This window comes from Psammomys obesus, unplaced genomic scaffold (assembly GCF_907164565.1).
Source record: "Psammomys obesus unplaced genomic scaffold, mPsaObe1.curated_primary_1811, whole genome shotgun sequence".
NCBI classification, from domain to species: Eukaryota; Metazoa; Chordata; class Mammalia; order Rodentia; family Muridae; genus Psammomys; species Psammomys obesus.
In genome coordinates, this window is record NW_026585689.1 from 23104064 (window position 1) to 23176152 (window position 72089).

Below are 72089 nucleotides of genomic sequence, written 5' to 3' on the forward strand. Positions count from 1 at the left end.
CTGGGAGGCAATCAAGGACAATTGTGATAGCATATATTTTGGAGGAGTCTCTCAGACCACCTTGACAAAGTTTGAAAGGACGTGTTCCCAGGTAGCCTATGGCACTTGCACAGGGGTAGTATTATCATCACACATGATGTAGACACACACACACACATATGCACAAACGCCACACACAATTAAAACTATCCTAAACAAATAGAACATATCCTAAATATGGAAAAGTTCCATCTTTGACGTTGTTTTCAGCAAGCGACTGTTAATAATCTATGTGCCTTCTCCCATGCTACATGGTCAAATAGTTTATAAAAATAAACATTATTACAGACTATTTGCACTTTTTGGCTCTTTTAAAAAATCATCACAAAGGTTTGTGTGTGTGTGTGTGTGTGTGTGTGTGTGTGTGTGATAGTTTTGTATGCAATGACAAGCACTATTACACAATTCTTCCTGATCAATGTGAGGATACATGCTGTGATAGTTATATAATACTTCCTCATCTCTGGGTGGATACATGCAGCACAATGCAATTAGCACTTCAATTCTTTTTATAGTGAGGTATTAGAATAAATGGCTCTATGAATATTTATGTAAATATTGTGTGAATATGTATTTTCTTTTCTTTTGAGTAAATATCTAATACCAGACATTATTTGTAGCACAATAAATGGCTTTAGTGCATTATAATTCTGTGGCAACAATTATTACATTGTGGTAATTACTGAGCTTCTCATATTAACAGTTACTATCACTGAGGCTAATCATCATTTATATTGGTGCTATCAAAAACTGTGTTTTGTTAGCTATGTCAATTTGTTTGACTAGTAAGAAAACACAAATGGGGGAAGGGGGAGTCCAAATAGCGGAGACCAGTGCTCACCATATCCAAGGGGCACAGGATCCCAAACTCCAAAATTGGTGAGTGAAGGGGCAGCTGAAGCCAGAATATCAACACTGAGGCTTCTTGTGTGAGAGGTGACAATCCATGAACTGGGACAGTTTGGACCCAGGTCACCCATGGAAGTCTCTGGGGCTGGTGAGTGGCAAATATTCAACCCCCTAAACTTCCCCTTGCAACAATTATGGGCCTCCCTGCTTGGCAGAGGCAATAGTGGTTGCCCGAAGCAGGAACCTCTTATTCCCGTGGTAACGAAGAGTCAGAGGCAGTGTCAGTAAGGGCCTCCCAGGTCTATTGCTGTAGCAGGGCATTGGCTAGCCATAGCAGGAGCCTCCAAGTTCAGTGACTGAGAAGGCAAAGGCAGGTGCCCCAAGTGCACATCTCCCTGCTCTGTAGGCAAATAGTGGACACCACTGAGCTGACGGATCTTCTGCAATCTCATTTGTCCCTGATGGCCCAAATCTCAAAGTAGAGAATGAGGGGGGTGATCAGCTGTGCTTTCTGATTAGGCCTACAAGTGAGTGAGGGTACCTTCAAGTTAGTGCATGCAGAGCCCCAGATTCAGGGTCCCTCTATACTTAGAGCCAGACATCAGATCCCTCCCACCCACACCCCCACTGTGGGCAACATAGGGATCCTTGAGAATGCGACAGCATTCTCAACATTAAAGCCTCTGTTCTGTGGATTTACCAGTGGAGTCCAGGCCAACAATTCCTGGAGCAGAGACAGATCTGAATACAAGGAGGACAGTATGGCAGGCTTGCAGGCTACTGAGGTATTCAGGGCACTTTTGCATGCATATTGCACCTGTGAACAGTGCCAGTACCCTCTCCTATGCTTAAGCTCCACCCTTCCAGGCATCTACACACACTGGCATCCTGTCCTTCAAGGCACACTTCCAAGTACACTCTGCACTTTCACACAGGCACCTGCAACTTTACTCTCTTAGCTACAGCTGAAACACTAACATCCACTCTTGAAACAGGGGACCTCTCTCCTCTTTCAGAAGCATGTTCCAGACACCTGAGACAGACAGACCTAGTCTGAATTACAGACTCCAGGAAAAACAGGAAAGGTTACAGACAAGCAGATAGCTAGAGATCCACTTAAGAACACATCCAAGAAAAATGAGGACATCATGGCTTCACCAGCAACCCCCAAAATCAATGGATATGCTAATTCATTTGAAATACAGGAAAATTATCTCAAATCTATGATTATCCAGTTATTAGAGGCACAAAAAGAAGAAACTAACAAAGCTCCCAAAGAAATACAGGTAAATACAACCAAACAAAAAGAGGCACAAGTAGAATAATATAGATAGGAAATGAACAAAAAATAGAAGCCATCATGGAAAGACAGGAATCAACATTCAAACAATGAAGGAAATGACACAAGACATGAAAACAGAAGTAAAATCAATAAAGAAAACACAAACAGAGAAAACACTGCAGCTGGAGAACTTAGAGAAATGATCAGAAACCACAAAGGTAAGCATCACCAACATAATACAAGACATGGAAGAAAGAATCTCAGGGGCTGAAGATACACTTTCAGAAACTGATCTATCTCTCAAAAAAAAAAGTAAAATCAGTAAAGTTCTGAACACGAAACAGCCAAGAAATCAAGGGCGCCATGAAAAGATAAAATGTAATAACAATATGAATAGATGAAAAAGAAGATTCCAGGCTCTAAGGTCCCAGAAAATATTTTTAAGAAAAATCATAGAAAAAAAAAATTTCCCAACTTAAAGAAAGAGATGTCCATTAACATACAAGAAGCCTACAGAAAAACAAGTAGACTAGAGCAGAAAAGAAATTCCTCTCATCACACAATAGTCAAAAGACTAAATCTACAGAACAAAGAAAAAATTATTAAAAGCAGAAGGAAAAAAAAGGACAATTAACATATAAAGAATCACACCAGACTTCTCAACAGAAACTATGAAAGCCAGAAGGGCCTGGGCAGATGTCAAGAAGACTTTAAGGAACCACCGATGCCAACCCAGACTACTATACCCAGCATAGCTTTCAATGAACATAAATGCAATAAATAAAATATTTCATGACAAAGGCAAACTTCAACAATAGCTACACAGCAACACAGCCCTACAGAAGATACTAGAAGGAAAATCCCAATCCAATGAAAGAAACTACACCCAAGAAAACATGGGATGTAGATAATTTCACAACAACAACAAAAAGAAAAGAAAACAAGCATAGAAACACAGTAACACCACCAACTCCACAACAAAAGGAACTAACATTCATTGGTCACTATTATCTATCGATATCAACGGACTCATCTCTCCAATAAAATATACAGACTAACAGAATGGTTACAGAAACAGGTTATAACATTCTGCTGCATCCAAAAAACACACCTCTGAAACAAAAATAAACACTACCTCAGAGTAAAAGGTTGGAAAAATGTTTTTCAAAGAAATGAACCCAGAAAACAAACTGGAGTAGCTATCCTAATAACTAAAATAATAGACTTTCAAACAAAATTAATCAATAAAGATGAGGAGGAGCATTTCATTCTCATCTATGCTCCAAACACAAGAGCACCTGCATTTGTAAATTAAATATTTTTAAATCTTAACTCACACATTGATCCCAACACCTTAATAGTGAGAGATTTCAACACTCCACTCTCATCAAGGAACAGATAATCTAGAGAGAAGCTAAACAGGTAAGTAATAACACTTCAGTGGTCCTAAATCAAATGGACTTAATAAATGTCTACAGAACTTTTCACCCAAACACAAAAGAGTATACCTTCTTTACAACATCTCAGGAAACCTTCTCAAAAGATGACCATATAGTTGGTCACAAAGCAAGTGTCAATAGGTACAAGAAAATAAAAATAATCCATTGTATCATATCAGACTGCCCTGGCCTAAAACTAGACCTCAAAAACAGAAATATCAAAAAGTCTGCATGCACATGGAAACTAAACAACTCTCTACTCCATGACAGCGTGGTCAGGGAAGAAATGAAAAAAAAAAAAAAAGATATTAGAGCCTTCTAAAATTCAATGAAAATTAAGTCACAAATTACCAAATTTATGGGACACAATGAAAACAGTGCTAAGAGGAATGTTCATAGAAATAAGTGCCTCCAGAAAGAAGTTGGAGATATGTCATACAAGCAACTTTCTGGGACACATAAAAGCACTAGGAAAGAAAAAGAAAAGCAGACACACACAAGAAGAGTAGACAATTGGAAATAATCAAACTGAGAGCTGTAATCAGTGAATTGGCATCAAAGAAAACAATTCAAAGAATCAATGAAACCAAGAGCTGGTTCTTTGAGAAAATCAACATGATAGACAAACCCTTAGGCAAACTAACTAAAAGGCAGAGAGAAACTGTCCAAATAAGCAAAATCAGAAATGAAAAGGGGGGCATGACAACCATCACTGAGGAAATCCAAACAATTATTAGGTCTTACTACAAAAGCCTACATGACAAAAAAACTTGAAAATCTAAATGAAATGGACAATTTTCTTGATAGATTCCATTTACCAAAATTATATCAAGATCAGGTAAATAGATTAAATAATCCTATATCCCCAAAGGAAATAGAAGTGGTCATCAAATGTCTTACTTACCAGGACTGGATGGTTTCAGTGCAGAATTTTACCAGACCTCCAAAGAAGAGCTAACTGCAACTCTCTTTAAACTATTCCACAAAACTATAATAGAAGGAATATTACCAAACTAATTCTATGAAGCCAAAATCACCTTGATACTAAAAACACACAAAGACCGCCCCAAAAAGAGAACTTCTGACCTATCTCTCCTGTGAACTCTGATGCAAAAATACTCAATAAAATACTTACAAACAAAATCCAAGAACACAAAGAAGATATCATTTATCATGACCAAGAAAGCTTCATCCCAGGAATGCAGGGATGGTTCAATATACAGAAAATCCATCAGTGTAATCCACCATATTAACAAACTGAAGGAGGAAAATCTCATGGTAATCTTCTTAGATGCCAAAAAAACATTTGATAAAATCCAACACCCATTTATGTTTAAACCCTTGGAGAGATCAGGGATACAAGGCACATACCTAAACAGAATAAAGACAGTCTATAGCAAACCTATAGCCAACATCAAACTAAACAGAAACTTAAATCAATCCCACTGAAATCAGGGACAAGGCAAGGCTGCCACTCTCTCCATATCGCTTCAACATAGTAATTGAAGTCCTATCTATAACAATAAGACAACTAAAGGAGATCAAGGGGACAAAAATCAGAAAGGAAGAAGTCAAAGTATCACTACTTGCAGATGATATGATAGTATACCTGAGTGACTCCAAAAATTCGACCAGAGAACTCCTTCAGCTGATAAACACCTTCAGCAACATGGTGAGATACAAAATTAACTCAAAAAAATCAGTAGTCCTCCTGTATAGAAAAGACAAAAGGGCTGAGAAAGAAATTAGGGAAACTATACCCTTCACTATAGCCACTAATAACATAAAGTACCTTGGTGTAACTTTAACAAAGCAAGTGAAAGACCTGTTTGAAAACAAACAAACAAGAAACAACAACAAAAAAAAACAAAAAAAACAACAACAAAAAGCCTTCAAGTCTCTTAAGAAAGAAATTGAAGAAGATACAGAAATCAGGAAGATCTACCATATTCATGGATTGGTAAGATTAACATAAAAAATGGCCACCCTGCTAAAAGCAATCTATAGATTAAATGCAACTCCCATCAAAATACCAACACAATTCTTTGCAGAACTTGAAAGAACAATTCTCAACTTCATATGGAAAAACAAAAGACCCCGAATTGCAAAAACAATCTGTACAACAACAGACTGTCCGGAGATATCTCTATCCCTGATCTCAAGATGTATTACAGAGCAACACAAGGTACTGGTATAGAAACAGAATGGTGGATCAATGGAATCTAATTGAAGATCTAGATATAAAATTACACACCTAATGATACTTGACTTTTGACAAAGAAGCCAAAACCATACAATGTAGAAAAGATAGCATCTTCAACAAGTGACGCTAGTCTAACTGGATGTCTATATGTAGAATAATACAAATAGATTCATATTTATTACCCTGCACAAAACTAAAGTCAAAGTGGATCAAATACCTCAATTTAAAACCAGACACACTAAATCAGTTAGAAAAAAAGTGGGGAAGACCCTTGAATTCATTGGCATAAGACACAACTTCCTAAACAGAACACCAAGAGCACAGACTCTAAGGTCAACAATCAATAAATAGGAGCTCATGAAACTGAAAAGCTTCTGTAAAGCAAAGGACACTGTCATCAGAACAGAACGACAGCCTCCAAATTGGGAAAGGATCTTCACCAACCCTACATCCCACAAAGGGCTAATATCCAGAATATAGAATTCAAGAAGTTAAACAGCAAGAAATCAAGTTAAACCAATTTAAAAATGGGGTACAGAACTAAACAGAATTCTCAATAAAGGAATATTGAATGGCAGAAAATCACTTAAAGAAATGTTCAAAATCCTTAGCTATCAGGGAAATGCAAATGAAAACAACCCTGGGATTTTACCTTACACCCATCAGAATGGCTAAGATCAAAAACTCAAGTGACAATACATGCTGGAAAGGGTGTGGAGAAAGGGGAACCCTCCTCCATTGCTGGTTGGAATGTAAACTGTACAACACTTTGAAAAATCAATCTAGCGTTTCTCAGACAATTAGAAATAGGGCTATGTCAAGATCCAGCTATACCACTCCTAGGTATATACCAAAATTATGTTCATGTGTACAACAAGGACATTTTCTCAACAGTGTTCATAGCAGTTTTTTGTTTATTTGTTTGTTTGTTTGTTTGTTTGTTTTTTGTAATAGCCAGAATCTGGAAACAACCCAGATATCCCTCAATGGAGGAATGGATACAGAAATTATGGTACATTTACACAATGGAATACTACTCAGCAATTAAAAATAAGGAAATCATGAAATTTGCAGGCAAATGATAGAAACTAGAAAATTTCATCTTGAGTGATGTATCCCAGAAGCAGAAAGACACACCTGGTGTATACTCACTTATAAGTAGATATTAGACATATAATATAGGATAAACACACTAAAATCTGTACAGCTAAAGAAATTAAGCAAGGAGGAGGACCCTGGGTAAAATGATCAATCCTCACTCAGAAAAGCAAACAGGAAGAACATCAGAAGAAGAACAAAACAGGAAACAGGACAGGAGCCTCCCACAGGGAGCCAGTGAAGGATTTTCTCAGCAGGGTATCAAAGCAGAAACTAAGACTCAAAGACAAACTTTGGGCAGAGTGCAGAAAGTCTTGTGAAAGAAGGGGAGATGAAGTAAGTGGGGTGGAGAGGAGCTCCACAAGGAGAGCAGCAAAAACAAAGGAACTGGGCAAAGGAGTCTTTTCTGAGACTGATACTCCAGAGAAGGACCATGCATGGAGATAAACCAGAACCCCTGCACAGATGTAGCCCACGGCAGCTCAGTATCCAAGTGGGTACCCTAGTAAGGGGAACAGGGACTGTCTCTGACATGAACTCAGTAGCTGGCTCTTTGATCACCAACTCCTGAGGTGGAAAGGCAGCCTTAACAGGCCACAGAGGAAGACAATGCAGCCAATCCTGATAAGACCTTATAGATTAGGGTCAGAAGGAAGGGGAAGAGGACCTCCCCTTTCAGTGGACTTGGGGAGCAGCATGGGAGGAGATGAAGGAGAGATAATGAAATTAGGAGGGGTGAGGGAGTGGGCTACAATTAGGATACAAAGTATATAAACTATAATTAATTAAAAATAAATAAATTTTAATAATTAAAAAATAGTATCTTTAGTTTTAGCACATCTGTATTTTAATTTTGTGCTGTTTACTCTGTCTTTTGAAAATAATTTCTGGGGGACGGCCAAGATGGTGGCGCCGGGAGAACACCATGTCTGAGAAGCAGGACAACACACTGTGCAGCGACCAGGAGACTGAACTCTGGGCCCTAAAACAACAGCTATCGTGTTGCCCAGGTGCGGGGAGGCTCCCACGGCATGGGAATTGATCAGGTCTACTCTCGGCTGCCCAGCCAGAACCCGGAAGAGAACCCGGCTAACTCAGGCTTTGGGTCTCATGGCTGGTGCCGCAAGCCTGCTTGTCCCGATCACTTCCCCTATGAAAGCCAGAAGGGCCTGGACAGAAATCATACAGTCCATAAGGGACCACAGATTCCAACCCAGACTACTATACCCAGCAAAACTTTCAATCAACGTACACGGAGAATCCAAAATATTCCAAGACAAAACCAAATTTAAACAATATCTACATAGTAACCCAGCTCTACAGAAGTTACTAGAAGGGAAACTCCAAACCAAAGAAAACAACTACATCGAAGGAAACAGAGGAAATAAATAACTACACAACAAAAAAACAAAAAAATACAAGGAATGAAACTCAGTGACACCACCAACCCCACATCTAAAGTAAGTAACAATTGTTGGTCACTAGTTTCTATCAACATCAACGGACTCCAGTCCCCAATTAAAAGACACGGACTAACAGAATGGTTGTGGAAACAGGATCCATCATTCTGTTGCATCCAAGAAACACACCTATGCAACAAAGATAAACACTACCTCAGAGTAAAGGGCTGGAAAAATGTCTTTCAAGCAAATGGTTCCAGAAAACAAGCAGGAGTAGCCATCCTAATATCTAATAAAATAGACTTTCAACCCAAGTTAATCAAAAAAGATAAGGATGGCCACTATATTCTCATCAAAGGAAAAATCCACCAAGAGGACATCACAATTTTGAATATCTATGCCCCAAATACAAGAGTACCTACATTTGTAAATGAAACAATATTAAAGCTTAAATCACACATTGATCCTAAAACCCTAATAGTGGGAGACTTCAACACTCCACTCTCACCAAGGGACAGATCAACTAGACAGAAAACAAATAGGGAAATAAAAACACTTACAGAGACCCTAAATCAAATGGACCTAATAGACGTCTACAGTTCTTTTCATCCAAACTCAAAAGAGTATACCTTCTTTTCTGCACTGTATGGAACCTTCTCCAAAATAGACCATATAGTTGGTCATAAAGCAAGCCTCGACAGATACAAAAAGTTTGAAATAATCCCTTGTATTCTATCGGACCACCATGGACTTAAGCTGGACATCAACAACAATAGAAATAACAAACAGCCTACACGCACATGGAAACTGAATAACTTGTTACTCAATGACAGCTGGGTTAAGGAAGAAATAAAGAAAGAAATTAAAGACTTCCTAGAATTCAATGAAAATGAAGGCACAACATACCCAAATTTATGGGACACATTGAAAGCAGTGCTCAGGGAAAAATTTATAGCACTAAGTGCCTGCAAGAAGAAATTGTAACATCACATACAAACAACTTAATGGCCCAACTGAAAACCCTAGAAAAAAAAGAAGCAGATACACCCAAGAGGAGCAGTCGGCTGGAAATAATCAAACTCAGGGCTGAAATCAATCAACTAGAAACAAATAAAACTATTCAAAGAATCAATGAAACAAAAAGCTGGTTCTTTGAGAAAATCAACAAGATAAACAAACCCTTAGCCAAACTAATTAAAAAGCAGAGAGAATCTATCCAAATCAACAAAATCAGAGCTGAAAAGGGTGACATAACTACAGACACTGAGGAAATTCAAACAATCATTAGGTTATACTACAAAAGCTTATATGCCAGAAAATTTGAAAACCTAAAAGAAATGGACAATTTTCTTGATAGGGACTATAAATATACAGTATCATTTCCCTGTTCCCTTCAAATGTGCTGTAGAAATGTGGTACAGTGTGCAATGAATGAGAAGTGAAATACTGAGATTTGGTTCAGGCCTTAGGGTCTTTTCTTTTTTTTTAATTTTTATTTTTTTAATATTAGTTACAGTTTGTAAACTTTATATCCCTGCTGTATCCCACTCCCTCTTTCCCTCCCAATGCCACCCTCCCACCCTCATCTCCTCCCTGCTCCTTTCCAAGTCCACTGATAAGGGAGAACCTCCTACCCTTACATCTGATTCTGGTTTATCAGGTATCTTCAGGACTAGCTACAAAGTCCTCCTCTGTGGCCCTGCATGGCTGCTTCTCCCTGGGGGAAGGACAAAGAGCCTGCCATCGAGTTCATGTCAGAAACAGTCCCTGTTCCTCTTATTAGGGTACCCACTTGGATACTGAGCTACCAAGGGCTACATCTGAACAGAGGCTATAGGTTGCATCCACACATGGTCCTTGTTTGGAGAAACAGTCTCGTAAAAGACTCCTGTGCCCAGATATATTTTGTCTTTGAGGAACTCCTGTCCTCTCCAGGTCATATTAACTCCACCTCTCTTTTTTTTTTGATTCCCTGCATTCTGCCAGAGGTTTGATTATGAGTCTTAATATCTGCTTTGATACACTGCTAGGCAGAGTCTTTCAGAGGCCCTCTGTGGTAGGCTCCTGTCTTGTTACTTGTTTGCTCCTACATGCAATGTCCATCCCATTTGTCTTTCTAAGTGCGGATTGATCATTGTAATCTGCGTCCTCTTGCTTGTTTATCTTCTTTAGATGGATAGATTTCAGTATATTTATCCTATCTTATAGGTCTACATACATGAGTATATACCATGTGTGTCTTTCTGCTTTTGGGATACCTCACTCAGGATGATTGTTTCTAGGTCCCACCATTTGCTTGCTAATTTCATGATTTCCTCGTTTTTAATTGCTAAGTAGTCTTCCATTGTGTAAAAGTACCACAATTTCTGTATCCATTCCTCAACTGAGGGTCCCTTCTTATTTTTAAATTTTCTTTTCATTATTATTATTAATCATCACAGTTTATCCACCAGGTATCCCGACTGTAGCCCCCTTCCCCATCTCCTCCCATTCCCATCTCCTTCTAGGCTATTTCCCTCCCCTAGTTCACTCATAGGGGAGGCCCTTCTCCCCTATCATATCACCCTAGCCTATCAGGTCTCACCAGGATTATCTGGATCCTCCTCCTTGGCTTACTTGAGCCACCCAACTAGTAGGAGGCACTCAAAGTGGTGTCCACTGAGTTTATGTCAGAGACAGCCCCAGCTCCCCTAACCAGGAAACTCGCATGCAGACTGAGCTGGTCATGGGCCACATCTGAGCTAGGTGTACAGGTCTCTCCATGCATGGTCTTTGGTCTTCACCAATGAGCCGATGTTCCCTATTATAGAATGTGTTACTTGAAGGAAAGAGCTCCTTACAAATTTTATCTTTTCTCTTTATCCTCTCTTTACTTTCTCTCTTCCTCCTTCTTCACCCTTCTACATTCTATCCATGTCACTCTCCTCTCCTCTCTCCCTTTCTCTCTTGTCTCCTCCTTCACTTCTCCTATTTACCCATCTCCCCTCTCTCTCTGCATTAGTGCTCTTTTGTCGTCCATGAGTTTAAACAGAAAAAGTAACGCTTACTAGATACAAACGAAATGCTAGCACCAAACTCCTGGGCTTTTTTTTAATTAATTTTTTTATTTTTTAATATTAGTTACAGTTTATTGACTTTGTATCCCAGCTGTATCCCGTTCCCTCATTCCCTCCCAATTCCACCCTCTCTGCCTCCCTCATCTTCTCCCTACCCCTTTCCAAGTCCACTGATAGGGGAGGACCTCCTCCCCTTTCATCTGACCCTAGTTTATCAAGTATCTTCAGACTGGCTGAAATTTCCTCCTCTGTGGTCTAGCAGGGCTGCTCCTCCCTCAGTGTGGAGATGGGGTGGGATGAGAGGTTAAAGAGCCAGCCATTGAGTTCATGTTAGAAATAGTCCCTGTTCCCCTTACTAGGGTACCCACTTGGATACTGATGTCTAAAACTGTGAGAAAAAAAAAATCAACATGTTATTCAGTATATCCCTGTTTGAAGATACTTCCAGGCAGTCCTTGTAGCATGCTCCACAATGACTTTCAAATATGGTTTGAAATATGAAAATGGTATCAGTGACTATTAATTAAATGTAAATGAAGCCCAACTGAGCAAGAAAGGATGTATTTCTGCCTCCTATTCCTCTCTGCTCATCACAGCTACTCAAACATCAGCATCTGCCTGTCTGTTTACTCTTTCCTCCATCATATTGGTCGTTTGTCACTAGATTTTTATTTGCTTGGAGGCATCATTCCACGTGAATACATTCTGTGGGTAGAAGACTCCTCGCTCATCAAGGCTGTCAAATTCCCCACTCTCCTTTTAGTTACTCTTGTTAGTTGTGCTTCCTCTTCTTTTTCTTACTTAAGACATGCCACTCACCCTGCAGATGCACTGACAGATACTTGACTGACATGAAAATTTATTCACAGGAGAGAAAAGAACATTTTTGTTCTGATGTTTTATTTTTATCTCAGCGTGCCATCTTTATTTGACAGATTATAAACCCATATTCATATTAGAAGCATTTTTAAATAAAGGGCAATTTGCCACATCAATATTTTCTTCACACTTCTTTTATTTCTATGGACTTAGAAGGCTCTGTAAAAATAAGTTTTTTTACTGTGGTGACAGCAATACCAGGGGGTGAACAGCCATCTTTTTTTAAATTTTTTATTTAACTTTTATTAATTACACTTTATTCATTTTGTATTCCCCCCATAAGCCCCTCCCTCCTCCCCTCCAGATCCCACCCCCCCTTATAACTATTATTATTATTATTATTACTATTATTATTATTATAGGTTTGTTCAACAAACACAAACAAAATTGTCCCTTTTATATTTTATATATGTTTATATTATATGCATATATTCCACTTTTTATTTTCTGAAATGCTCTAAGATGTCATAAAGATCAGACAATCAGAAATAAAATAATGAAGTGGTGACACCAAGGACAGGTAGTCCAGAGAAAAATCTGCATATTACTTTATTTAGGACAGAAGTTTTCTGTAAGTGATAAAATTTATTCATTGTAAGTTAGGTAAGAAAAAGGTTTTTCTTGTAATTAAAATTACTATGCTGGATTTTTTCTTTAAGGCACAGTTTATGTGGGCTAGGGCTTAGGCAAAATGGTAGGAGAAAAATATCTCACCTTCTATATTAAAAATACATATTTGTCATAATGATTACAGACACGTTCAAATAAGTTCTCCAGAAATTAAAAACAGGCAGTTTTCTTACAGAAAATCTGACTCTTGTAGACATGAGTAGAGTAAGCAGTATGGATGTCTGGTACTGTAAATCTAGTCAACTACCTGTGGTTAGATGGCTTATAGACCATGTTTTTAAAAAGCAATACTGCTTTTAATACATCTTAAATACATAACCTCATATCAAGACATGTACATAGTCCTTATTCCTCACCCAAGAACTTTCTCTTTTTCAGTAGATTGAGACCCCTACAACAATAATGGCCACGCAAAGTCTCATTGAAGTAGGGGGAAGTAAAGATTTTAAGATCCAGAGAATGGAATGCAAGCTTCAATATAGTGTTTTCCATATATGACAGGAACACAACACCCATGGAAACTCTATCATACTGTTGATTAAGCAAGAGCTGCATAGTGAGCACACCAGTGGACTTTCCAATGCAGATGGAGTAATTTCACAAGACTCTATTCTTGGATGAAAGAGCTGCAGTCAATTAAGAAAGGATATCTGTCTTCTATTGAGACAAGGGTTCTGATATATTATCTACCTCAATTGGTGCATACTAATACCACTAAATACATATGTGTGCAGCCTGTGTGCACGTATGTGTGTGTACTTATATTAAAGAATTCATGTATACTAGAAACAGTGAAGTGGGTCACAGGGGAAAGTTGAAAGTTGTTGAAGTTTTGGAAATTATGTAAATACTATATTAGGGTACAATATACTCAAATTTTATTTTAAAAGATCATTAACAACTTCATCTCACACTATGTCTAAACAATACTTTTTCTCTCAGTTTGTAATTCTTTTTTATATTTTATTTAATTTTTTTAAATTTTAAATTCACTTAACATCTTTGTTTTAGCTTCATCCTCCCTCCCCTCAAATCCCCACCCTCCCTGATTCCCCCTCCTTCATTTCCCTTCTCCCTTCCTTTTCAATCCAAGGAAAGGGGAGCTTCCTTTCCCATCCAGCCCAGCTCATCAAGTTCCATCTTCCCCTGCGGCCTGGCAAGGCAATACCACCAGAGTAACGTGAACAAAAAGCTGTCATGTGAGTCCATGTCCAATGTTGTCCCCACTTCCCAAACTAGAGGACCTGAAAATATGGAATACTTCATGAATCTGTGTCTCATCCTTGGTCAGGGACATGGTAGTATTCTCTGTTTCATTCCAATTTTTATATATGTGCTGCCTAAGTGAGCACTCGGTTTGTAATTCGAATAAATTAAATAACAAAAAATATTAGCAGGTTTTCTTTATCTCATATTTCCGTAACAACTTATGTTAAGAGTTGTGTTAATAGTTAATAGTTTCCTCTGCTATTAACTGCTATTATTAACATACAATAAAATTCAGGGATCCAACAACTACCCTTCATACTTCAAATACATTTAACCTATTTGTATAATTCTTAAAATAATGAATTAAAGAAATAAAAATCTAATTATTATTTAGACAAACATAGAGTTCCTGAGACACTCAAAGTAAAATAAATGACATGAGGAAATCAAAAAGTTTTGATAATGGAATATGAAGGTGGATTTTGTTGGGATGTATAGAAATAATATGGTTTACACGTTAGTATTTAATTGAAATATTTATTCTAGGACTTACAAAACATCTCTATACACCAGTATAGAAAGATATAGAAAGTTAGCTTTATTTTCACCAATATTGCTTTGAAATTCTTTTTGCTTTTAATTATTAATATTTTTTAAAGTTTTTATAATACTCCTAACTCATGAAGCTATGCTCTAGTATTCTGAAAAAAAAATAGAAAAAAAATTAGGGACTATCAATATACAGAATATTACTTATTAAAAAATTGGCTTATTTATGTTACATTTATTACTTTGTTCTTTTGTTAGAGACAATTTAGTTATTTAAAAATATAAGAATAATGGAGAAACTAAGAAAATATGTATGTCCTAACTTCTTCTATTTGCGCAAAATTTTCATTAAAGCTTTAGTTTGCAAATAGGTAAATTCACGTTAAATATATCATAAAGACATATCATATTAAAAAAGACAGCTTGCCTTTTTTGTGTATATGTGTACTATTCCACAGCATGTATTAGGATACACGTGTGTGTGTGTGTGTGTGTATTAAAGTTTTGTTTGTTTGTTTTTGTTTTTTTCTAGAATAGTACTGGGTTTCTTAGGCCATTCTGTCTAACAAAGGCCATAGACAAAACGTATCACTCTCTTGTAATCCTGTAAGTCTGGATCTGGGCTCACATTACAGAAAAATAGAAAAGGATGGATTTCTTTCTACATAGAGTTTTTATCAGGTATATTCTATTAGTACATATTTTAGATACTGTAAAAGTATTAGCTTAGTGTCCTGTGTGTGAAAACTTGTTTCGAAATTTTATTTTTTTCTTTTTCTTTCTGTCATCATTTTTCATTGTTTGTATTTTTGTCAAACATTTATATATGGCATATGGAATTTAAATATACCAATAACACTGAAGCACTATGTAAAAAAAAGACATAATTATATGTCAAGCAAACTATATTATATTCTAACAATTCAATACACATTGTGAAATTACTTAAAAGAACAAAATATTAAACATTAAGTTTCTGGATTATGTTTTAATTTTAATATTTGGATGCTATTAACATATTAATTATACACAAAGTACAAATATTCACAAATATGGGGGTACATAGATAAGTCAATGCTTTCAAGGATTCTTAATTAATTTAAATGTAATACTGCTCTGAATATATGTAAATATGCATTTTAATGGATATTAGATAAATGAACATTTTAATCTTACATAAACAGATTTATATTGTTGACAGAATGGGATTTGTAATGTTTAATATTCATTGTTAACATGGATGTATTGATAATTACCAAAGATATGCACCTCTGGGTCTTTCCGTGAGAGTGTTTCAAAGGTGATTTCACTACAGAGAGAAGAACATTCACTGGATGAGCTACTCTACCAAATCAAAGGAAAAAATAAAGAAAGCAAGCTGAATTCCAGTATTCATCTCCTCTCTCCCTCTTTCTCTCTTTGATTTTTATCACATTTTTGACACAGTGAGGAAAACTATTAATAAAGATAGAGAATGTTATAATGATTTTCTATTTAGGAATACATAAATTGCTTTAAACTATATTCCAAATTTTACCTATCCTGCAATTAATAAAAAAGATTATGAAATAAATCAAATTCACAATTCCCTAGGAGTTTATTACAAGTTGAAACTCAGTATTAACAATTGAACTTTGTGCCAAATGAACAGCAGCCAAGCACTCGATCACAACACAAGTTCAGTTCACTCATATTTACTTTTATTTTTGAGTTGTTAGAAAAATGCAGGTTATTCTGATGTATCAATGAAAGAGAGCATATTTGCTTTTTATTTGAGGTAGAGTTTCACCAAATTGCCCAGTCTGTCCTTGAACTTATTCTATAGAAGAGGCAGAATCTGAGCTTGCAATTCTTCTATCTGGCTTCAGAAGGAATTGTAATTGTAGGTGTTAACTGTGTAGGTGTGATTAAAGCATGTTTATTTCACTGAAATAAGAAGCAATTATTATTTCATAAATGACGGCACTATTAAATTTTTTGGGACTGGTAATCCATATTTCTGAATGTTAGTTAAGATCAATGAAATGGACAAAAGATGCAAATATTTATCCTTAATGGTTAAATGCACTATCCATTCAAGTATTTCAAAGAAGTCTTTTAACTTGTAACTATCTTAGATATAAAATAAAATAGGAAAACAATAAGTCAACTCATAGAAACTTTTCTATCTATCCGAACGCACTAACAATATTTTCTTTGACTTTTGTAGTATTAACCTCTCATCTGAAGATGACTCTATGCAGATGCACAAAGCCATGCCATTTTAAAAATCTGTCTGGTAGAATATATTTTTAAATGCTCTGGAAATTCTAAATTATAAGTTACAAATTATAAATCCTAAATTATAAGTTATGACTCAGAATGTTAAATATTCTATACATGGTAAAGAGACTCAGAAGTGAGGAAAAAGAGTTGAACAATGGATAACAGCAGGCAACTTACAAGCTGTCTTCAATCAGTGCCTTGGGTTATACGGATACTGGAAAAAATTTCATTTTAAAATTATATTCAGAATTTGTACATTTAGATTTCAGAGTATATACATATGTGAATCCATATAATTTTATTATTAGGATCAAATATCTACATATAGAAATTATATTTTTATTTCTGAATTCTGACAAAAGGTGGGCCATAAAACATCACTATATAAAAAAATACACTTTTTCACAATAATGTACAGTTTTCAGTATGCTAATGAATTTTTTGAAGGGTAAAATGGAAAAATAAATGCAAGTTAGCCATGTATGGAATATAAATTATACCCTCACATGAAGGTTTCTTAATTATACCCATTCTCCAGTGACTCCTATGTAATTGTTTACTACAAAGATGTTCTGGGATCATATACAGTCTCTCCTTCAGCCCTACTCCTTATTCTGAAATAAAAATTTCCAAGCCCAAACAAAAAACAGGATATCTGTAATTCATTTGCAAGAGTTTCTGAATGTGTATCCAGGTTTGACAAAGGATTGATACTGTCAGTCAGATTTCTAATTAAGGAATAGAACAATGTAAGAAGAAAAGTTACACAAGAAACTTTTTTTTTTTTTTTTTACTTTCAAAGTTTTAAATATGGATTCTTGTTATGGGATGATGTGAAAGACAGAGAAGGAGATGATTATGAAAAAAAAATATTCAACCTTTCCACCCAATATTTCAAGTCTTTGGACTAACAGCTGTCATTTGAAATCCACATGCTTAGATTTGAGCCCTAACAATTCTTTCACATGGAAGTATCATTTTCTTTTATTTTATAGAAAAACTTAGCTATATAAGTTTGGCTATGGGATACAAGATTACTTGATTAAAATAAAACGTTATGAATATAAAAGACTACCTCATTAATGTGAGATGAAATTTTTAATTCATTATTGAACTTTTTAGCTCATTATTGATAGTATATTATTGTTTTAAATTATAATAATTTTACAATGCTTTCCTCCTCTTCTGTTAAGATAGCAATGTCAAAACATGTACTCACTTGACTTAAAACTACTTAGAAAAATATATGCATTATTTTAAATAAACTATTCATATTTAAATAGATTAACTATGAAAGAATGCTTGCTTTTAAGTTTTGTATTATAAACCTTTTTGAACCGAAGTAAGTAAAACACATCTCGTCTACACATTAAGTAGTTCATAGAAAGCTAACATATTTGTAGGACTGTCTAATATGTTCTAATAAAATAGTTAGATATAAATCTGATACTCATTAAATTATTTGATTAATATATAATATCTATTTAACTGGTATCATAATACCACGTGGAAATAACTAAATTTCTTTCTTCTGGAAAACATTTCCCTCATTAATTTCTATGTTGTCATCAAGGCTGTGAGAGCAGATGTACACATGAGCTCAACAAACACAAAGCTAATAGCGTATGGTGACAATGTAGATAACAAAATGATACATATCTAAGCTGTTACTATTTGAAATGATACATAGCCATGAAGATAAGCAACTTCAGGGAAAAAGAATTTGGGTGTTGTCAGACTCAAAGTTAAGGTAAAGAGCACCATAATCAGTCTTTTTTGTACAGAGGTGAAATTTATCTGGAAACACACACACACACACACACACACACACACACACACACACAGGATAAATCATTCTAGAAAATTGAATAATTTTTTTAATCTGTTACCTTTTTAAAATTTATTTTTATATTAATTACAGTTTATTCACTTTGTATCCTAGCAGTAGCCCCCTCCTTCATTCCCTCCCAATCTCACCCTCCCTCTCTCATCTCCTCCCAAGCCCCTCTAAAAGTCTACTCATGGGGGAGGTCCTCTTCTCCTTCCATTTGAACCTAGCCTATCAGGTCTCATCAGGACGGCCTGCATTGTCCTCCTCTGTCGCTTGGCATGGCTGCTCCCCACTCACAGGGAGTGATCAAAGAGCCAGCCACTGAGTTCATGTCAGAGACAGTCCCTGTACCCATTACTAGGGAACTCACTTGGACACTGAGCTGCCATGGGCTACATCTGAGCAGGGGTTCTAGGTAATATCCATGAATGTCCAGGAGAATAAAATCTTAAAGACCTCAAGCAGATGTTGGTGTAGTGATGTTTAAAGAACAAAATTGCATGTTTTAAGGACAGTGCTGAAGAACACACAAATCAACATGTGGCATTCATGGGTCGCATGCATTGGAATAATTTATTTAACCTCTAGTCAAGTGATTCCAAGTTGTTATAAAACCAACAAGGGGCCTGGCCTTAAGCAGAATGTTAAGAATTTTCTTTTACCTGGAGAGGACGAGAGCGCCACAAGGATCAAATATATCTGGACCCAGGTGTCTTTTCTGAGACTGATTCTCCAACCTAGGACCATGTATGGATATGACCTAGAACCCCTGCTCAAAAGTAGCCCATGGCAGCTCAGCATCCAAGGGGGTTTCCCTATTAAGGGGAACAGGGACTGTCTCTGACATGCAATCAGTGGCCTACCGTTTGACCCCCACCCCCAAGGGAGGAGTAGCCTTGCTAGGCCACAGTGGAGTTCACTGCAGCCAGTCCTGATAAGACCTGATAGGCTAGGGTCTGATGGAAGGGGAGGAGGACCTCCCCTACCAGAGGACTTAGAGAGGGGCAGGGAGAGGATAAAAGGGGAGAGGGATTGGGAAGGAATGAGGGAGGGGGCTATGGTTGGGATACAAAGTAAATAACCTGTGATTAATATAAAGAAATAAAATTATTAAGATGACTTAAAAAAAGAAGTTTCTTCTGTGATATTTTCTTACTAGGAAGGTGATAAGAATCTGTGCAAGTCTTGATAAAATAGAAAAAGGTTAAGCATTTTTGTCTTTGATTGATACATCTATCTATTTATTTATTTATTTATTCATTTATTTATTTATATATTTATTTATTTATTTAAATCACAGGTTATTCACTTGTATCCCAGCCATAATCCCCTCCCTCTTTCCCTCTCAATCCCACCCTCCCTCCCTCATCTCTTCCCTGTCCTCTTCCAAGTCCACTGATAGGGGAGACCTTCTCCCCTTCCATCTGACCCTAGCCTATCAGGTATCTTCAGGACTGGTTGCAATGTCCTTATCTGTGGCCTAGCAAGCCTGCTCCTCTCTCGGGGTGGGAGGGGAGATCCATGAGCCAGTGGGGACAGGAACTCCACAAGTACCAAATATATCAGGGCACAGGGGTCTTCTATGAGACTGCTTCTCCAACAATGGACCATGCATGGATACAACCTAAAATTCCTACTCTGGTGGAGCACATGGTAGCTCAGTATCCAAGTTGGTTCCCAAGTATGGGGGACAAGGATTATTTCTGAGGTTAAGCATTTGATATAGAAACTGTTCAACCAAAGCTCTTGAGGCCGTGACACCTTAAATAAAAGGCTTTTTGAAGCTTTTACTTATGCTAGTCAGGAAAAAACAGATCCAGGGTTGAGTGGTGCTTCAACAATCGGCAGCTAGACTAGATAAGAATCTGAAATAAAGCTGCTCGGCCTAGTAGGACAAGAACAGTTTTGCCATGGCAATGGGGGAAATGAAAGCACTACTTATTTACATGGAACCAAATTTTTTTGTAAAATAAAGGGAGGAATAATGAAAGTTTGAGGTACAACAGTGCATAAGACACAACAATGTCTGTTTTTATATAGACTACAATTATAAATCCAAACTGTTCGTCTATAGCTGCTGATAGGAGTTAGGAAGCATGGTTTTAAGAATGCACAACATTGGGTTTTGTTGCTGGTTTGCACCAAAACTGTAAACATTTACTTTTCTTTTATCTTCTGCCCTCCTTCTTGTTCTTGAAATAAAATTTAGAGGGGTTAGACCCTACCAAGCAGCGTTCAAATCAGATAAGAAAACTCATAACCAATGCTTCGGTAGAAGAGGAGTTAGTATGACGTGGAAAGGATAGGAACCCCACAAGGACCAAATATATCTGGGCACAGGGTTTTTTTTTCTGAAACTGTTTCTCCAACCAAGGACCATGTATGGATATAACCTAGAACCTTGGCTCGGACAAAGCTTGTGGTAGCTCAATAACCAATTGGTTTCCCATAGTAAGGGGCACAGAGACTATCTCTGACAGAAACTCAATGGCTGGCTCTTTGACCTCCCCACCCCCCAAGGGAGGAGCAGGCCTGCTAGGCCACAGAGGAGGACTTTGCAGCAAGTCCTGAAGATACCTGATAAAATAGGGTCAGATGAAGGGGGAGGAGGTCCCCCCTATCAGTGGACTTGGAAAGGGGCAGGGAGGAGACCAGGGAGGGAGTGTGGGGTTGGGGAGGGAATGAGGGAGCAGGATACAGCTGGGATACAGAGTTAATAAAATGTAACTAATAATAATAAAAAATAAAATAAAATAAAACAAAGTGAATAAAGTATAATTAATAATAAATAAATAAAATGCTAAAATGATAAAAATAATATATTCTTAAATTCTTATATTGTTTTTTTTCTTTTAAATTTTTTGTGCTTGTGAACAAAGTGTTGTGATCATATTCCCTCCATATTTCTTTACTGTATCTTTTCCACTTCTCTTGACATACTTCTAGTTTCCAAGTAGACTTTCTTTTTTATCTCTTTCTTTCTCGTTTGTTGTTCTCTTGTGCAGATAGACAGAGATGACGTGTATTCATTATTAAAATTGCCAAGACACATTTCATAGAAATCCATCGATCCTCCAGATTTCAAAGTTTTTTTTTTCTTTTCTTTGTCTTCTTGTCTGCAATATTTTATAGGCCTTCATGAATTACATAAATGTCCCATTTAGAGCTGAGAATGCAACAGTCATTTCTTTCTTAAGCTACATAATAAATTGCCATTATCTGACAGAGTTTCATTTGTTTTAATTGTGTTTCTGTTATTTTCGCCATCTTGTTTAGGAGTGGTGGTTTGCTTTATCCATGAGCATTTGTTTGTTACATCATTCTACTATACCTAATTAGGTTGAAATAAGTCCTCTATGCCTGAAGTATGTAAGTATTCACGGGGTAGTTTGCAGATTTTCTTAAATTTACTTTGTTTATATATAGCCCTAGATGTCACTTTATACAGCGTTTCTAGTCATTAACTTGACTGTACTTGTGAACAAGTTGTGCCAGGATTTGCTCAAGATATTAATAGCAGTATAGTCTAGAATCCTTGCTACTATTCACATTTTGATAAAATTGAGTTTCCTTATGTGTGTGTGTGTGTGTGTGTGTGTGTGTGTGTGTGTATGTATGTATGTATGTGTGTTTGTCCTGTACATGGGCACATCTTCATTCTGTGTGTGGATGTAACATGTAGGTTTTCTGCATGTTATGGTATGTTTGTGCAGAGGTCAAGAAAAACTGAGGTATCACTCCTCATCTTCAACCTTGTTTAAGACAGGTTTTTTCTGTTTAAGACAGGGTTCTTTTCTGTTGTTCTGATGTGTGTGCCAGGCTGGGTGTTCTTCTAAACCTGCTTCCTTTCTCCCTGTGGGAGTTCTGAGATTACAGATACCTACTCTATACATCCTGCTTTTATGTAGGCTCTGGCAATTTAAACACAGGTTTTCAAGCTTGCGTTGCCAGAGTTTTCATGCATGGTTCCATGTCTCCAGCCCTCTTCAATCCTATTTTATAAGTGAAGATAGAAAGTAAATATCTAGAAATAATTTATATGCCCTATTAAAGTGTCGCTGATTAGTTCACAAGTATAGACATTATCTGATCTTCCTTTTGGTGAATTACTACAGAAAATCAATTTTATCACTTTTGTGTCATTCTCCTCACAGGAAACTAAGCAATTTTACAGAATATCTGTGGACAAGTTCTTTGATACCATAACATCATAAATGTGTAACTACTGGCCAGTCCTTCACTATTAAATTATGTAGCACCATTTGACTCTTGTTCTAATTTTTATATCAGCTGTCTTTCCTCAGGGCATTTATTTAGTACATTATGTGTAAATTTTCCTCAAGATTTTTCTACTTTTGTAGGTAGAGCATTGGCACTGTTAGTTTTTTTATAATCAAAATAATCAGTACTCTTTCTAAATTTATGTTAGCTAATACAGTATTTAAAATATACCTGCATGTTAAAATCAAGTAATAATTATTGATTGGTTGATTCATTTGTATTTAATATTTTACATCCCAGATCATTCATTTTTCTTTTTTTAATTCTGTTATTTTATATATTCATTTGGTCTACATTCTCAACTAGAAATGAGAACTAAGATTTTCACATGAATATATGTGTTAAATTAAGAAAAATAAAAACATTATCATTTGTACCTCAAAATCATATATTTGTCGCAAATAAAAAATAAGAAGTATCTCATATTTAATACCAATAGACTTCAGAGAGATAATAGGGTATGAATTTATTATACATGTAGTTTATAAAGGCTGGAAGGTATATATTTAACATATATCTATGTGTTTACTGAAACCAAGCATTTTCTTTAAAAATAGGATTTTTATATATAAAATTTGACTCAAGAATAAAGATCTTTTTAAATCTTCTTATAAATGGGGAAATTTAAATACAACAATTAAATTTTGTTCAAATAATACAACAACAAAATACCCACAAAAGTGAATTAATGAATTAAAGCCATGATCTTAACTTTTGGAATTATTTTTTTTGTGATGCTTTAAAATTATTTCTTTGAAAGGTTCAGAATTGTACTTTGATCCTACTTATCCTAATTTCCCCCCAACTGCTCTCTGATCACCACCATGCCTGTAATAACTTACTATCTTGTTTTCTTTTATTTAATAATCCATCAATTCCTTTTTATGCTATCCATGTAGTTCTGGATATGCAGACACCCACTGGAGAACATACGAGTTACACCATTAAGGAAAACTACTCTTCCTCTCTCCAAAGCCAGAAATTGTTGATAGCGCCTCAGTTATGAGTAAGAATCATGAACCCCTTCCCATTCCACTGTAGAATGTTTAACTAAATTAAGTTACCGGGAAGTCTTGTGCAAAGCAACCATAGCTACCACACATTCATTAATGAATTTACATTTTCTTTGCTATGTCCAGAAGACACTGTTTGTTTCACTTTTTCTTGTCATCTTGTTCTTACAATGTTTCTCCCACATCTTCCCAAGTTAGTGCTCCTCACAAAAGAGAAGTGTCTATGAATCTTACAAAAGTAGTAAGGTCATAATAGAAGGGACCTATTATATTACTGTTATATTACTTAATTTTCTCTAAAGCAGATATCAATGGCTTGTTATTTTTACTAGAATCAACGTTTTTGAATTTTTTTAGGCATTTTTATTAGTTCCTTGAAAAATGTTTGCTCTGTGTTTTGATTTACTCAAACTCTCTGTGAGCTCTGTATATACCCAGCCCCCTTTTTTCTCTGTCCACCCAACTTTGTGCATTTATTTATTCATTTGTTTGTTTAGATTTACCCATCAAGTCTAATTTGAACTACCCATATACTGTTGGACATATGGTCTTCCAGTGCAGTGTGGTTTACTTCATCACTTAAGGAAGATTGCCTCTCCCTCTTTCGGCAATTACAAATTATCAGGACCAGATACCATACACTAAAAATATACAAAGCCCAGTGCCAGAACCTAATAGCATTTTTTGAATTGTTCACCAGTGAGTTTCTGTATGTGTCCAAATATTACAGGCTCATGACATCCCTCTTAGTTATCCTCCAACACACCCTCTAGTAAGGCATCTTTGCTGAAGACTGTTGGGGGTTAGTCTGATGCTTGTATTTTGATGCTGGTTACTGCCTGGTTACACCTATAATTGTTGTATAAACCTACCTGATTGGCTGATTAAATGGCCTATACCTGGGCAGAGCAAAATAAGTTAGGCATGGGTAAGGTTCCCAGGCTTTAGAGGACAACAGAATCACAGGAAAGAGGAGAGAAAGGAGGATGCCATGATGGGTTAGTATGGAGAAGAAACCATGTGAGCCTGGAGGAAGGACTCCATTAATGGTATGGGAAGGCCCAGATGAAGAATACAAGCACATATCTTGGGATTATTGTTGGAAGGTATCCCAGATTCAAATGACTAAGGCAGATGGTATTGGATAAGGGCTGGGAGATAGATGGTGAGGTTATTGAGATAACATAGATAGAAATATCAGCCTGGCTCAAGGTAATAAGGCAATTATAAAATCTAATATGTGTCTGTGTTTTATTTTTCTTGTAAAAGAAGTTTGAGTGATACAGCCATAATAATTATAGGGCAAATAATAAATAATGACAATATTTAGCCCAACACTCATTTTTATTTACAACAACAAAGACATGACACAGCATGGAAATATCAAACTGGTACTTAGAAACCTCATCCCCATAATATACTTTCTATTATACTGGAAGGTGATGTATACATTACTGGATGAGAAAATCATCAATCTTGTCCATCCTTAAACCCTATGAGCTACAATTCCACTTAGACTATCAAAACGTATCTGCTGGTGAAATAGTGACACGATTATTATGAGAATAACCAACAGCTTTCTGATTGCATTGAAGTCCAAAAAGAAAAAAAAAATGTAATCCATGTCTTGCTTCATTGTCAGGCCAAGAACTTGTGGCTAGAAATGTCATAGGCACTAGAATTTACTGCTAGGGAACCTACTATTATGAGTCTTCCAGAAAAAGAATATTAAGCTCACTCTCATGACCTTTTCCCATCAATTAATCCATTTCTCTAGTGAGTTGACCTAGCCAGTGCACAGAGGAAGAGGATCCAGGCAGTCCTGATGGGACCAGTTAGACTAGGGTCAGACAATAGGGGAGGAGTTCCCCTATCTGTGGACTAGGGAAGAGGAATACTGGAGAAAGAGGGAAGGAGAGTGGGACCTGGAGTCAGTGAGGAAGGGGGCTATCGACGGGGTACATAGTGAATAATTCTTAATAACAATAATGATGATGATGATGATGATGATGATGATGATAATAATAATGAAAAAAACCTCAAGAAAAGCTTCTTTTGCAGTAATTTGTGTAGAACCATGGTTGCTCTGGCAAGAGATCAAACCCAAAGACCTTCTAGATGATCTAGTTGGAGTACAGACATACTTTTAATCTAGAAGATAGAGGCAAGCAGATCTCTGAGTTCAAGGCCAATGTGTTATAGAGCAAGTTTCAGGTAAAGAAAATCTTAGTTCCAGGGCTGGTGGTTCTCACCTTTAATCTCAAACAACAAAGGTAAAATTAATTTGTAGAAGAAAGCACCCATGTTTGAAAGTAATGTGTAATTGAGTGGCATAAATAGTGACAAAACAGAGAAAGAGTTGACAGGATAGGGAACACCCAACTCTCAGGAGAAGAGAAAGGGAAGCTACTTAGAAGGCAACTCAGAGAAGAGCACAAGAGCGACTGAGAGAGAGAGAAGTTTTTACTGGAACAGTATTAGAGAGACTGCTTGCTGAGAGAACTCAGGTGAGGACTGAAGGAGGGAGAGAATGAGAAGGAACGTGGAGATTAGAGCAGATTGCTTGAGTTAGTTTGAGGCCAAGCAGAGCAATTCAGAAGCAGAGGGAAAAGCAAGATTGAATGAATGAGCTGGGAGGGAATTTGAGCCAGAACAGCTGAGTTGAACCAGCCAATCCAGAGCTCCGGAAGAACCAGAAAGGGTGAGGATATTAAAGCAGTGAATCTCAGAGGCTGAAAACATTCTAGGCCTAGGTTAGATTGTATAGAGGCTAGAAGGTTCCAAAAGTAGGCCTAGGTAACAGACAAAGGCAGTAAGCCTTCCAGACACCAACTGAACCAGCGAATAAAAGTTCGTTTTACATAGATGTTAACAAACTATAAAATTTTCAACCTTAAATAGCACATCTATGTAATAGGTCCTTCCCAAGGAATATGGGTCTTCCCACAGCAAAACTGTGGGAAGAAACACAGTAAGAGCTATGGGTGATGAATGCATCAGGAAAGGTGTGTTGGGCACAGCTGGGACAGCTGCACCTATAAAGTCACAGCATTGTGACAGCATGCAGAAGCTCCATGTGACCTCAGGAGACCAATCTCAGGAAGAGGAGAGGAATAGGTGAAGTTTCAGTCCTAAACAATAAGCTGTTAGCAACTGACAGCAGCTTGGAAGGAATTTAACTATTGATTAATATATTTAGATGTACTGCTATTTTATTAGATTTAATTTTTCCATTCACTAGCACAATTCAATGAACTGTCTAAAAATCCCAAATTAAGAACAGGTTTTTACCCTGTCAGCTTTTCATTATCTTTTCTTCTTATTAATCATTAACATTCAACATGTCCTCATTAGTGTAATTAATATAATTTCACATAATTACAGGTGCTGAATTATAAAAGTTATTTCCAAATTATTTCACTCATAATATCAGAGAGAATTATAAAACAATGTCATATCCTAATTTGATTATATAATATAGGAATTTTCATTTTTAGATTGGGGTAATTTCTTTAGTCTTTACATAACTTTTCTAAAAGAAATTAAGCCCTCTATTTTTTAATCCCTATATTTTTAATACAGGAAAGTAAATATTGGCTGATTTTAATCAAATCTTAATGAATTAGCTTATATAAGATATAGAGGTAAAAGATCTTTTAAATATTTTCTACATATGTAATTATAATTTGCCCATTAATTAAAACTTCAAACTACAAATTTGTAAGAAATGTGAAATAGTATACCATATTAAAATAGTATTCTATTCAGAGGTATGGAGTAGGAAATTATATTTTCAACAATTTTTAAACTAATATTTCCTAGTTTATTAAAATATTTTCAAAAACCAAATTCATAGATATAGTGCTAGCTATAAAGAAAAATACAATTTAGTTTACACATTAATCTAATAATACTTATTTAATTAAATCAACTGAAATCATATTAGTGTTTTTTAAAGGTTTTCTTTCGTAAACACCCCATAAAACCCCAAAGGAAACAATACACAAAGTAATGCAATTATAAAATGTCAAATATTAAGAGCAAACACTCACAAGGCACCATTAGGAGATTTCAGCAGTACTGATAACCACTCAGGCTAACCTGCCAACTGTCCTATTTGCAAGTAAAATTTGCCCTCTTTCCTAATCAGCTGCTAGAGAGCTGATTATTCCCCATTTATGTAATACTATCTGCCAGCCTCTCAAATGTTTTAGTCCTTACCTTAGGACCATCTCAGACTCATTAGCCTTCTATCTGACAAAGCCAATGAGACTGCCTGACAGCCAGAGACTAGGAACAGTCATGCCTCTTAGAGTCAAGATCTTTCCAGGAAAAGATACTTAAAAAAAATTTAAACAATAGATGCCATATATTTAAATACCAATTTACATATTGAACTAATAATGTCAAAATTAAATATTATTATTAGGACACCAATGTATTTTTAATACAACCAAAATTATTTTCATTTTTCATAAATAGTGAAAAATATCCTTCTTGAAATTTTCAGTCTTCTTTTCATCAAAAAGTTGACTTCTTTAATCACATCTAGCTGATAATAAACATAATTTACCCATCAATTAAAACTTTAAATTACAAATTTGTAAGAAATGTTAACTAATATACGTAAGGTATACTAAAATAAGGTATTTGATCATGATAAAAAATAATCAAACAGTATCATTTTTATACTGTTTGACCTGAGACAGTGGATAAAAAGTACTTCTATTTAAAACAATAGATTAGTTCATATTTATAGATAAATTTTAACATCATAGCTTTTAAAAATAAACATTTTATTTCAAAAAGTATTAATTTAAATATTTCTACAAATTAAAATGAACCATTAGTAACTTAAACTAGCAAGAACTTGATTACTCAGAACAGTTTCATGAAGTCTCTATTTTGTTACATGAGGAATTAAGTGTGCAAATACATTTAATATGAGTTAGCTTGTTCAAATGAGCTATGTGGTGAGGACATGTCAAACAGCATTCCATGATAAGGTGTAGTTCCACAGAAATCTGCTTGCGTTGGTAACCTAGGTTATTTATGCCATCTGTCTGGGAAAAACCAAGGCTGTCAGTCTATTTTGATTTTGAGGCAAGGAAATCAATTGGAAGGGCATAGAATCCTACAATGTGTCATAAATTTACATAAAGAAGCTATAAAAACCTCATGAGTTTATGATTTCTGGGCTAGGCACTCTAAGCCCAATTATATAGTGATTCAGGAGTGTTAAAGAACCGATGTGGGGTCACAGAGTTAATACTCACACCTGAACTAGAATCAGATGGTTTCCAAGCTTTGTCTCTCCCTGTTTCTTAAACCACATTCTTAGCCATACCACTGTGTATGTTCCCACAGCGTTATTTTCATTAAGACTATTATTATTAATGATGATGATTGGAAGGAGAAACAAAATGGTAACTTACTTACGATATGCATAAAATGGTTCTAAATAATTTCAAACGCAAATAATTTTTTAAAAAATCACTTTGAACATTAAATTGTAAATTTATATTTGCAACATGAATTTTTTAAATAGACAATAGATAATATAATTATCTATTCACTTGCAGACCAGAATATTTCATCGTAATGTAAATTATGAATTATGTGATGATGGTATTGTGTGTGTTTATGTGTACGTAGAGGTGTATATCCAGTGTGAATGTGGAAGGTGCAGCCCAGAGAAGATCTTAAGCATTATTTCTCTATATCTTCAGACATTCTTTTGAGATAGAGTTTCTCACTGATCTGGAAATCACCATGTAGCTTCAACTGTCTGGCCCTCTGACTCCACGTATTTACATTCTTCTGTGATTTCAGAAATAAAATTACAATAATTCTCTAACATATTTGACATTCTTAACATGGCTTCATTGAATCAAGCTCATACCCTCCAGACTCTGACACAAGTAATTTACTTAAAAAAAATAATTCTATGTCAGAAGTCCTGAAAATAATTCATTGCTATTTAATATCAATGACTACATACAAAGCACTGGTTACAACATATGCAGTGGATTTTTCATAAAGTAAAATTACTATTACTATATGATCCAGCTAAAGAAATCTTAAAGGTATATCTAAAGGACTCAATGTCCTACCAGAGAGATAATTACACATTCTTGTTTATTGCTGAACTATTCACAAAAGCAAGGAGATGGAATTAGCCTATATATATCTAATAACTAGTAGATCAGTTATGAAACTACGATTCATATGCACAATAGAATTTAATTATGAAGAACTAATAATCTGTGCAAAAATTAGGACAATGAATATAACAGGACAATGAGATACAATAAGACAGGTTTTTATTTATACATTTAGTTTACAATTTCTAGTATTCGTATATATCCATTTATGTGGAACATTGTATAAAGACCAGGAAGCTAAAAATAGACTCATGAGGGAGAATAAAATAAAATAGACTTTGAGGGAGAAAAAGAGGAAGAGGGAGAATAATAGAATACGTAAGATTAGGAAGTGTTATCGGTATTGTGGGGGTGAATATGGATGAGTTTAAGAGCACATGGGAGCAGGTTGATGGAAAAAATGGATAAAATGGCACCTCAAACAAAACTAAATACGGGCATAAGTCTCTTGAGAAAAAAAAAAATGCTACCTTGTACACTAATCAATGAAACAAGGGGCAAGGGAGTTGGCCCAACAGTCAAAGGATCTCATTTCTCCTCACATAAGTGACACAGATTCACACACACATACAGACAAGAACACACACACAAACACACACACACACATTAAAATAATATAGATACAAATAACAAAAGTTTTAAAATAACTTAGCACGGAAAAGCAAATAATTTCCTGTGGGAAATGAGTAAAATTATCAGTCAACTAAAATAAAAATTTGAATAAATATTTGGAAGACATTGAAAGATTATTATAAAATCAAGATGTCACAATGAGAGCAATCTAAGACCTTCAAAGCATCATTTCAGTGTGGTTGCAAGATGCCTGACACACTACTCTCATCACACGGAAATGAAGTTGCCTCATGAGATTTTACTATTGTCCACGTCAGAGTTCATTATCCGAGTAAGGTAAAATGCTGAATCAACAGTAAGAACATACCATGCTATTGTCCGGATTCACCTGTTAAAGACATCAATGACCTTAAAATACACTTTAATATAAGAATATGGTAAATGTATACATATATAGAGAGAGACATATAAATATATGAATAAGCTTTGAACATTTAGGATAATGGGTATAGCTGGATAATGAGATAATACAGGTCCAAAACTGTGAATATAACTAGTTTTCAATCATATATATATATATATATATATATATATATATATATTCACATATATATGCGCATGTGCACCTGTGTGTATGTTTATATATATAATCTGTAGGTTAAAGAGAAAAAATAATGACCAAAACGCATTTTAATGATGGACTGCTACACAAGTCATTTTAAAAGAAAGACAGTGAATGCCAGTCAACAGATATATGGGTTGTATGAACATTGATTGTTGTACTAATACCACCTTGCAATATATTATTTTTATAATGTTTCCACTATAAAAATGACAGAAAAGTTATCATCTCAGGCTATAAGATATTTTAGAGACAATAACCCAGAGAAATTGGCTCCCCGATGATAAAGTCTTAAAAATAAGGCTCTTTTCCATGATTCTTTTGAACCTTTATTCTTTTTCATTAATCTTATCCCTACTTGTTTGCTGCCATTGCTTAGCATTTCATCATAGCTTTATTTGCCTCCTGTGAATATTATTTACCAATACCAGATTACCTTTGGCTTTTCTTGTTATTTCTTTGGTCTGCACTAGATCCATGTGCTAGGTCATAAACAGGAGACAGAAGGCTGAAGCCAAGCTGGCCTTTCTGCTCCCTGTGTCCACATTATAGATAGGCTTGCAGAGAGGTCAGCCTGAGAAGCAGTGGCCACCTGCTCTCACACTGAGAACAAAGTCACCTTCACAGTAAGCAGGAAAGCTCTGCCACTCTCTCTTTCCCTCCCTGTGGGGAGAAACCTCTCCGGTGAGACTCTGAACCTGACCTTCCAAGCATGACAAGACAGTCCTCAAGATACCATGCTGTTTCGTGGCTAACACCACTGTTTCACACTGTTTCAGATTCCAACCTCTGACACACCATACTATTGTTAAAGTTAAGAACTTTGGTTTTAAGATAGTGTTGGCTTTTCTTCAACTTAGTTTATGTTATGTCTTCAGCCTTTCTTGATTTTGATGATGGCAACGTTGTATACCTCCGTGGCATTGTCTTCAGACTGCCAGTTCATAAAAATGACAACATGGCCAAGGAAAATAACGCTTCTTTATCCTGCTTTTCTTATAAGTACTCCAGATAATTTGAAAGCTATATAGTATCGAGTGAACTTATGCTTTCATTAAATATAGGGCAGCAAAGGTCAGATGTACAATGATCTAAAATAAACCAATAAGAAAGAAAACCAAACAAAATAGATAATATAGTGGTAAATAAAGTAGGTGACAAGAAGAGTTCACCGAACCCAAAAAAGAAACAAGTAAGGACGTAACCCTTGAAAAGAAACAAGTAAGGAAAGCCCTTATTTTAATTTCTATGACAGCCAGCAATTTATTGAATAAGCAGAGAATGAAGGAAATATGTGTTACTGTCTTACCAAAGGGTAGCAAACAATGATATTTTATTTGAAATTATACACAGCTCAATTTCACATTATAAACACAGAAATTTGATAATTTAGTGATTTAGAAATAGTGAGTTCAAGGTCATTATTTCATTTACCCATAAAAATCCTCAGGACTGACTATTTCAAGCTAAATACATTTAAATAAATAATTTTCAGCCAGCCCTGAAGATACCTGATAAAACAGGGCCAGACGAAAGGGGAGGAGTTCCTCCCCAATCCATGGACTTGGGAAGGGGCAGGGAGAAGCTGAGGGAGGGAGTGTGGAATTGGGAGGGAATGAGGGAGCGGGATACAGCAGGGATACAGAGATAATAAAATGTAACTAATAATAATAAACAATAAAAAATAATTATCTAAAACATATTATAGATAGTATAATTTGGTAAATATGTCAAATTTTATTTATTCTTGTCATCTTCTGAGAGAAAAGTAAAAATTTTCTATGTTTGCATTGATATTTGTAGTGAAGAGAGGGGTTTGTCAGCATTTTCTCATGCAAAGAATAAATACTGGTGGCTTCTCTGTTCACAATAAACAAAAGCAGAATAAATGATACAGTGCAAGTCACAGTCAACAACTTAGTAAAAGTTCAGCTACACAGAAGACAATGGCCTCAAATTGTGGTAGCTGCTCAGGAATATTAACTTACCAAGGCAACAGGAGGGTACATTCGTTCTTTTGTTTCTACTACTTCTACTTGGGGCAAAGTCAATGATAAGTTGGCTTATATTAAGGAACTAATTGGATTCAAGTATTCACATTTTTATGTCAGATATCGCCAAATGTAGCTCAAATGCCGTTAAAGTTCTCATTATGGGTACCTGGTAGATAATGGTTTATTTTCTGGTCGTTTAGCAGAATCTAAATAGACATTTTTTTGGTTGTATATTTTCAAAAGCAAAAATAACATGAAAATAGCAAAAAAAAAAAAAAAAAAAAAAAAAAAGAAAAAGAATTGCTTCTTGCTTCTACTGAGAATTATCTCATGTCTAATCAAGTAAAAAATGGAGCATAAGTTATGGCATTCAGCCACACTTTGTGCTCCTATTTCCTTATGCTGGAGACCACATCAGTCTTCTACCTACTTTCTGATCCCATTTTCCCATTACAAGTGTAGTAACTTTCACTTTTTGATTATAAAAAGAGGAAAGCACTGCAAACAAAACAGTGTCACTTTACTTCAGTCAGACCATGTACTATAAATAAGAGGCATGCCCAATTTGGTTTAATTTATATTAACTATAACAGACATAAAGTGAAATTTTATAAATAAAATTCAAATGAAATGATAAAGTATGGGAAATGAATGTAGCTTTTTTGTATGAACACAGCACTTTTTGTTTCCTATTTGATATTTCCATTCTTTGATCAAAATACAGAAATGTATTGATCACACACTTGAAAGTCATTTCCAGATTGTTTTACATGTAAATGGTAGAGTTTATTTTGTACTTGTGGATGTGAATCAAAGTCTTTACACCTAACAAATGTAATAATGATTGTTATACCTATGACTTACCATAATAATTATGACTTTTAATTTACCAACACATAGTATAAAAAAATATACAAAAATTTTTAAAAATCTCAGTCTTTTAAAGCTATTGACAGCTGGGGGCAGAGCCAAGATGGCGACTAGCACACACAGTTTCTGAGCTGTGGAAGTGATAAGCATCTGAGTTGGTGAGTGGAAGGACCTCTAACCCAGGAAAACAACGGTGAGGCTTCCTAAACAACAGGGAACATCACAGGAGGCGAAAACTTTGGTCTCGGGTCACCGGAGACTTGTTTGGGGAAGACATAACTGCCTGGGGTCTGCAGCAGCTGAGGCGCAGCTCCAAGCCCTTTAGCAGCAAGTGCCAGCAGTACTCGTCTCAGAGTCCCAGATCCGCGCGGCGGCTGCACCATTCTCCCAGGGCCCAAGTCGGCCAGACACCATACTAGCTCCGCAGGATCACGATCACTGATGGTATGGCCTGCCCAATCCCACAGTGACAGAGAATACGCTATATACTCACCAAAACCAGGCAGAAATGCCACACTAGCTAGGCACACCAGGCACTGGGAGAGCACAGTGAAGAGACCCCAGGACTTCCCAGAAAGCATCTGGACTAGCAACCCAGTCTCCAGTTACAGCAGGACTTTCTAACCTGGCTGCAGAGCAGCACTGAGCTTGCAGGGCACATCAGCCCTCCAGTTTAAGACTAACCAGGGCCAAACCAGAGAACAGAAAGCCTGATTACCCCGATCCCTACTGACATGACCACCTTGAAATCTCCAGCTGCAGCAAGACCTCATAACCTGGCAGTGACAGCAGCACGGAGCTGGCGGGACACATCAAAGAAGCAGGGCCAAACCAGAGAGCAGAGAGCCTGGATACCCTGATCTCTGCCAAGTGACCTGCCTGTAAGTGAGTGCACCCTTGAGAATCTGCAGATCCCCAGATACTGGGGCCTTCTAAAACAGAAGCCAGGAATCGAACCCCATCCCACCCATATACCCACTTTGGGAAACAGAGGGGCAATTAGGACATTGGAGTTCCTGCTCTGTGGGTCTAATTGAGGAGTTAAGGCAGTTAATGCCAGAAATTGCGTGGCGATCATCATTAGCACCTGCGACATATACAGTGCAGAGCCTCTCCCACACACTCAAGGGTTCAACATTAGCCATCACTCTGTCCCTTGAGATACACGTCCACGCACACCTACACACACACACACACACACACACACACACACACACACACACACTTGCATTTGCCCCGTCTGTGCCTGTGTACTTTTCTCCCACAGGTACAGCTAAGTCCTCAGCACATGCTAAGGACACCGGACCTCTCTCAGCTTGCTGAAGAACTCTCCAGATGCCAGAGAGAGACAGTACCAGTCTGATCTGCAGAATCCAAAAACAAACAGGGAAGGTTTCAGATAAGCCAATGGCCAGGGGTAGGCGAAAGAACACTTCCAACATAAATCAGGACATCATGACTTCACCAGGAAACCCCAAAATTGATGGATACTCCAATTCATCAGAAGCACAGGAAAATGACCTTAAAGCCGTGCTTGCTCAATTATTTGAGGCTCATAAGGAGGAAATGAACAGATCTTTCAAAGAGTTGGCCAGTCATTTGGAGGTAAAGAAAGAAGAAATAGACAAAAGCCTTAAAGAAACACAGGCAAACAGCCAAACAAATAGAGGCACAAGTAGAGATAAAATTAGTGGCATATAAAAAGGAAATGAACAAGGAAATAGAGACCATCGTAGAGAGACAGGAATCCAATTCAAACAGATAAAAAAATGGTGCAAGGCATGAAAACAGAATTAGAATCAATAAAAAAAACACAAACTGAGAAAACCCTTGAGCTGGAGAACTTGGAGAAAAGATCAGGATCCAACAAAATACAAGAGATGGAAGAGAGAATCTCTGGAGCTGAAGACACACTTGCAGAAATTGATACTTCTCTCAAAGAAAAAGTAAAATCAGAAAAGTTCCAATCACAAAATATTCAAGAAATCAAGGACACTATGAAAAGACAAAATCTAAGAATAATAGGAATTGATGAAAAAGAAGACTCCAGGCTCCAAGGTCCAGAAAATATTTTCAAGAAAATCATAGAAAAAAATTTTCCCAACTTAAAGAAAGACATGTCCATAAATATACAAGAGGCATACAGAACTCTAAATAGACTAGACCAGAAAAGAAACACATCACGTCACATCATAGCCAAAACACTAAATCTACAGAACAAAGGTAAGATATTAAAAGCAGTCAGGGAAAATGCCAAGTAACATATGAAGGTAGACCTATCAGAATCACACCGGACTTCTCATCAGAAACTATGAAAGCCAGAAGGGCCTGGGCAAGCATCATGGAGACTCTAAGAGATCACAAATGTCAACCCGGACTACTATACCCTGCAAAGCTTTCAATCAACATAGATGGAGAAAACAAAATATTCTATGACAAAACTAAATTTACGCAATATCTACACAGCAAACCAACCCTACAGAAGATACTAGAAGGAAAACACCAATCCAACGAAAACAACTTCACCCAAGAAAACAGGGCATACAGATAATATCCCAACAAAAATGAAAGGAAAACAAGCAATGAAACAGGGTAAGATCACCGACTCCATTACAAAAGGAAATAACATGCATTGGTCACTACTATCTATCAATATCAATGGACTCAACTCACCAATAAAAAGACACAGGCTAACAGAATGGTTGCAGAAACAGGATCCAACATTCTGTTGCATCCAAGAAACACACCTATTCAACAAAGATAAACACCACCTCAGAGTAAAGGGCTGGAAAAATGTTTTTCAAGCAAATGGTTCCAGAAAACAAGCTGGAGTAGCCATCCTAATATCTAATAAAATAGACTTTCATCCAAAGTTAATCAAAAAAGAGAAGGAGGGCCACTATATTCTCATTAAAGAAAAAATCCACCAAGAGGACATCACAATCTTGAATATCTATGCCCCAAATACAAGAGCACCTACATTTGTAAATGAAACATTATTAAAGCTTAAATCATACATTGATCCTAATACCTTAATAGTGGGAGACTTCAACACCCCACTCTCGTCAAGGGACAGATCAACTAGACAGACACCAAATAGGGAAATCAAAGCACTCACAGAATCCCTAAATCAAATGGACCTAATAGACATCTACAGATCTTTTCACCCAAACTCAAAAGAGTACAACTTCTTTTCAGCACTGCATGGAACCTTCTCCAAAATAGACCATATAGCGGGTCACAAAGCAAGTCTCAACAGATACAAAAGGATTGAAATAATCCCTTGTATATTATCTGAACACCATAGACTAAAGCTAGACATCAACAACAACATAAACAACAAAAAGCTGACACGCACATGGAAACTGAACAACTTACTACTCAATGACAGCTGGGTCAAGGAAGAAATAAAGAAAGAAATTAAAGACTTCCTAGAATTCAATGAAAATGAAGGCACAACATACCCAAATTTATGGGACACATTGAAAGCAGTGCTCAGGGGAAAATTTATAGCACTAAGTGCCTACAAGAAGAAATTCGTAACATCACATACAAACAACTTAATGGCCCAACTGAAAACCCTAGAAAGAAAAGAATCAGATACACCGGAGAGGAGCAGACGACTGGAAATAATCAAACTCAGGGCTGAAATCAATCAATTAGAAACAAATAAAACTATCCAAAGAATCAATGAAACAAAAAGCTGGTTCTTTGAGAAAAATCTACAAGATAGACAATCCCTTAGCCAAACTAACTAAAAAGCAGAGAGAAACTATCCAAATCAGCAAAATCAGAAAGGAAAATGGGGACGTAACTACAGACACTGTGGAAATCCAAACAATTATTAGGTCATACTACAAAAACCTAAATGGCACAAAATTTGAAAATCTAAATGAAATGGATAATTTTCTTGACAGATTCCATCTACCAAAATTAAGCCAAGATCAGGTAGAAAGACTAAATAGCCCTGTATCTTCCAAGGAAATTGAAGCAGTCATTCACAGTCTCCCCTCCAAAAAAAGCCCTGGACCAGATGGCTTCAGTGCAGAATTCTATAAGACCTTCAAAGAAGTGCTAACACCAATTTTCCTCAAATTATTCCAAAAAATAGAAACAGAAGGAACACTACCAAATTCATTCTATGAAGCCACAGTCACCTTGATACCTAAACCACACAAAGATCCAACAAAAAAAGAGAACTTCAGACCTATCTCTCTTATGAACATTGATGCAAAAATACTCAATAAAATACTTGCAAACCGAATCCAAGAACACATCAAAGATATCATACACCATGACCAAGTAGGCTTCATCCCAGGCATGCAAGGGTGGTTCAACATACGGAAATCCATCAATGTAATCCACCACATAAACAAAATGAAGGTGAAAAACTACATGATCATCTCCTTAGATGCCGAAAAAGCATTTGACAAAGTCCAACACAAATTCATGTTTAAAGTCTTGGAGAGATCAGGAATACAAGGCACATACCTAAACATAGTAAAGGCAACATACAGCAAGCTGATAGCCAACATCAAACTCAATGGAGAGAAACTTAAATCAATCCCACTGAAATCAGGGACAAGACAAGGCTGCCCACTCTCTCCAGACCTCTTCAACATAGTACTTGAAGTCCTAGCCAGAGCAATAAGACAACTAAAGGAGATCAAGGGGATACAAATCGGAAAGGAAGAGGTCAAAGTGTCACTATTCACAGATGATATGATAGTATATATGAGCGACCCCAAGAATTCAACCAGAGAACTCCTCCAGTTGATAAACACCTTCAGCAAAGTGGCAGGATACAAAATCAACTCAAAAAAAATCAGAAGCCCTCCTGTACACCAAAGACAAAAAGGCTGAGAAAGAAATTAGGGAAACAACAACCTTCACAATAACCACTAATAACATAAAGTACCTTGGTGTGACTCTAACCAAGCAAGTGAAAGACCTGTTTGAGAAAAACGTCAAGTCTCTGAAGAAAGAAATTGAAGAAGATCTCAGAAGATGGAAAGATCTCCCGTGCTCATGGATTGGTAGGATTAACATTGTGAAAATGGCCATCCTGCCAAAAGAAATCTACAGATTCAATGCAATTCCCATCAAAATACCAACTCAATTCTTTACAGACCTTTCAAAAGCAGTCTGTTAGGCCACAGAGGAGGACTTTGCAGCCAGCCCTGAAGATACCTGATAAAACAGGGTCAGATGAAAGGGGAGGAGATCCTCCCCTATCAGTGGACTTGGAAAGGGGCAGGGAGGAGACCAGGGAGGGAGTGTGGGGTTGGGGAGGGAATGAGGGAGCGGGATACAGCTGGGACACAGAGTTAACAAAATGTAACTAAAAAGAAAAAAATAATAAAAAAATAATAAAAAAAAAAAGAAAAAAAGATTCTCAGCTTCATATGGAGAAACAAAAAATCCAGAATCTCCAAAACGATCCTGTACAACAACAGATCACCTGGAGGTATCTCCATCCCCGATCTCAAGCTATACTACAGGGCAACAGTAATAAAAACTGCATGGTATTGGCATAGAAACAGAAAGGAGGATCAATGGAACCACATAAAAGACCCAGAAATAAACCCACATACCTATGAATACTCGTTATTTGACAAAGAAGCCAAATCCATTCAATAGAAAAAAGACAGCATCTTCAATAAATGTTGCTGGTCCTACTGGATGTCTACATGCAGAAAAATGAAAATAGATCTATATTTATCACCCTGCATAAAACTAAAGTCAAAGTGGATCAAGGACCTCAACATAAAACCAGATACTCTAAATCAGTTGGAAAAAAAAATGTGGGGAACAGCCTAGAACTCATTGGCACAGGAGAAAACTTCCTGAACAGAACACCAACAGCACAGGCTCTAAGAGCAACAATCAATAAATAGGACCTCATGAAACTGAAAAGCTTCTGTAAAGCAAAAGACACAGTCATCAAAACAAAATGACATCCTACAGATTGGGAAAGAATCTTCACCAACCCTTTATCTGACAGAGGGCTAATATCCAGTATATATAAAGAACTAAAGAAGCAGAAAAGCAACAAACCAAGTAATCCCATTAAAAAACAGGGAACGAAGCTAAACAGAGAATTCTCAAAAGAGGAACATCAAATGGTAGAGAAACACTTAAAGAACTGCTCAACCTCATTAGCCATTAGGGAAATGCAAATGAAAACAACCCTGAGATTTCACCTTACACCCATCAGAATGGCCAATATGAAAAACTCAAATGACAACACATGCTGGAGAGGTTGTGGTGAAAGGGGGACCCTCCTCCATTGCTGGTGGGACTGTAAACTGGTACAACCACTTTGGAAGTCAATCTGGCGCTTTCTAAGACAATTAGGAGTAGTGCTACCTCAAGACCCAGCTACACCACTCCTAGGTATATACCCAAAATTTGCTCAAGTACACAACAAGGACATTTGTTCAACCATGTTTGTAGAAGCTTTATTTGTAATATCCAGAACTTGGAAACAACCCAGATGTCCATCAACCAAGGAATGGATACAGAAATTGTGGTATTTTTACACAATGGAATACTACTCAGCAATCAAAAAGGAGGAAATCATGAAATTTGCAGGCAAGTGGTGGGATCTAGAAAAGATCATTCTGAGTGAAGTATCCCAGAAGGAGAAAGACAAACTTGGTATATACTCGCTTATATAGACCTACAAGATATGATAAACATAATGAAATCTACACACCTAAAGAAGATAATCAAGAAAGTGGACATGGGTGAAGATGATCAATCCTCATTTAGAAAGACAAATGGGATGTGCATTGAATGTATGACAGGAGTCTACCACAAAAGGCATCTGAAAGACTCTACCTAGCAGTGTTTCAAAGCAGACACTAAGACTCATAACCAAACCTTGGCAGAGTGCAGGGAATCATATGAAAGAAGGGAAGTTAGTATGATATGGAAAGGATAGGAGCCCTACAGGGACCAAATATATCCGGGCACAGCGTCTTTTCTGAGACTGACACTCAACCAAGGACCATCTATGGATATAACCTAGAACTTCTGCTCGGATGTGGCCCGTGGTAGCTCAGTAACCAAGTAGTTTTCCAAAGTAAGGGGAACAAGGGATATTTCTAACAGGATCTCAAGGGCAGGCTCTTTGACCTCCCTCCCCCAGGGGAGGAGCAGTCCTGTTAGTCCACAGAGGAGGACTTTGCAGCCAGCCTTGAAGATACCTGATAAAACAGGGTCAAATGAAAGGGGAGGAGGTCTTCCCCTATCAGTGGGCTTGGAAAGGGGCAGGCAGGAGTCCAGGGATGGAGTTGGGAAGGGGGAGGGAATGAGGGAGCGGGATACAGCTGGGACACAGAGTTAACAAATTGTAACTAAAAATAAAAAAATAAAAATTTAAAAAAATAAATTAAAAAAAAAAGAAAATAGAAATTGCTAAGAAGAAAAAAAAAAAAAAAGCTATTGACTATAGACCCTGGCTAATGTGCATTAGTCATAGATCCATCTAGATAACTTTCTTTACATAAAATAAATTCATGCTGCATGTGAGCAGTGCATGCCTATAATCCCAGAACTCCCGATGAAGAAGAAGGCAGATCTCTGAATTCAAGGCCTGCCTTGTCTACTGACTGAGTTCTAGGACATCTGGTGCTGTGCAGAGAAGGACTGTTTTTTTTTTTTTTGTTTGTTTGTTTTTGTTTTTTTTTTTTTTGCGTTTTTTTTTAATTTTATTTTTCTTTTTAGTTACATTTTGTTAACTCTGTGTCCCAGCTGTATCCCTCTCCCTCATTCCCTCCCCAACCCCGCACTCCCTCCCTGGTCTCCTCCCTGCCCCTTTCCAAGTCCACTGATAGGGGAGGACCTCCTCCCCTTTCATTTGACCCTGTTTTATCAGGTATCTTCAGGGCTGTTTTAAGAAAACAAAAGTAAGAGTCCTCCCTCTTGATTGGTTTCTTTAGGTGTACAGATTTTAGTAGGTTTATCGTATATTATATGTCTATATGAGTGAGTATATGCCATGTGCTTTTTTTCTGCTTCTGGAATAGCTCACTCAGGATGATCTGACCTGCAGACTATCAATGCAGATGCTGAGACTTATGGGCAACTTTTGGGCAGAATGCAGGGAATCTTATGAAAGAAGTGGGAAGCAGTAAGATCTGGAGAGAACAGGAACTTCACAAGGAGAGCAACAGAACCAAAAAAATCTGAGCACAGGGGTCTTTCCTGAGACTGATACTCCAACCAAGGACCATGCATGAATATAACCTAAGACCCCTGCACAGATGTAGCCCATGGCAGTTCAGTATCCAAGTGGGTTCCATTGTAATAGGAATAGGGACTGTCTCTGATTGGCCTGCTCTTTAATTACCTCCCCCTGAGGGGGAAACAGCATTACCAGGCCACAGAAGAAGACAATGTAGCCACTCCTGATGAGACCTAATTGACTAGGATCAGAAGGAAGGAAAAAAAGACCTCCCCTATCAGTGGACTTAGGGAGAGGCATGCATGCAGAGGGTGTAGGAAGGGAGGTATTGGGATGGGAGGAGGGAGGGAACCACAGGGGAGATACAAAGTGAATAAAGTGTAATTAATAAAGAATAAAAAAAAGGAAACAAAAGTATAAAAACAAAACAAAAGATCATGATGCTTATGATCTGTACATTTCTGAGTAAAAAAAAACATTTTAATTGCATTTATGATATTCTAATCCTACATTATCATTATTATGAAAAGTTTTTCTCATTCCAGTATTTAATCCTCCTATATAACTGTGTTGTACTTAGATGAAGATAGTCGTGATTGTATTGGGTCCTTCTGTTCTGGCTATCTGGGTATAATATTTAATCAACATCACAAATTTGGTATACAATTCTATGCACCTTAGTTTCTTAAATAGAAATTTCCAATATGAAAAGTTCCTTAAGTTCAGATGAATAATTATATGTAGGGAAAGTTGTTAGGATCAATAATTATACCTTTTGAACCATCATAAGCATCTTCCTTAAAAATTCATCTTAAATTTGAGTGAGAAGCATCCAATATCTCTAAAACATACACTAGTTTGTAAAAGTAACCTCACCTGTTATCATTGACATCTCCAAGGCTTACTGCCTCCATCTGTTAACCTAGGTTTAGTCACAGAAGCTTCTAGCCTCCATAAAATATTATCTAGGCCTAGAATGTTTTCAGCCTCTGAGACTTATTGTTGAATAGGTGTACCCTGTTAGTTCTTTTTGACCAAATATTCTGGTTCAAACTCCTCTCCAAGCTGACTGATTCAAACTAGCCCTTCTCTCTTCTGACTGAATTACTCTGCTTGACCTCAAACTAACTTTACCAACTGTTCTAATCTTCTGGCACATTCTTGTTTTCTGGCTCATTCTGCCTAGCTTATTCTCTCGTCAATCTGTGTCTGTAAAACTCTCCTGGTAAAACTACTTTCTCGTTTCCTTCTAAGCTGCTCTCTCAAATAGTTTCCTGCTCCATCAAATCTTTCTCTGATTCATCTCCCTCTCAATTAGATGTCACTTTCAAGCATGGGTGTTTCCTTCTATGAAATAACTTTACATTCACTGTTTGGTTTTAAAAGTACATACTAAGGTTGTTTTGGCATTCCACCCAGAGCACACAGGCCTAGTAGTTCTTTGTGATGTGATCAGAGCAACCATGTTACTGGATTAAAATTACACTACACTGATTGCTCCTTTATATATAATGAATTACTGGCTATTTTCTTGTTATCCTGTTGCAAATTATTTATGAAACATTGATACTAGACTTTGCTCGCTCTCCTCCGTGAGCTTACACGCAATTATATTTATGACACAGATAACAGGTATTTTCTGAGGCTCCAGAAACTTTGTGGCCATGAATCTAAAAGCTCCTTTAATCACTTCACTGTCCCATGTGTCCTGACCTTTCTTTAAATTACCTTTTTCTCTTACCACCTGCTATACTATTTTCATACCTCTGTGTAAGGTTGGGAATATATTTGAATCTTCTTACCCATTATACATAGAATTATTTTCATTTCTCATGTAACCATTTGAAATACACTTTATCTTGTGTACACTTGGAATTGTTTTAACTGTTATGAATATAAGTACATTACCAAACACCCCTTACTAACATTCATGCCATGTGATTACATGGGCACTGGTGATATTGAAACCAGCACATGTGGTGAATGGAGGTCCTTGCATTCACTTTTAAGAATAATTTTAATATTTTCACCAGCAGAAGTACTTAACAGAGGCTAATCAATCATTACTGTACATGATTCACAAGGAGGAGCTGAACAACAGAGTATGGAAGCTGTAGAAATCTCAAAAACAGAAAGCCAATGACAGAAGAGAAAGAGTATGTTAAAATCACTGGTAAGTGTAGAAACTGTTGTATTAGAAAAGGACTGCAGCTCACCTAACAGAAAATCTACTATGCTTTCAATAGAATTGTAATTTCTTTTTCTACTGTGTCTTATATATAATTATATAAAGAGCGTTCTCATCTTGACTTGCCTAAGTGAAAAATTGGAAGCTGAAGAAGAGTAATTATCTAGGCAATCTTTCTGCTTCTACCTGTATGTATCTCTTTTTTATTATTTTATGCATTGATTTGCATATGTGCATATGTGTATGTACGTCTGTATAAATTATTCATGTTCATAAATGTATGCATGAACACATAAACAGGAGGGAAGGAGACAATCTCTGGTGTCATTGCAAAGAACATCATCCACCTCTTTCAAAAACAAGGTTTCTTAGTGTCCAAGTGGGTTCCCTAGTAAGAGGAGCAGGGATGTCTCTGGCATGAAATCAGTGACTAGCTCCTTGATCACCTCCACCTGAGGGGAAAACAGCCTTAATCAGGCCATAGAGGAAAACAATGCAGCCAATCCTGATGAGACCTGATAGGCTAGAGTCAAATGGAAGTAGAGGAGGACCTGTCCTAGAAGTGGGCTGGGGGAGGGGCAAGACAGAAGAAGAGGGAGGGAGGGTAGGATTGGGAGGGAATGAGAGAGGGGGCTACAGCTAGGATACAAAGTGAATAAATTGTAATTAAAAAATAAAACAAGTTTCTCTAACATAGAGCTTAGTGATAGGGTTAGCCAGGCTGGAAAGCAGCCTAAGGGATGCTCTAGTCTCCTCCCAGTGCTGGTATTAGAACCATACATGGAGATAACACATGTATTTTTTTGTTGTTCAAATGTCCAGTCTCTTCTCCTTTTATTATTTTATTTTTAATTAATTAATCAATTTTATTACAATTTATTCAATTTGTATCCCAGCTGTAGCCCCCTCCCTCATTCCCTTCTAATCCCACCCTCCCTCCCTTATCTCCTCCCTGTCCCTTTCCAAGTCCACTGATAAGGGAGGACCTCCTCCCCTTCCATCTGACCCTAGCATATCAGGTCTCATCAGGAGTGGCTGAATTATCTTCCTCTGTGGCCCGGAAAGGCTGCTCCCCCCTCAAAGGTGGGGAGTGATCAAAGAGCCAGCCACTGAGTTTATGTCAGAGACATTCCCTGTTCCTCTTACCAGGAAATCCACTTGGAGACTGAGCTGTCATGGGCTATATCTGAGCAGGGGTTCTAGGTTAAATCCATGCATGGTCAAATTTTGCATGAGTGCTAATAAGGAGAATTTGGTAATGTACTCATATTCATAGAAAGGAAGACGATAATGGTTTGGACAGTTCCAAACTCACACAAGATAAAGTGCATTTCAGATGGTTACATGAGAAATGAAAACAATTCCATGTATCATGGGTAACAAGATGGCAGTTAATGGTTGAATTCTAGTGAGAGAAATTGTCATTTTCCAAAAATGATATATCCATTGATAAGTTGCCTTTGTACCAGTAAAGAACCTCCCACAAAACATTGACAAGAAAATCAAATTAAACTCAGTGGATCAAATCCAAAAAAAAAAAAAGTAGGAGGGAAATGTGTTGGAAAGAAAGAAATGGGGAACAAAACCAACTCAATATTTTTGTAAATATATAATGATTTGAAGCAACAAATTAAAAAAAATGTAAGTTAAGAAACAATTTAATTTTAAAAATATGCATCTTTAATGGTAAGATACAGTTCTTAGTAATTTATCTTTTTATGTATATTAGTATTCTGACTGCATTTATGTCTGTTTCAGGGTGTCAGATCTCCTGGGACAGGAGTTACAGAACAGAAGTTGTGATTTGCAATGTGAATGCAGGGACTGGAACCCAGGTTCTATGGAAAAACAGTCAGTGTTCTCAAACTGAGTCATCTCTCCAGCAGGGTTGGGGAAAAGTTTACAGTTGAGCACAGTAAAGTCATAATACAGTTTCATTTTGTCACAATACTCTTTGATTACTTGATACTGGCATTAGAATTCTCAAAGCCATGTATTCCTCTTGTCAAATAAATTTGAGGAATGCAAAATATTAATTATTTCATCTAAGTCCAGTATTTGAAGATCACTTTACTTGACATGTGTTAAGACATCACCTAAATGAAGTTAATGAATGAACAGTCTAGTATCATATATAGTAATTAACTAAAATGAAACAGAAAATGAGTCACAAGTCTCTTAGTATCTTGCATTCTATTTATTTATTTACTTACTTACTTACTGATTTTTCAAGACAGGGTTTTCCTATATAGCCATGGCTGTCCTGGGCTTCTTTTGTAGCCCAGGCTGGCCTCAAACTCACAAATATCCTGAATTCTTAAGGTTGCCCTACTGCACTAGGAAAAGCACAGATAAATCCTAGTAGATTTAGATTATTTTGTTGTTGTTGTTATAACAATAGAGTATACAAAACTCTTTTCAGAACATGGATTCATAAGCAGTTTAGAGTAGTGTGTAATTATATACTTAGGAATAGATTAATAAATAAATATGAAATAACAATTAGTAACAAAAGCGATAAAGAATTAGAAAGAAAGTGTACAGAAAATTTTGTGAGAGGAGGAAAAGAAGGGGTAAAATTACGTAATTATATTTATACTTACAAAAATAAAAAAGTCATTTTTAAAAGTTTAGAAGTACATACACTCAAAATTTATTATTGTGTATAAACCTAACAACCATTATTTAACACCAGATGGTCGTATATATTAGGCTATAATAAAAAGAAATGGGATTCTAAGATAAAATGTATCAAATTAATCTAAAACCTTTGATTTCTTTGTCAATTTTTGTTTATTCATGGTGAGCCAAAGGTCTGAAAAATCAAGCTGTAAAATGTTTTTGATCTCTAGTAATATGTCGAATGTTGAAAATTCAACATGCACTCTCTTTTGATATCAAAACACTAACACAATAATTGCACACAGTATTATATACTTATTACTCTTTATACAACTTTAGGAAATGAGTTGATTTTTTTGTAGGAAAATATGTAGACTTGAAAGATACTGTAGGGACAGTCGAGGTAAGCCTTTTGGAGGCCCAGAGGAATGGAGAGTGAAGCATCAGGGACTCCTATGACTTCTCAAAAGATCCGTATCCACTGTGCACAGTTTTGATCCACTAAGGACGCCTAGCACACAAACGAAGTCTCAAAATGGATCTGAGGCCAGGGTGGTGATTGCTTACTTCTTCTTTATGAAAGTCTCCTAAGGTGACCTTAACCCCCACACATGTCTTCCACATTTCCTTTTAATTGCACCAACCTGATTGATTGTTACTGGTGCTTGAAGCTAGCATGGAATGGTCTGATTGGCCTTTCAGTCTCTTAAAGGCTGTTACACTGGATAATAAACTTAGATCTGCACCTTTGTGTCTGGTCTCCAGAGTCCAACTCTCGGGATTCTGCATGGGCTCTGTTACCATTGACCCCCTTTCCCTGGTTCCTGATCCCCACAAGATACAATATTAAGAAAGATGAAACAAGCACACTCATAAAAGGCCCCTGCATGTTCTTACATACGTGTGACTCAGCCTATATTATGTACATATAGAAACACATACATACATACACACACATAAACACACACATATATATGAATATATATATATATGATGTTCTATTTTAAAGGTTATAAAGGAGGTGAATATAAGATCACATTAACTAATGAGAAAAGAAACAATTATCAAAAGGACATGTGAGTCATGAAACAGGTTACAAAGCAATTTTTCTTTGAGTCTCAACTCCATCATTTTTTTTCCATTTACATGATAGTGAATTCAGTCTTCTTGGTATTGAAATAGCAGGCATCATAAAGATGAATAAGTTCCATAATTGATAGTGCAAATGTAAAGCCCCAAGCAAAAATCCAGTGTTCCACAGTGGCCATTCCAACTAAAGATGATTACTAGGTTGTATAGTTATAGACTTTTGCAAGTATAACAGGAACTTCCTTAAACTAGATGTGTAAATTTTGTGGATTAATTTGAAAAACCATGTCATTTATGAAAAAATAAGATAATGGCCAAAGTATGTAATCACGTGACTGTGTAGGACATATATTCATAGTCTTCGTATTCCTTCCTTATTCCTCCTTCTTTAAGGTAGTCCCCACCGAAACCCACAGGTGTCATCCCAGTTCTGCATTCAGGGAAGGTGTGTTGTAGGTCAAAACAGGTAGGATCAGGTGCAGCCTCTGGCAGGCCTGCCAGGCCTGCTCGCACTGTGGCAAGGCACCTGATGTGTGCATGTTGAAAGGTACCTTTAAAATTCAACAGGAAAAGCATGTGGAATTAATGTGGAAAAGGCAAGCACGTTAGCCGAAACCTAAAAGCACACCGAAGTATTTCTTGAGACAAACAAGAAAATTGTTTGTGAATTGGCTCTGTATGGAGAGTGATGTAGCTTATGAAAACTTAGAAGATACCTAGCTTATACCTGCTAAATGCAAAAGTCATTCTATTATTTAGAGAAATAGCACATTAAAGCAAAAATAACGTAAGGGCTTGAAGGAAACCCTTGTGTGTGCTTGTGAAGTATCCTGCACAGTGATGAAACCCTGCTGTGCTGCACCTTCCCACAGTGAAGGGTGTGAAATACCCCCGGACTCATGCTGATAGAACCTAATCTACCGATGCTCAGAACAATTTTCAATGCATCGATTCTTTGCCCATGAAGAAAAAGCCACAGTACCCACTTTCTTTGGTAGAACAAAATAAAAATCAAAGAACTCGGTAGGGGGTAGACTTTCAGTCCTGACAGATCTGGTATACTCTTGATTTTACTTCAACCATTAATAAGAGGAGACCCGGTAACAGGTGACAGCTGTAACTCAGATAATTAAATGATTTAATCTCCCAGCCTCATGAATCAATATTCAGGAAATGTGATAAATCTATCCATAAGGTCAATTTACATTTTGCTCTCAATGTAAAATTTACTCATCCTTTCTCTTTTTGGGGTTAAATTGGCACATGTGAAGAAATGATTGTCTTTTGCCCAGAAACAGCAATGTTAAGAATGGCTAGACAATTGAAATATTCTTCTGACTGTTGGATGGCCAGAGGAGACTTGAATAGTAACAATACCACATATTATAAAACATATTGAAAATAAGTGTCGAGGGGTAAGAAGACTAACTGAAAAATATCTGGGAGTAAACCAACCATGCAAGCAAAGCAAAAAATATGCAAACACTTTATTAGGTACATAACTTCCTGCAGGTAAAAGATAAAGGATGCTTGGTGACAAATAACACAGAAACAGATTCCATAATACCTCAGATTTCAAAATACCTCAGCTAATATAAGTGGATAAAAGTTCTGTTTATATATGTTACATAAATATGTATAGTATATATGAAGTACTTTCATTTAGTGAAGACAGAAAACATTCCTTTTGTTTTTTTCTAACAATTGATGTACAGATCAAGGATTTTAAACTCCTTTTTTTTCCAGAGTTAATTCCCTTCGTTGTTTTTGTTTTGTTTTGGTTTATTGCTTTGTTTTGTTTTGTTTTTCTGAGATGTTTTCTCTGTGTAGTATTAGCAAGTCGTAGACTTGCTTTCTAGATTAAGCTAGACTAGAACTCACAGATATTCACCTGCCTATGCCTCCCTGGATGCTGGGATTACAGGCATGCGACTGGCTTTGCTTAAAAAACAAAAACAAAGAAAAAAAATTATTTTATTTTATTCTCCCTCCCTTCCTCTGTCCCTTCCTTTCTGATTGACTTTCTTTTCCTTCTCTTCTTCCCTTCCTCCTTCTCCCCATATGGTTTTGTATTTTAGTAGCCTCATAAATAATATCATTCCTTAGTCATTTTCTACAATATATAAAACTTTAGGTAAAGAAATCCCAATAAGTAGAGATCCAAAGGAATATATGCATACTTTTTTTTTATATTGTGACTTTTCAAAACATTTCCAGGGTTTGTTATTATTCTATCTCTAATTGATTTTTCTCTATTGTGGTCATTTGCCACCACAGTGAGCTCTACATTTAAATTACTCTGGTATTTTAATATACTTAGTGTTTGAAAGGTTATAGTTCACTGACTGCTGAACTTTGCTGTACTTCTCATTCACTTACAGGGAAACACACATATAAAAAAATACAATATAATAAAATAAAATGATTCATACTGTCTTTATTCTATGACCCAAGTGTGAAAACATTTAAGTTTTCCAGTTTAATGATCTTTCAATTTGTAGCATGATTTATTCTGTGTAGTTATCTCAATTAAATTTGAAATTATTCAGTAAATGTAAAGGAGCTTCTAAAACATTCAGTTTATTAAGAACTTTCATTATAAGATTAATTGCTTAGGTACCTCTGAACAACTATGCTTTCTAAACAAGTTTACACTCTATAAAAAATTCTGAGCACAGGGGTCTTTCCTGAGACTGATACTCCAACCAAGGACCATGCATGGAGAAAACCTAGGACACCTGAACAGATGTAGCCCATGGCAGTTCAGTGTCCAAGTGCGTTCCATAGTAGTAGGAACAGGGACTGTCCCTGACATGAGCTGATTCAGAGTAAAGCCCCAACATTAATGGATAGAAACATCTAGAAAATACTCTTGCCTGGAAAGGATCATCCAGAGTGAGTTGTCCCAGAAGCAAAAAGACACACATGGTATACACTCACTCATATAAACATACAACATAGAATAAACCCACTAAAATCTGTACATCTAAACAAACTAAGCAAAAGAGAGGACCCTAACTAAAAATGCTCAATCCCCATCCTGAAAGACAAAGAGGATGGACATCAGAAGAAAAAGAAAACAGGAAACAACCTTGGAACCTGCCAGAGGGCCTCTGAAAGCCTCTGCCTTGCAGACTGTCAAAGCAGATGCTGAGCCTGATGGCCAACTGCCAGGCAGAATGAATGGAATTTTATGTAAGAAGTGAGAAATAGTAAGAGCTGGAGAGGACAGGAACTCCACAAGGAGAGCAACAGAACAAGAAAATTTGAACACAGGGAACTTCCCAGAGACTCATACTCCAACCAAGGACTATCCGTGGAGATAACCTAGAACCCTGACAATGCAGCCACTTCTGATGAGAACTGATAGACTAAGATCAGAAAGAAGGAGAGCAGGACCTCCCCTATCAGTGGACTTGGGGAGCAGCATGCATGGGGGGGAGGGTGGGGCTGGGAGGGGAAGTGGGAGGGGCTTATGGGGGAATACAAAATGAATAAAGTGTAATTAATAAAAGTTAAAATAATACTCTTGCACATAAGACTCACAGACCATAGAGGAAGAGGGGCCAAAATATTTACAAGAAAAAGAGGAACAAGGAACCTGCTGTGAGATTGTGTCTCTTCATCCATAGAGTCTCAGCATCATGAGCGCCCAAATGAGAGTTGAACAAAGTTGGCACTAATGAACATGCCAAACCAGTTAGCGAAAAGCTCAGGAGGCCTGAACTCTAAAAAGAGAACTGTAGGCAACTGAGGAATGATGGGAATGCTAGTAGTGGCATTCCCCAGGGAAGTGTTTTTCTCCCCACAACGGTCCGTACAAACAGCACAATACAGACTGACTGTGGAATATTGAAGAATATATATGTACAGACATATAAGTATACACACACAATAACAATAAAAACAGAGGCTGAGAATGGGAAAGAAGGTAAGAAGGGGTACATGGGAGGGTTTGGAAGGAGGAAACAGAAGAGAAGAATGTTGTACATAAATTATAGTCTAAAAAGAAAACAGGCAAATCTACATAGCATGCAACTTTTCTTGTGTTTAATAATTATCAAAATTGTATTTCTTTAGCCCATCTCAAGATTGAGTCTTATAGATATAACAGATAAGCTACAGCCGTGATATCTCAACAACATGGCAGTGTAAACAAGATTTGTTAACTCCCATAACAAGCTTACATGAATCTTCAAAATTTTACACAAATATATCCCTAGATGAAGAGCTGTAGACAATTGTCAACCAGTGAAAGAAGGAGAACTAACTAGTCTTTCCCATGGATGACCCTGTCCTCCCTCCATAAACGAGTAAATAGTTACATAATACTAAGTGAATCACCTGAATTTATATACATTAAAAAAAAATCTAAACACCTTCAACAGGTTATATTTATTTATGTATAAGTGTGTGAGTTTGTGTGTGTGTGTGTGTGTGTGTGTGTGTGTGTGTGTGTAGCAATAATAATTAAAAAAGAAAGGCCAAGAATATTAGAGCAGGGACTTGGGAAGGATTGGGTAAAAGAAATAATTAAATGTTATAACACTTTACCTTAAAAATTAAGATATGAATAATAAAATACATTAGAAAGTGAAGAAAAAGCAATGGAGAGGTAGGAGAAAAAGAGGGAGAGGAGGAGGAAGAGGGGAGAAGGTTGAAGAGTGGGAGGAAGAAAAAGTGTTGAAGAAAGAGGAGGAGGACATCATGCTATTCCAGGCAACCAGAAATTCCAGCTGTTCTTTCAAGACAGGGTATACCCCTGCGGTAGACTTGGGCTTATAATTCTATTTGCTTCTAAATTTCCCCAGTTTGCCACGGTCTTCACATTTTTTTCTGCAGTATTTCAGTTAAAAATTCAACTTTCATTAGAAAGCTTTTCTTGACTACTTTTTTTAGACAAATGATTGATTTATAATACCTTGTATGTGCAATACCTTGTAACCTTTTTGTACTTCACTTGCTTGTGGACATATATGTGTTTGTTTACACTTCCTGGATTCTAATAGGAAATCATTAAATTGCATGATGCTACATTATTAGATGCTGTTTTCAGAAAGCTGGAATTCTTCCTGATGCATAATTAGCAATAAATAAATAATTTATAAATGTGTAATGTGATCATTGAATTTGTTAGGCCTAAGTATCACTACAGATGGCTTTCTTTTTAATCAACTTGCCTATCTCACTTCTAGGCATTGTTTTCTGTCTTTACTTTCCCATTAGGTTGGTAGATTTTTTTTTTTATTCCCAATTGTACCTCTTTTCTGTTTAACTTAAAATCCTTTACCAGTATGCCATCCCTTCCACGATATTTATTTGTAATTTCTTCAAATTTGATAAATAAAAATTCATTTTGTGTCAATTCTCACTACATAGATGATTTTTCTGATTTTGTTGTTGTTTACTTGTGGATTTTTCTGTCATTGCTGCCTTTATTCCTTACTTTGTATGACAAAAAAGCTAAGTAGTTAATGTGAAGAAAGTGTACAAAAGCTGAAGAGAGCTAAGTAAAATAAAATATATCTCCAATCCCCCCTATTCTTCCAATATAATCTATTTCACAAACATTTCAGTTTCCTCATGCTATTTCCTGGCTCAAGATTGCTTCTAACATCAGTCATTTTGGCACATGTCTAGTCACTCATATTTACCATCCCTAAAAGAAAAAAAAACATGAAAGCATTGCACATAAAAATAAAGCTGTGTCCAAGCCTAAAAAGTAAGAGAGATCATTATGTACTTTAAAGCTAACGACTGTGACATGTGCAGTGTGCTAGCTTACTGTGTTATAACTGGCTGACCTGAGGGTGATACCTATTTCCTGTTTACGTTTCAATGTCCCCTGAAATTGGGTTTTTATTAGAAAACAAAAGTGAATCCTGGGAACATACTTTTGTTGAAAATTAAATTCTTAGTGTGTCAAGAGTAGCAAACCCTTGCTCATTTTTCAGTGTTATGATCATATGCTTTCATAACAAAAAATATACATTATTTTAATATAATTTGTTTAGTACCATAGTTCAAAATACTTCATGTCATTGTGTCTCTATTATTCTCCTTATTTTTTAGAAATGAGTGGGAAAATAAAACAGTTTTTTAAGTGGCATAATATGAGTATCTCAAGAATGTGGTAATTATTTTAAATTGGAATTTCAGCAATATCAGCAACAATGTGACAAATAAATTTTGTAATTAATGACCCACAAAATCATGACAGCAGTTGTGTCTGAATACACTCTGAAGATAATTTAGATAAGGCCTGGGAACTTTTAGTGCATTAGTTTCCTGTTACAGTAAAATCCCGTGCAAACTTAGTGGCCACAAACCACACAAATTCATTTCTTAATGATCAGATTTCAAAATCATAGTAAAAGTGGCTGTCAGTTATTCTTCAGGTTTCAGGAAAGACTCTATCCGTCCTCCAGCATTCCACCTGTTGAGTTCATGTCTTCCTACTGGCTGTTAACCTTCTTCCTTATTCGTGTAAGGATATTTGAGACCATATTTGATCCACGGGGATACTGCATGGTAACTTTCTGCTCTCTGAGTACCAGTTTGAAATGTCTTATATGTGTGTGTATATATATGTGTGTGTATACACACACACACACACACACACACACACACACACTTTTATGTGCTATTGTTTTATGTATTATGTATCACTTTTTTCTAGGACACATTGGCATTTTCAGGAAAGTCAGTAATCACATAGAACAGCAACTATCTCCCTAGGAGCCTGTGCACAGTCTGTTCTCAGAGTTATCTTAGGCTGTAACTGATGTTGTATGTTTCTCCTTTTGCCTCTGACAGTCACACTGACACTTCTTGTTTGTGCTGAAGAATTTCAGTGTTGTATGCTAGGCACATTGAGTAGTCAGACACATTTGGTCACTGTCTGATATCGATTTAATTTCACCATATCAAAACTCACAATGTATCTCGGCTCATATATTTCAACACATAGCCATGTTAAAGCCACTTCAACAATCTTGTCATTTCAATTTTTCACACTTCTTCATTTGTTTGTTATTTTGACAGTCATATGTCAAAATGCACACCAATCGGTAATGTTGTAGAAAATATAAAAAAACTTTGGGATCAAAGCTGTCAAACCATATGTCATGAAATTCTTTAAAGTAGCAATCCAAAGATACCTCAAAATTATGTGTTTGATGAACTCTTAAGGATTAGACCAACTTTCTTTTATGCTATTTTTAAAGGAAAAGTATAACCATAAATCCTGGTATCAATATATTTTCCTTCTTTTATAATTTAAAGGATTTGGTTTTTGATAAAACAGGCTGATTCTACCTGTTAACATTCATCTAATTACTAAACATGGATATCTTTGGACTATCATGCCAGTTTTGAACACATGCAACAGAGAGCCTCACAAGCAGCCATTAACATTTAGATATTTGTAAGAATTTTATCTAAGGTCATCCATCTTATCACAATATGTGATTTATTATGATATTTTCTTTATGCCAAGCAGCAAGAATATTAATAACTTTAATATTATAAAACTCCCGAATTTGGCTTTGTACTGGATTTTCATTTCAGTTATTGGGGTTTCCCATGATTCTCTGGGCTTTCATTGTTAGTCAGACACTTATACTACCTGTTCTTATTGGTTCTATATTGTATGCCTGTGTGTACATGTACATAAATAGATGTTTAATGAATATACATTTTTATAATGTGTATGTATTCCTTCAATTACTATCTATGATTATTGCTACATACCGCTAACGTCATCTTTAAACTGTGTTCTTAACCACTATCCTGTGCTTCTGTCCCCTTATTATTATTGCAGAAACGCAATATATGCTTTGCTAATTACGAAGTAGACAGTTTCTTTTCTGTGTGTATTATTCTTGAATGATTTTTATTGTTCCAATGCTGAAATAAAAATGATGAGGATGGCATGTCAGAAGATTCATTCTGCTGCCTCCCATCTCATGCTGCCCATCTGATGTCTCCAGGAACAAGCTAGGCTCTTTCAGCTTCATGGAGACTCTTATCTCTCCATGCTTCTGGTCGCAGAAGCTTTTATATCAGTGTGGAAGCAATGCTTTCTTTTATTGCTCCAAATACAACTGGATCATTATATTGATTTTTCTATAACATTCTCTTTCTTACTTCACAGCAGTTACAGTAACTTATGATATTATTTATATGTGGGTATTTCTTTATGTAACATCCAAATCCCCAGTAACATAGGAATTGAACAGAGAAAAGAAAAGAAATCTGTCAATTTTGTCTTCCGGTCTGCAGCCAAGAACTGCACAGAGAACTATACCTGACTGTGTTTACTCAATAGTTCTAGTAAATTATCTAATCAGCTGAAATTATCAGGAATTCAGAAATTTTCTTCAGGTCTTACTTAGGCAAGCATAATATTGATGTTTCATGGGTGAAAGTTCTGTAACTCCAACACCCAGGGTTCTGATATACTTTTCAGGATTCTTCAGGCACTTCATGCATATGGCACACATACACTTCTAAGGAAGATATCCACAGACATGAAATAATTAAATACAGACGATTTTAAATGACATACTGATCTTGAAATCTAAAAAAGAAACTTTGATACATGTTTATATTTTTATACTATATTGAAATCTTTTTTTCTTTATTAATTACACTTTATTCACTTTGTATACCCCTGGTGGTTCCCCCCCTCCTCCCATCCCAATCCCTCTCTTCCTCCACCCTCTGCATGCATGCCCCTCCCCAAGTCCACTGATAGGGGAGGACTTCTTTTCCTTCCTTCTGATCCTAGTCAATTAGGTCTCATCAGGAGTGGCTGCATTGTCTTCTTCTGTGGCCTGGTAATACTGTTTCCCCCTCAGGGAGAGGTAATTAAAGAGCAGGCCAATCAGTTCATGTCAGAGACAGTCCTTGTTCCTATTACAATGGAACCCACTTGGATACTGAACTGCCATGGGCTACATCTATGCAGGGCTTCTAGGTTATCTCCATACATGATACTTGGTTGGAGTATGAGTCTCTGGAAACACACCTGTGCTCAAATTTTTTCATTCTGTTGCTCTCCTTGTGGAGTTCCTGTCCTTTCCAAATCTTACTATTTCCTACTTATTTCATAAGGTTCCATGCACTCTACCCAATAGTTGGCCCTAATTCTCAGCATCTGCTTTGATAGTCTACAGGAGAGAGCCTTTCAGAGTCTCTCTGTGGCAGGTTCCTAAAATGTTTCCTGTTTTCTTCTTCTTCTTATGCCCATCCTATTTGCCTTTCAGGACATGGATTGAGCATTTCAGTCAGAGTCCTCCCTCTTGATTAGTTTTTGTACAGATTTTAGTAGGTTTATCCTATATTATGTGTCTATATCAGTGAGTATATACCGTGTGTGTTTTCTTGTTTTGGAGACAGCTCACTCAAGATGATCCTTTCCAGTTCCCACCATTTACCTGCAAATTTCCTGATTTCCTTGTTTTTCATTGCTCATTAGCCATCAGGGAAATGCAAATCAAAACAACCCTGAGATTTCACCTTACACCCATCAGAATGGCCAAGATGACAAACTCAAGTGACAACACATGCTGAAGAGGTTGTGGAGAAAGGGGAACCCTCCTCCACTGCTGGTGGGAATGTAACCTTGTACAACCACTCTGGAAATCAATCTGGCACTTTCTCAGACAAATAGGAATAGCGCTTCTTTAAGTTCCAGCCATACCACTCCTAGGCATATACCCAAAAGAGTCTCAAGTACACAATAAGGACATTTGCTCAACCATGTTTGTAGCAAACTTATTTGTAATAGCCAAAAGCTGGAAACAGCCCAGATGCCCCTCAAATGAGGAATGGATACAGAAATTGTGGTACAACACAATGGAATATTACTCAGCAATGAAAAACAAGGAAATCCTGAAGTTTCACTAATTCTTACCAACTTCATTCCCCTCCTCTGTGTCCTTCTCTGCCTGAACTTTATTTTTTATTTTTTTAATTCTTTTTTTCTTTTTTTTTGTATTTTATTTTTTTTCTTATCAGTTACATTTTATTAACTATGTACCCCAGCCGTGTCCCGATCCCTCATTCCCTCCCAGTCCCTCCCTCCCTCCCTTCTCTCCACCGTGCCCCTTGCCAAGTCCACTGATAGGGGGGACCTCCTCCCCATTCATCTGATCCTGTTTTATCAGGTATCCTCAGGACTGGCTGCAAAAAATACAGGGTTAACACTGTGGATGTGTCACTTGGGATTTGAAAAACCATCCTCACTTCTTCAACTACATTTAACCATTTATGCAGCAACCACAACCATAAACATGCACTGAAAAAAAAAAAAAAGCTTCTTTAATAAGGATCAGAGCTACCATCTTTGGGAATCTGCAACCTAATGTACTTGTCACATGAAATAGATCCCCAATGCATAGTAACTTTGTTCCTTTCCTAATCAATTAGGGCCTCTCTGGTGTTACTCTAAGTGGCCACATTTTATATCTATTCTTTTCTCTATCTTGCATTAAATTTTTCAGTCAGAAAAGCTGTTAATCTAGGCAGCACTTTGACTCTTTGCAGAATGAAAAATATATGGCATGCCATTCCCTTTGATTGCAACAAGAGTCCTCCTCTTCTAAATAAAGGGCATCATGAGTCGAGAGCCCTTATCATGCTCAGAAACTGACTTTAAGTTCTTTACAGGTTCAGGTACCAACTCTTCGTAACAAAACTTCTGATGAGAAAAATGAAAAATAATCTGCCCAAGGTCAACTCAAGGAGTCATACCAGAATGCAGTGAAAAAGTTAGGGTCTGGAGGAGTTAGGGAAGGGGGAAACCTTAGTCAGAATATATTGTACAAAAAAAAAACTATTTGTTAATAAAAATATAAAGAAATGAGAGGCCCACCTCTGTTTATCTAAATAAACAAATGAAAATGGAAAAGGAGTGCATGAAGTTAGGAGGGAGACTTGATTGTGGTGGTGCCATGACTGGGGTAGGATATCAGGAGTGGGGAGGACATCAATATATTTTATATGTATTCGAAATTCTCAAAGAAAAAAATTAAAAACTAAAAAAATTTCAAAAAATAAATAAAATAAAATATGGTTAAAACATACTAGTTTAGGAAATTATAGCACTAAGTATTCCTGTAGTGATTATTAAATATCTGGCGTAAATTTTCTTCCTTTTACAAGGCCTGATATGCAATAAGACAGCTATTGGTTTCCCTAAAATGTAAGTGCCACTATGGCATCAGTGGAGCAATCTTTCCAAGCTAGATACTGTTCTTGCTTGTAGGCTTTAAAGTTGTTTAGGAAGTTGAATAGCATTTCTCTCTCAGAACCTTGACTAGCACCTTCAGTTGCCATATGAGCTAGACCTCCGTGTTGGTTCTATCTGGGTGCTTTCAAGTCCTGTATTTGAGGTATGCGGTGTCTTTAGAAATCGGGTTTTACTTTCAAGTTCTCAAAGGCAACCAAGGGAAATGGCAACAGCCTATAGTGATCTGGAAGAATTTGTTTCCAACTGACCAACAATCTGAGGGGAGCTGTCCAATGACTGGTATTGAGGACATTCTTAGATAGTATGTGGCTTTTGGAAGAAGCGCCATTATTATGTGTAGTATAATACCATTGCACATAGTATATATGTGTATTATATATATGTATACACAAATGTATACATTTCTAAGGAATCTCAAAAAAATATTTCCCCTATGATTTCTTCAACATCTTTATTCTTATTTGTCTTTACTTCCACTCTTTCTTTCATACTATATATTCTTCACTCTCTTAATTTATAGTGCCCTAAGGTTCTCCCATTTCTTCCTTTATAGCACCTGTGTTCTACTAATCCTCCACTCTAGAGCTGTTTATAATGCCAATGGGGTCGGAGGAAATTCCCAAATACCGACAATTAGATTAACAGTTACAAGCATATGAGTATAAAGAAAAGTAGATTACTCAGAAATGTATCCTTCATCTACTTGGCATATATAGGAGAGAATAGCTTGTCATTTATGAAGAAAAAGGATAAGAAACTGAGAAGTATCACAGCACATCTGTTAGGTATGTTTGTCAAGATGATTACATAAGACAAATAGTTCACTTAGTGAATTCACATGGAGAGAAACAAAGTACAGTTAACTGTTGAAACCCTGCAAATAAATTTATTGATAAAGAACATTTCTAAAATTAATAATAAATTTTGTTACCATTCATGTAACATCCAGTGGGATTTTCTGATTCATTTACTGCATGCTGAGAGCAAAATCTAGTATTTGTGTTGACAGAGCAAATCTGTTATACTTTCTTTTATTGAAAATATAAGTATTTTTCATATACTAAATAATTATCATGGTTTTCCTCCCTCTATTCCTCTCTGTTTCTACTGTTTCCATCTGAATCCACTCCTTTTTTAAACTCTCATTACAACTGGGATACAAAGTAAATAAACTCTAACTAATACTAAAAAATAAAAATTTAATTAAAAAAAGCCAATACAAAACAAAAACAAACATGTGGATAGACGAAAACAAACAAAAGAAAAATATTTCAAGAAAAGTCAGAAGAAATGGATATCGATACAGAACCACATCATTGCCACGCTTGGGAATCCCATAAAAATGCAAAACCAGAAGCCATAATATGTATACAAAGAACTGGAGGGGGAGAAAAAAACACAGCAAAAAATGACAATAAAAAATAAAAGATTAAAAAAAAACACAATATTTTTAAAAGACCTAACATGACATGAGACAAGGAACCTCCAAAGATGTCTTTAAGGTTGTTTTCTGTTGGCTATCAACTATTTGGCAAGTAGTCTACCCTTAAGAGTAATTTGTTTTCTGGGAGACTTACTTGGAGAAAACTAAATTTCATTTGCAAGTTGTTATCAATTGGAGGTAGGTTCTGAGTTAGGGATGGGGCCATGTGGCTACTTCTCCTATTCGCTCTATAGCTCTATAACCCCGTTGGGTGCTGGTACACTCAAGCACTTTGCATGTTGCCTCAGTCTCTGAGAGTTTGTATTCATATGTTAAGCAGTCCTGCTGTGTGTAGAAAGCCTTGTGTCATTGGTGTCCATCATCCCATCTGGCTTTTACACTCTTTCTAGCTCTTAGTCTTTGAGAATCCCAATCCTAAGGGTTGGAATTTGATGTAGAAATTTCATTTAGTGTTGGTTCCAAGAGATAAACTTGTACATCTACAATGAGAAACAGTCTGGTAGCTACTCAGAAGTTCAGAATTTATGTACATCAAGATCCAGCTATAACACTCTTGGGCATATCTAAATGACTATTTTATTCCAGAACTACTTGGTCAACTATATTCATTGCTGCTGTATTCATAAGAGTCAGAAATTGGAAACAATCTAAATGCCTCTCAAAAAAAAAAAAAATGAAAAAAGATCTTGTGCATGTGTGCAAGGGTATGTTTCTCTTGTCATTAAAATTACAACTGTAAAATTGGAATTAATCTTGCCATTAAAAATAAAGTGAAGCCATGAAACTTGAAGGGAATTGGGTGGAACTAGGAAAAAAAATCCAAATAAGGTATTCCAGACCCAGAAAGAGGAATATGGTATGCATTGTCATATATGTGTATATTATCTGTTAAGTCAGTATCAACTAAAATATAATATGCAGAATCACAATGGTTAGATATAGAGTATGGAACTAGGGGCCAACAGGTAATCTTTCTAGGAAAGGGAAAAAGATTAGATAATTATAGATGGGCAGTGGTTTGTACACAATGGGAGGATCAGCTGGGACAGGAAAGAAGGGAGAAATGAGGGAGGGAATATGAGAGAGACAGATGAAATTAAGAGTCATTTGAGGGGAAGTGTGGAAAGCTTTCACAGTAGAAGCTCCTAAAATACATACATACATGAAGGTGATCTATATGGAATACCCAAATAACAGGAAGCCCCAACTATATATCCCTTATCACCAAATGAAGCTTCTGACACAAGGACTGAGTTACACAGTTAAGTTGATAGTAATCAGGGTCTAGTGGAACTCTCAAACAGCCCAGTCTGTTGCCAAAGATATAGGTTTTGCTTAACAAACTGATGTCAAGGCCCAGTCCTAATGAAAGCACCTATACAACTCATTGAACATGGGGAGTTGAGTTTTTGTCTACATGGAGTCTTTACTTCTACATGCTACCAAAGGAGAATGGTAAACAGCAATCAAGCAATAAAAACTTCGGTCTACAATGGTGTCCTAGCTACGAGATACATTAGTGAAATAGTAGCACCATGCTCATGGGAATAACCAATGAATACCTGATTTAACTTTAGACCGATTCTATGTGATGGTTCCCATGCCAGATGCTTAGATGACTAAGGACCTGAGACTAGGTAGCCCAGGAACCTAAGGTAAAACCAAATGTTACTGTTCTACTAGAGGAAGGTAGCAAAAAAATAATTTACTTCTAATGCCATTGCACAGACTCATATATCATTGCCTTGCTCAGCCACCGTCACAGACACTCCTAGTACAGCAGAGAGGAATGATTACAGAGATATGCTGTCACACAAGAAACTGAAACGGAAAGACCTTGGAAAACTTTTAATTTTAACTTCTCAACATACTATTACATGTGTGTTACACAAAACAGTAACTGGTACATTATAGATGTTTGATATTTTCTTCCCTTAAACTATTGAATAATTTAACTTTGTTACATTTTTATCATAATTTATTACAATTTATTCATATTGTGTTCCTACTGTGGCCCCCTCTCTCATCTCCTCCTAAACTCACCCTCCCTCTTCTTCCCCTGTGCCCCTCCCCTAGTCCACTGATAAGGAAGGTCCTCCTCCCCTTTTATTTGACCCTAGCCTATCAGGTCTCATCAGGACTGGTTGCACTGTCTTCCTCTGTGGCCTGGCAAGGTTGCACATTTAATATATGCTCTTTTGTAAAGGATAAAACCTTGGACAAAATGAAAATAAAAATTCTCAAAACTACCAAGAAGACAAATTGACTTGTCTCCATGACTCTATTCTTCATAGTTTTATTTCCCTTACAAATTATACTTTTAGGAAATAAATGCATGTAGTACAATGTTGAGTTATAAAACTGTGAAACAAGATGTATATATATATATATGATTTTATTTTTTGGTTTCTACATTATACAGTTGCCCGAATTCTTTCATTTGATATAAAGTTCCCTGAGTTAAGTACCAACTGTCTTGGAAACTGAAATTTGTGTTTTAATTTCCTTTTATCATCATGCTTTGCTCTCTTAGTCTTTTTTTTTTATTTATTCACTTTACATCTCTATTGCATCCCTTCCCCTCCTCACCTCTCCAACCCTCCTTCCCACTCTTTTCCTTTTCCCCCTCCCTTTCTCCTTAGAAAAGGGGAGTGCCCTCACCAACCTACCTCTGCAAATCAGGTTGCATCAGGACTCAGTACATCCTGTTCCACTGAGGCCCACCAAAGCAGTCCAGCTAGGGGAAATGATCAAAAAGTAGGCAAGAGTGTCCATGTCAGAGACAACCCCTGCTCTAACTGCTACAGCACTCACATGAAAACCAAACTGCCCATTGGCTACATATGTGCCAGGGACCTCAGTCCAGTCAATGAATGCTGTTTGGTTGGTGGTTCTGTCTCTGTGTGCTCCCATGATCCTAGGTTAGTTGTTGGTCTTCTTATGGAGTTCTTGTCCCCTCTGGATCCCTTTATCCTCCCTCCAATGATTCCACAAGACTCCCTGAGCTCTGCCTAATGTTTGGTTGTGGGTCTCTTCATCTGTTTCTATTGGCGGCTGGATGGAGCTTCTCAGAGCATAGTTATGTTAGTCTCTTGTTGCAAGCATACCAGAGTATTGTTAATAGTGTTAGGGGTTGGCTCTTTCCCATGGGATAGATCTCAAGTGGGATCTCTTGATATTAATCATGAAGAATAAGGTGGCATTTTAAGGCACTCAGTGTTTCTTAAATGTTTTTTTTTCTTACCATTTTATTTATTTACGGTTTAGAAAAGTAATGGAATGTATTTTGAAGCCAGAAGGCAGTGTTCAGAAGCCAATTCTGTCCTCCCACTATACAGACGCAGGACTTTCAGCTAAGTGGAAAAGTGTGTTTATCTGCTGTACCACTCTGTATTTTATATATTTCTTTGATTTTCCAAGACAATGAAATTTCAAGTGAAATTCTTACCCAGGTAAGTTGTATAAATTAAACATGTTTGCCCAGAACTTGCTACTATCAAGTATGCACAGTAAAAGAGATTAATGTTTTCATTGTATGATACTTATGTCAACAGTATTGAAGCAAATACCAGGAGACTTTGAGAGTCTCAGAATCTGCTTTCTCCAGTAATAATCAACTTACATTTCAGTAACAAAACCCATTAATATATCTTTTTGTTTCTCTCCTCCTCAATATGGAGGGAGGAGTGGAATTTTTAAAGTTCAAAACAAAAAGATGTTGCATAATATCAGAAAGAAGAAATATTTACACAGATTGAAGAATAAACTAGAGCCAAGCATGTTGGTTCATTCCTGTAATACAAGAAAGCCCTTGGGATGAGACTGAGGTTGGAGAACAGCTATGAGTTTTAGACCAACCTTAATTACATAGTGACTGCCATACCAGCCTTAGCAAAGGTGTGAGACAATGTTTGTCTCAAACAAATGAATAAATAACTAAATATAAATAGTAATCTGTGATTCATGGACTAGAAGAGATAAGGCTGAGTATTTTCTTTAGATGCCAATGTCTATGAAAACATCATGGATTCACTGAAATGAGCTCCTTTTCATCACCCTTCTGGAATCCAGGAATTATATCACAGAATGTTATCAACAAATACTTCAGAAACGTTACTTCAAATTAAGCCTGCCAATCACATTATGACCTGGATGTGACCTTAAATAATTAAAGACTTGTTATCTTAAATTATGCTGAATTGACTTTTGGTGACTCAATATTGAAATTACTTGAGGACTTTTCACTTCAGATAGGCTAAAAAGCAACAGGCCACAAACACTTTTAAAATAATGTCTTTACCACCAAACTCAGAAAACTGACACTTAATTGACCAGGAAAAGTGAAGGACTGCTGATTTGATACTTACTTACAACCTCAGACCACAGATCTTGTATTGTATTTTCACTGTAGAAAGTAGCATTGTAGTGAGGTTCATTTTTCCTATCATTTATTTAAATAGATTTATTACTATGACAAATTTAGGAATCATAATTTAATCATAGAATCATAAATTGATATTTAAGAATAGTTATCCTACTTTGCTTTTATACTAAAATCCTCATAAACCTGTAAATTTAATAACATTTGTTTTCTCTTTTTTGATCATGTCTTGCACTAATTATACACTTATACCTATAAATATTCTTCTCAGATGTATAAAGGTAAAGGGAATATCTCTCCAGCAATATTTGATTTCTGTATTTGCATATTTTGATTTTTAATAAATGCTGAAGTAATTAATTATTCCTTTGGTACTATATAAAGATTCAATATTAAGTATTTTTAGGTTTCTTTGCATGGTTGATTATTTGACTTTTGTTGTTGTTTGCATAAAAAGAAAGATAGCAATAGATTGGAATACACAAAAAAATGAACTAAGAAGAATATGGATTATAAAAGAATTACCACTGTGGATAGTTAAATAATTGAGAAAACAGAGGAAAAAATCAAATTACATGGCTTTATCACACATTTGGAGGAGTCAAACTTAGGGGGTTTCTGTCCTAGCTTATCTTCTCTCAATACTCCTCAAAAGAATTTGCAAACAGTATGAGCTCCCTGCTCCTTTTGAGACACAGACAAGTGTTCATCTTCACTGGCTTCAAAGAGAAATGGCTACACAGTGGTTGATCTTGGGGAACTTGAAGAACCTGACAAAGTGGATGTCATATCAGAGTCTATCTTTTCTATTTAAAAAGTTATTATTCATATAAGATGATTTAATGTAGGCAAAAAGATTTACTATTTGATTATACACTCAATTATAATATGCTCTGATTCTAAAAGACCAAGAATATACATGAAAAATACAATTTTCACTTTTGTTCATTTTATGAAGTTTAAAAATTTGATATATAAATTAAGAAGTTAAGGCAGGTGAGGAGGCACACACCTGAAACCCAGCACTCAGGAAACAGAGGCAGGCAGATCTATGTGAGTTCAAGGCCAACCTAGTTTTCAAAAGGAGTCCAGGACAGCAGAGGCTACACAGAGAAACCATGTCTCAAAGAACAAACAAACAAAAACCAAAAAAGAAAGAAATCATTAGATAAAAGGTAAAATTGTTCTTTGATTTTATTTATTTTTGTTTTTCTTTTGTTGTTGTTGTTTTTCACGTTTTTATTTTTAAATTTTTTCTTTATTATTTTTTTTTAACTTTTATTAGTTAAACTTTATTCACTTTGTATCCTCCCATAAGCCCCTCCCTCCTCCTCTCATGCTCTCATCCTCCCCTCCCCCTTCTTAATGCATGCCCCTCCCCAAGTCCACTGATAAGGGAGGTCCTCCTCTCCTTCCTTCTGATCTTAGTCTATCAGATCACATCAAGAGTGGCTGCATTGTCATCTTCTGTGGCCTGGTAAGGCTGATTCCCCCTCAGGGGGAGGTGATCAAAGAGCACACCAATCAGATTATGTCAGAGGCAGTCCCTCTTCCCATTACTATGGAACCCTCTTGGACACTAAACTGCCATGGGATACATCTGTGCAGGGCTTCTAGGTTATTTCCATGCCTGGTACTTGGTTGGAGTATGAGTCTCTGGAAAGACCCCTGTGTTCAAATTTTCTCATTCTGTTGCTCTCCTTGTGGAGTTCCTGTCCTCTCCAGATCTTACTATTTCCCACTTCTTACATAAGATTCCATGCACTCTGCCCAACAGTTGACCTTAATTCTCAGCATCTGCTTTAATAATCTGCAGGGCAGAGCCTTTCAGAGTCCCTCTGTGGCAGGTTCCTAACTTGTTTCCTCTTTTCTTCTTCTTCTGATGTCCATTTCTTTGCTTTTGGGGATATAATCAAGAGGGAGGACTCTGAATATTATTATTTATTACAATATATTCACTTTGTATCCCAGCTGTAGCTACTCCCTCATCTCTTCCCAGTTCCACCCTCTCTCCCTTCTCACCCCCCCCAAGTCCCTCTCCTAGTCCACTGATAGGGAAGGTCCTCCTACCCTACTACCTGACCTAGAGGGTCAGGTCTTATCAGGACTGTCTGTATTCTCTTTCTCTGTGGCCTAGTAAGGCCATCTCACAGGGGAAGGTGATCAAAGAGTAAGCAACCCAGTTCATTCCCATGAGTGCCCGTGATCCCTTTACTAGGGTACCACATAAAGACTGAAGTACCCATGGGCTATATCTGAGCAGGAGCTCTAGATCTCCTCTATGCATAGTCCTTGTTTGAATCATCAGTCTCTGGAGACCCACATGGACCCAGATTTATTGGTTCTGTTGCTCTCCTTGTGGAGCTCCTGTCCCCTTCAGGTCTTTCTATCTCCTCCTTATTCCATAAGATTCCCTGCACTCTGCCCAAAGTTTGGCTATGAGTCTCAGCATCTGCATCAATACCATGATGGTTAGAATCTCCCACTATTCAGGTGTTGGGATAGATGTGTGATGTAAGCTTTAATAATGTTTCATTTACAAATGCCCTTGTATTTGGGCATAGATGTTCAAGATTCTGATGTCCTATTGGTGAATCTTTTCTTTGATGAGACTGCTTTGTCCCTCCCCATCTCTTTAGATGAATTTTGGTTAAAACTCTATTTTATTAGATATTAGGAAGGTTACTTCAGCTTCCTTTCTCTTGGAAAATATTTTTCCAGCCCTTTACTCTGAGGTAGTTTTTATCTTTGTTGGAGAGGTGTGTTTTTTGGATGCAGCAGAATGTTGGATCATTTCCACAACCATTCTGCTAGTCTGTGTTTTTTTTTTTTTTTTTTATTGGAGAATTGAGTCCATTGATGTTGACATATAATAGTGGCCAATGAATGCTAGTTTCTGTTATTGTGGAGTTGGTGGTGACAATGTGTTTATGTGCTTGTTTTCTTTTGATTTTTTTGTTGTGAAATTATTTAAATTCTGTGTTTTCTTGGATGTAGTTGATCTCGTTGGGTTGGAGTTTTCCTTCTATTATCTTCTGTAAAGCTGGTTTGCTGTGTGGATATTGTTTAAATTTATTTTTATTATGGAATACTTTGTTTTCTCCATTCATGTTGATTGAAAGCTTTGCTGAGTATAATAGTCTGGGTTGGATCTGTGGGTTCTTACTGTCTGCATGACATCTGCCTATGCCCTTCTCACTTTCATGGTTTTTGTTGAGAAGTCTGGTGTGATTCTGATATATCTTCCTTTATATGTTACTTGGTCTTTTCCCCTTGCTGCTTTTATTATCATTTATTACAATTTATTTAATTTGTATCCGGACTGTGGCCCCCTCCCTCATCTCCTCCCAAATCACCCCCTCCCTCTTATCCCCCTATACTTTTCTGCTTTTAATATTTATTTCTTTGTCCTGTAGAGTTAATGTTTTGATTATTATGTGGCAGGAAGAGTTTCTTTTCTGGTGTAGTCTACTTGGTGCTCTGTAAACCTCTTGTATATTTAAGGACATATTTTTTTTTTAAGTTGAGAAATTTTTCATCTATTATTTTCTTGAAATTTTTTCTGGACCTTGGAGTCTGGGATCTTCTTTTTCATCTTTTCCTATTATTCTTGGTTTTTGTCTTTTCATAGTGTCCTTGATCTCTTGGATATTTTGTGTAAAGACCTCTTCTGTTTTTATGCCTTTTTGAGAGATGTATTGAGTTCTTCAATTGTATCTTCAGTGCCTGAGATTCTCTCCCCCATTTCTTGTATTCTCTTAGTGATGTTACCTCTGTGGTTCTGGATCTCTTCCCTAGGTTTTCCATCTCCAAGAATTTCTCATTGTGTGTTTTCTTTATTGATTATAATTCCGTTCTCATTTCTTTCACTGTTTGAGTGTGAATTCCTGTCTGTCCATGATGGCTTCTATTTGTTGAGCTGTGTTTGCCTTTATTTCTGTGAGAGATTTGAATGTTTCCTCTTTATGTGCCTCTAATAAATGGATAAACATAGATTTAAGATCATTTTCCTGTGTTTCCAATGCAATAAAATATCCATTGAATTTTGGGGTTGCTGGTGAAGCCTTTATGTCCTGAGTTTTGTTGGATGTGTTCGTAGGCCAACCTTTAGCCATCTGGTTGCCTGTCGCCTTGGCTGTTGTTCCAGGGTGATGAGAGAGGACTAGAGGTTTGGGAATGGATGCTGGTGTTTCAGATGCAGTTAAGGAAGAAAGGCTGCAGGCACGTGTGCAAGGGCAGGACCCTGGGTGGGAGTGTGCCTTAGGGGTCAGGGGCAGTTACAGGTGTCTGGGGGTGGGAGTGCTGGTGCAGTTCATGGGTGCAGTGTGCTGTGTGCAGGTGCCCTGAATGTCTCAGTGTGGGTGGTAATCGCAGCGTGTCTCAGGTCTGTGCTTCAGCTACTCAGATCTGCCTGGGCTGCAACATCTTGTACCCAGGAACCTTGCACTTCTGCTGTTTGTCGTTTGCCTGGACTCCATGGGAGTGACCCACAGAGCTTGGGCTTGGATTTTGGAAACACCGTCCCAGGCAGGGATCATGCTGCTGTCCACAGTTGGAAGAGGGGGTGTGAGGGATCAGGTGTCTGCCTACCAGCAGAGAGGATCCCCAGGTCTGGGTCTCCACACGCGCTCCCAGGCTTATGCAGAAAGTGTGGGTGTCCCTTGGCTCTCCACTTTCACATTCTGGCAGACGTGGCAGGAGCTCTGGATCTGATTGACACCAACTGTCCTAGGGATTCCAATGCTGCTTGCAGGGCAGCAGGCCACTAGAGCAGAGGGTCCCTGGACTGGGGCTAAGCACTCGCCACCGGGGCAGATCAATGTGCGGGTGGTCCACAGTTCACCACTCCCAGACCACACAGACATCCAGGGGTGGGAGGAGGTTGGATCCGATCTGCCCAGGCTCAGGAGTTGTCCCTTCTAGCCTGGGAAGCCTCAAAGTTGATGTTCTGGATCCAGCTGCCTGTCCACTCACCAGTTTCAGAGTTCCGGATCCTCTGCCCCTCAGATATGGTACACACTAGTCACCACTATCTTGGAGCCCCCACACTACTGGAATTTTTAAAAAGACTGTCATACTATTATAGTTCTTCTTTGCATTACATAATAAAATTCACAGGAGAATTTGAGAGCAGAGATGAAAAGACTATGAACCTAAAATTATATATTTGTGCATACAAGTTGACAAGGAATGGATTGTGCTGTTCAGTTTTCGTCAACTTGACAAAATCTTAGATACACTTGGGAAGAGGGAACTTCATTTGAGGAATTGCCTCAGTTCGATTACCATGTGGACATGTGTTTCAGGTACTTACTGATTGACATTTGATATATGAAAGCACAGTCTACTCTGGGTAGTGGCACTTCTACAGAGAAGGATTAGGCTATATAAAATAAATAAATAAACAAATACATATGCAAATAAATATATAAATAAAAATAATTTTACATACCAAAGGATATAATCTGGTAAGCAGCAGTACTTTTTCTTTCAGTTCTCAGCTCCGGTGCTTGATAGTCTACTCTGCCTTCCCCAAGTTCTTTTTGGTCAATATTTGTTGCAGCAACAGAAAGTAAGTAGAACAATTTTCTACAGAGTCATATCAGTTCTCCAAAGGTTAAGTGCTTGGGTGGAGTGGCCATGTAATCATAAGTGTCCTTTTTTATGATAATTATTTTTTGAAAATTCCGTATATGGTTGTTACATGCACATCATTTTCTCTGCTCCCTACCCCTGCCAACACTTTCACTGCTCCCAACTCAATCCAATCTCTCTCAACTTTGTGACATGCCTATATTTATAATTATAGTTCTCTGAGGACACTTAGCCTAGCTTGTATGAGCATGTGTTTGCAGCTGGCCACTCAAGATTGCATAAACTAACAGGGAAATTGTTACTGGAAAAAACTGATTCCCCCTCTCATAGTCATTGATTTTCTGTAGCTATTCATTTAGGTGTTGGGGCCTTATGACATTTTCCCTATGAAAAATGCCAGGTTGATTGGTGCTGTCATCATGCAGGCCTTGTTTAAAAAAACCATATTGCTGACATTTTATGTGTTCAGCTTTTGCTTCATATCTAGAATATGCTATCTCACGGCACACATTCTGGTCTTCTGACTTTTACAACCCTTCTGCCACCTCTGTTATGGGCTTCTCTGAGCCTTAAATGTAAGGGTTACCTTATAGAACTTCTAATTAGAGTTGAGCACAACATGGTCACTTATTCTTTGCATTTTTACTAGTTGTGGGTGCTCAATAATTAATGCCTGATAATTATGGTGTTGGGGCAAAAGCTTTCTTAGGAGTGTGAGAGCTATGCGACTTTTTTGGGTATAAATATAAATGTTTAGAAATTACAGAGATTTGGGAAAATAGCAGCAGTAGGTTCTCTTTTAGGGACTGTGACCTCTCAAGCTACAGATAAATGTTTAGATTTACAGTATCAGGAATGAAATTCCTAGCTATTGAGGGATATATAACTCATATTAGACTGTTATTGGTCACCAAAGTAAAAGTGCTACCATTTGGGTATCTGTCCAGGTCAATAATGTCTTTATCAATTTTCTGGGATGATTTGGACTACTGATTACATTTCTCTTTTGGAAGCTTGTATAGTACTTTCCAATCCTATGAAAACTAATGTTCAGAAAGAAGGCTTCCAAGTCAATT

The 72089-nt window shown here is 36.8% G+C and overlaps 1 non-coding gene across 1 annotated transcript; it reads right to left on the minus strand.

The window, feature by feature from the left end:
• Positions 1-14121: 14121 nt before the first annotated feature.
• LOC129667485 (U6 spliceosomal RNA) lies at positions 14122-14227 on the minus strand. The gene has a single exon (XR_008718741.1). It is a non-coding gene; the product is annotated as a U6 spliceosomal RNA (small nuclear RNA).
• Positions 14228-72089: the final 57862 nt, after the last annotated feature.